The 72089-nt window shown below is 33.3% G+C and overlaps 3 protein-coding genes and 3 pseudogenes across 3 annotated transcripts; all 6 read left to right on the top strand.

Moving 5' to 3' along the window:
* The first annotated feature begins 4231 nt into the window (after positions 1-4231).
* On the top strand, positions 4232-7536 carry LOC148762986 (receptor-like protein EIX2; annotated as a pseudogene).
* An 8174-nt stretch (positions 7537-15710) lies between these two features.
* On the top strand, positions 15711-23944 carry LOC18600106 (receptor-like protein EIX2). The gene is made up of 3 exons (XM_088806691.1): positions 15711-16819; positions 16977-18412; positions 23519-23944. Exons 1-3 carry the CDS (start codon positions 15711-15713, stop codon positions 23857-23859), a joined length of 2886 nt encoding a protein of 961 aa, XP_088662817.1. The 3' UTR covers positions 23860-23944.
* Positions 23945-34550: 10606 nt separating this feature from the next.
* Positions 34551-37682, top strand: LOC148762985 (receptor-like protein EIX2). The gene has a single exon (XM_088806184.1). It carries the CDS (start codon positions 34551-34553, stop codon positions 37611-37613), a length of 3063 nt encoding a protein of 1020 aa, XP_088662310.1. The 3' UTR covers positions 37614-37682.
* Positions 37683-42889: 5207 nt separating this feature from the next.
* Positions 42890-46151, top strand: LOC148762984 (receptor-like protein EIX2). Its single transcript, XM_088806837.1, has 2 exons — positions 42890-44755; positions 44908-46151. The coding sequence occupies exons 1-2, from the start codon at positions 42907-42909 to the stop codon at positions 46002-46004; spliced, it is 2946 nt and encodes a 981-aa protein (XP_088662963.1). The 5' UTR covers positions 42890-42906; the 3' UTR covers positions 46005-46151.
* Positions 46152-49319: 3168 nt separating this feature from the next.
* Positions 49320-50229, top strand: LOC18600105 (ethylene-response factor C3 pseudogene; annotated as a pseudogene).
* A 4940-nt stretch (positions 50230-55169) lies between these two features.
* Positions 55170-56154, top strand: LOC18600104 (ethylene-response factor C3 pseudogene; annotated as a pseudogene).
* The last annotated feature ends 15935 nt before the right edge of the window (positions 56155-72089 follow it).

Genomic DNA, 72089 nt, shown 5'->3' with positions numbered 1-72089 from the left:
TTTTTAATGAGAAAAAGAATCTCCCCCCTCCACTAATCCTATTCTTTGCCTTTAAAAATAAACTCATTCCTTATCAACCACAAATGGATTGCTCGTTGATTGTTTTTCAGTTGTTTGTTGTGTACAACAATTGAATTTGAATAAATAAGCAAGAAATGGTTTTGGATTCAAAAGCACAACACCTAGAGGCCTTTCAGCATTTGAATTGGATCAAAATTTTAAAAAATCCAGACAAGCTTGAGGGATGAGGATTTATATATATCCAAATTAAATAAGAGATTATTAGTCCTGATGTGTATGGGATTTTTAAAGGGTTATGGACCGAGAAGGGATTAAATAAAATTAGTATCCAATATAAAAGTAAAAACCAGACTTTTACACCCCAACAACCATGTGTCAGATCAGCTTTTTCCATTGTTTAGAAAAAAAATGGTACGCTTATCTGAATTTTGATGAATTCTAGAGCTGAAAGGCTTCTAGGAATTTTCCCCTTCAACACATGGTGTTACAATCGACTTAGTGAAGGTTTTTTATTTTTGTGACCCATAATAAATGAATTGTTTAATTTTATTGTAAATTAACTTCTCTAAATTAATATGAGGATTTTAGTGAGTAATATTTATAATATTGGATTAAAATCTAGCATGGCAAGTGTTAAAGAGGTTATTTAAGCTAGTTGGTGGATTTAAAAGTGTAGGAATGTTGCAACCGTATGCTAAGAAATTTCCCCGTAGCCGTCAGCCGTGACCCTGACACTTACTCAATCAATTGGTGGACTTGACTTTCTTTCCTCTCTACTTGTGACATTTCGATTGCTTGACTTTGAAAGTAATCATGACTGTTTTGTGGAAATTCGGGGTCTTGGAAAGTTCCTTGAGCTTGGTGTGGTTGAAAATATTCTTCTTTTAACTTACTTTATATATTCTGTGTTGCTGGCAATGACCAGTATGCAACCATGAGAGCTGTTACAATTTCCTTATTTGCATTTCTTCTTGTCATCGCAGCTGCCGTTATTAGCTTTTGTGAAGGGAAGTCCAATGTGCTTTGCATTGAAACAGAGAGACAAGCCCTTTTGAAGTTCAAGCATGATCTCAGTGATGAATCAAACGGGCTATCTTCTCGGGTTGAAGGTGATCATGAGGATTGCTGTAAATGGTTGTTGTTCTTTGCGATAACTGGACTCTGTTTATGGTAGCTGGCTGCTTCTTCTGCCTTCACGGTTCAAGACTTACCATGGCATTCTAGCTGCAAGATTAAAAAAATAAACCACCTTTCCAAAAAAAAAATAGTTGATTAATTATCATTAATCAAAATATCACTTATCATTTTATACTTATGTGATATTGACGTCGTATTAATGTGAAAAGTGAACAATGTCATATGATAATATCATCATGTGATATTAATGTGTTATATTATAATTTATTATAATATATTAATATATTACAAGACACAGAATAACAAATTACATTTTGAATAAGTTAACCATTTGTCATAATGATTTATTTGACTCAAAATAAAAATATAAAAGTTTATTTTACTTAAAATAAAAATATAAAAATTTAATTTAATAAAATAAAAAATTAAAACTTATTTAAATTTTTCTAAATCTTTTATGAATTTTTTTTTTATATTATACCTATATTTTTCTATTTCCATTTCCATAGACAGTAGAGAAAGCAAATCACTTATAATCAAAAGCCACAGATGTATACATTAATGGCCATTTGACAACTTCTCCTTCAGTTATTGATTATTTAGTTTATGATAATGGATACATATATTTCTTTATTATAGAGTCAGGAATCTTCCTCCCAATATTCAAAAAAAAAAAAAAAAAATCCTCCTTAACAACAATGAAAATCTAGAAGTTCAAAATCAATGGTGACATAATAAGGCTTCTCATTAGCTCACATAAGTGTTACATTTACTTTGAGAAACTTTGAATATATATGTCAATTAGATCTAAAGAAAAAAATAGAAAACATAAAAAACTTCCTCCTTTTCTCCTTCACTTACTTTGTTTGATTTTCACTTAAATTTTCAAAGACTGGCAAAAAAGAAAATAGAGAATAAAAATGAGAAAAATCAAGATAATATCTCTGATATGGAGAAACAAAAGAGAACCGAGTATTAGAGTTTGTAGATTTTAATACCCACATAGTCGACATATTTGTATAAAGTGGTAGAGTAATTAATATATTGGTATGAATTTATTTATTATACTTAATAATTAAATCGTTTTTGTATAGGTTTTGAAAGGAAATTAGGTTGCCAATGGGTTTTTTGTAGTGAAAGCTTTTGTAAATGTGAAGTTGATCTTGTCCATATCAGTTTCTTAGGTCATTAAAGTCTCTTGCCCAGGCTTAAGACTTGTTACAACATTGTTGATAATGGAAGAATAAATTAACACTTTTTTTTTAAGAAAAAAAAATTAAATCGTTATGCTTAGAAAAATAATTTTTGTTTTCTTTTGAAATGTGATGGTCCACACGGCATGTTGACTAAATATAGCCTAACATGCTGTCTAAGAAAGTGAATCAACAATTCATTAATAACTAATTTCATTTCATTGTATAGAGTTTACTTAATTTTGTATAATTAGTGAAGGACAGCTAGATGTGCCGTTCTTAATCCTTCAAGTGTGAAATGCGAACATCCTATCATCCATAATTTTCCTATTCATTTTTCATTTCGTTAAAATATTATTATCTTTTGTTTTTCCATGTACTCTTTCTTTAACTTTAGTAATTATTTAGTCACAAAAGTGTGTTCGATCATGATAGTGTGGTCCATAAGATAAAAATCTACCATGGTAGGCGTTGAAGGGATTATTTAAGCTAGTTGGTGAATATAAAAGTGTGGCATATCTTACAATCATACGCCAGGAAATTTCCCCATAGCCCTGAGCCGTGATCCAGGAACTTACTCAATAGGATTGGTGGACTTCACTTTCTTTTCTGTTCTTTCTTCTCTACTCTTTTGTTTTTTTTTTAAGTTGGTTGAGTAATTAATCTATTGATATTAATTTATTTTTTTCTTAATTATTAAATCATTATGTGTATAAAACAATTTTATTTTCTTTTTAAATGTGATAACTTACAATTCAATAGTAAATCTAAGATTTCTTATGAAAGGTGATTAAATGATAATTATAAAAATAATCATATTATATATATGTATATCAAATTATATATATATATATATAATAATAAAAATATTAAAAATTGAATGGTAGTGACCACTACCCTCTTGATTCCGCCGGCTCTACATGAAATGTTTGACTAAATACATCGTGCCTAAGAAAGTGAGTCAACAATTCCTTTTACGGTCTTTCCACATATCCATTGGTTTTATGCGTAATGCTTTTCCACGTTGATTACCATGATTTCATTATATTAATTATATAGGGTTTGCTTAATTCTATATAATAAAGATAAGGACTGCAAGATCATTGCTATTCTTAGTCTTTCAAGCGTGAGATGCGTGCAATTCCTATCATTCATAAATTTTCTGTTCTCCTTTTTAGACCAAAACTCACTTAAACTTAGCTCAATTAATAAGAATGAACCACATTTGAATTTATATCTTCTATTCAAGTTATAGTTTTCCATATATGTACAAAGATTTTTTTATATACATCTGCTTCCCTTCCAAAACACTTATTATTAATAATACAATTAGCGTAGCTTATGATAAGCATGAGGTAATTTTTTTGCTAGAGTTCAAATAGTACTACTTTCTGTCCTTGATCAAACAACACGTTGAATTTTGATAAACACGAAGAAAGAAAACTAATAAAGAATAACAAGCAAAAAAATTCTTAAATTATCTGACAGTGATAGGAGAAATTTTGTGACTGATTTTTTATCAATATGGTTAAATGTTAAATTCATTATTTGATGAGGTATCTAATTAAATATCAGACTACGTACTCATCAAATTCATAAGTTTAAGCCGATTCGAAATGAATTTGAAGACAAATTTTTAAGTTTGAGTGTGACATGATCCTATCTTATTAAATTATTATAATAATAAATAAATATATTTTTACTTAATTTTAATTTTAATTTGAAATATTAATATTGTATTATTTAATAATAAAATAATAACTAAATAGAAATGCAGGGGCTGACTCTAATTACTTGGCTTTTAAAACGAAGTCCCGTAGACCACTAAGTTAATATTTATCATATGCCAGGAAATTTCCGGATAGCCGTTGGCCGCGGCTCTGGGATTTCCACCAAAAATAAAGTAATGATTAATTCCTTTCTGAATAATCACTTGAATGCTTTTGTGGAAACTGCAAGGTGGGAACTCGGGGCCATGGAAAGTTCCTTGCGCTTGATGTGGTGGAAAATATTTTTCTTTAACTTACTATATCCAATATATTCTGTGTTGCCAGCAATGATCAGTATGGAATCATGAGAGCAGTTACAATTTCCTTATTTGCATTTCTTCTTGCCATCGCAGCTACCATTATTGGCTTTTGTGATGGGAATTCCAATGTGCTTTGCATCGAAAGTGAGAGACAAGCCCTTTTGAAGTTCAAGCATGATCTCATTGATGAATCAAACAGGCTATCTTCTTGGGTTGAAGGTGATCATGAGGATTGCTGTAAATGGGTTGGTGTTCTTTGCGATGACCGGACTGGCCATGTCCATCAGCTGCATTTGGGGCTTCTTTCGATGCCTGAAGCGTATGCAACAGATGCTGAATGGGAAGCTTACCATCGGTCAAAGCTACGAGGCAAAATAAATCCTTCTTTGCTCGATTTGAAGCATCTCAGTTTTCTAGACTTAAGCAATAACGATTTTGAGGGCATGCAGATTCCCGAATTCATCGGTTCGCTAAAGAGTTTAACATATCTTAACCTCTCTAAGGCACATTTCGGAGGAGCAATTCCCTATAAGCTTGGAAATCTCTCCAAGTTGCATTATCTTGATCTTGGACACAATTTCCCATTAGAAGCTAAAACTCTTCAATGGGTTTCTAGCCTTCCTTCTTTGCAGTATCTCGATCTGAGTGAAGCAAATCTTAGTAAAGCAACTGATTGGCTGCAGGTAACAAACAAACTTCCTTCTTTGGTAGAGTTGCACTTGTCAGGTTGCATTGATCTAAATAATGATCCATCTCCAGTCAGTGTTAATTATACATCTCTTGTTGTTCTTGACCTTTCATCGAACATGTTATCTTCAATACCTACATGGATATTCAATCTTCCTAGTCTTGTGTCCATTGATCTTAGCGGGAATAGTATTGGAAGCGTGATTCCCAATGGCTTTCGAAACATGTCTTCTCTCAAATTTCTTGATCTTTCGTATTCATTCTCTTCACCATCGATACCCAGCTGGTTGTCTAATTTAAACCATCTTCAATTCCTTAGACTTAGATATATCGGCTTGCAAGGTAATATTTGGAGTGCCATTGGAAACTTGAGCTCTGTTACTCACCTTGATCTTTCAGATAACTTACTTAAAGGAATAGTACCCAAATTTTTGGAAAGTCTTTGCAATTTAAGGGAGATTGATTTGTCATGGAATGAAATTGATCATGAGGTATCAGAAATCATACAGAGCTTGTCTAGATGTAATTTGGATAGATTAGAGTCATTGAATATGGGAGTTAACAAACTTTTTGGCCATTTAACGAATCAACTCGGGCAATTTAAAAATCTAGCATACCTTTCCCTCCAATACAATTCCATTTCTGGTCCCATTCCATTGTCAATTGGGAAGTTGTCATCGTTGAAAGTTATTGATATTTCAGACAATCAATTAACAGGACCACTTCCGATCGGGGAGTTATCATCTCTGAAGTATCTTGATGTTTCCAACAATCGGATAAATCGAAGTCTTCCTCAAAGTTTAGGACAACTTGGGAATTTAGAAATTTTAGATGTTAGCAATAATATGTTGGAAGGAAATGTATCAGAAATGCACTTTTCTAATCTCACGAGATTGGCAACTTTGAAGGCATCAAACAACATGTTGACATTCAAACCAAATCCAAGCTGGATTCCTTCTTTTAGCTGTAAAGTTATTGAATTGGGTCATTGGCATCTTGGCCCTCAATTTCCTCGGTGGTTACAATTCCAAAAAAACTTGTATGTTTTAGATATCTCCCATGCAGGAATTTCAGGCATCATTCCTACTTGGTTTAGTAACTTTTCAACTTATTTGGATTCTATAAATCTTTCCCATAACCAACTTGTCTCGGGGATTTCATATTTGCCTGACTGTTATTCTCTTGACTTGAGTTTCAACCAATTCAAAGGTACATTGCCTTAAGTATCCTCACATTTAAGATATTTATCTAAGAATTTCTTTTCAGGATCCCTTTCTCTTTCTTTTTTTTTTTGTAATTCCTTCCTTAAATGGTCATTTTGTTACCCTAATTGATTTCAAATCAAATCTTTTGTCAGGTAAAATTCCAAATTGTTGGGAAAATCAAGGAAAGTTAGAAGTCTTAAATCTAGGAAACAACAATCTAATTGGAAAAATCCCTAGATCTTTGGGATCTATGAGTTTTATTTCGTCACTAAACCTCCGGAACAATAGTCTGATTGGAGAAGTACTATCGACATTGCAGCAATTTTCTGATTTAATAATTCTTGATCTTAGTGAGAATCAATTCAGTGGAAGCATACCGGTATGGATGGGAGACAAGCTCTCACGACTGGTGATTCTAAACCTCCGTTCAAATAACTTTCACGGAAAAATTCCTGATGAAATTTGTGCTTTTCATTCTCTTCAAGTATTGGACCTTGGTTATAACAACATTTCAGGAGCAATTCCAAAATGTTTGAGTAACCTAAGTGCCATGGCCACAAAAAACAAAATCCAATTCCCAGGTTTGGGTGTTGGTTTGCCCACAATTATTTTGGATGCAAGGGTGGTGATGAAAGGAAGAGAGGATGATTACAGTACCACTCTAGGACTTGTTACTAGCATAGACCTTTCAGCTAATAATCTCACAGGAGAGATCTCCAAAGATCTTGGAAATCTTATTGGGCTGCAGTCATTAAATTTGTCAGGAAATCTCCTAACGGGAAAGATACCAGAGAAGATCGGCAACATGGAGTCATTGGAATCTCTTGACTTGTCAATGAACCGACTCAATGGTGAAATCCCTTCAAGTTTCTCCGATTTGCATTTCTTGAATCACCTGAACTTGTCCTACAACAACTTGACAGGACAAATCCCATCAAGCACCCAGCTCCAAAGCTTTGAAATGTTTTCATATATTGGCAATCATCTTTGTGGACCTCCAGTTACTAAAAATTGCAGTGCAAATGGCGTAACAGATAATGTTACAAATGGAGGTAGCAGTGAAGGAAGTAACGGGTCTGAAGTTAATGGGCTCTACGTGAGCATAGTGCTTGGATTTGTGATGGGGTTTTGGGGTGTGGTGGCTCCCCTGTTTTTCATCAGGTCTTGGAGGTTTGCTTACTATCAAAAACTGGAGGATGTTGGTTGTAAGCTGTACGTGTTTTGGGCTACTACTGGAAGAAGCTCATTTCAGTGTGTTTGGTAAAGTAATAACTAGATTTGTGTGCTCGTTACTTGTTCCATGTTTCCGTTTGGATGGGAGAATAAAAGTGGTGGTTCAAGTTTTAGTTTACTGAAAATTGATGTAATTGTGTTCTGTTAATGTAAGACTGATAGGTGTTTAATTTTATTTCAACAATCAAGATGGGTTTAGGGTAACGGAATTTTCAATAATTTTATTTACGATTGTTAAAATCGTATTGGAGGGTGGTTTGGGTTCCTTATCTTCACGGTTGCGGTTGTGGGGATTGGTGTTTTGGTGGGAGAGTTGGAGGGTGGTTTGGGTTCGCGCAAAGCGTTTTGATTGGATTGTAAGGAGTGTTGGTTGTGGCCGTTGGGGTGAGGGTGTGCTCTATATGAAGGAGTTCTCTTTGCTGCTTCGATAATGATTCTTGCTGCTTGCTTTCGCTGGTGTTCGGTGATGAGAGTTTGGGATTGATGGGAGTCTTTGGAGGGGCTTGGGGATGATGCTCGTGTTGGTATGGTGTCGAAGGGTGCTGCGAAGTGAGGGTCTCTTCTGGCTGGTGGAAAGTGGCTTGTCTAAAGAGGGGCTGCGATGTGGGTTGATATTGTTTCATGGAAAGGGTTCTCCTTGCTTGGTCTTGGGTTTTTGTGGTGTTCCTGTGTGGCCATTGGGACGTGGTCCTCCTGTTTCGTTCTTCTGTCTTCTTGTGGGACTCACTGTCGTTTTGGAGCGCTGCTTTTTTGCCTTTGATTGATAGGAAGACCCGGCAAGCATTGTTTTCTTTTGGATTCCTTCTTGTTTCTGTCGTTGCTCTTCTTCTTTTGGATTTCTGCTCTGTTGATGTTCGTGGCTGCTCCCTCTTTTGTTGCTGTCTTTGGAGACGCCAGAGTGATTGATTTTGTTGGTCTGAATATAGCCAAGGTGCTGTGAGGCCGCAATCCAGCTCCTCAGATGATCTCTTTTCCTGTGTTCCTTGTTTTTGTTTTGGAACACAATGTTGGTAGCATTTGGGCTCTTAATTTGCTTTTGGCTCCGGTTATTAGGAGAATAGTCTTTATTTGATCCTTTTTTCTTGTTTCGTGCTGCTGGTTGTATGTTGTTAATTGTATTGTAACCTTTTTAAGGTTGGTTGTTTTTTCTGTGTGGATCTACTGCCAAGGATATGCGAGCTGTAGGCTGTGTATTGTACTGCTTTTTTGTCAAGCCGGTGCTCATGCCAATGGGAGTCTCTGGCACTTTAGCTGGAGACTCACAATGGCGAAGCGGTTGAATGGCCAATAAAATTTTTGACCAAAGATTTGACCGAAGTTTTGTATGTGAAGTTTCAACTTCCCAGGAATTTCAAACACTTTATGAAGTTTTTAAATAAAATCTACAAAATCTAAAGAATGATCAACCCTCAAAGGGAACATGATCACAATCACATTTCTTTTTTGTTATTTTATTCACAAAAGACATCACCAACCCTATTTTATATTACTCATTTGTTGACCACCTTTTTCAAATCAAACACGATAGAAATATATATAAATACAAGATTCACTAAACTTTGGTTATCTGGTATTTCATGGGTTAAAAAAATTGGGATTCGAGGTAATTGAATGCAGAAAATAGTTGATCTAATAGCTAGCTACCCATCAAACTATAAAGTGAATGTTTGCAAATTTCTCAGCCTTGGCTATATATTGGTCAACTAATAATTTTTTTTATAGAACAGTGATACTGTATTATAAAAATAGAATGCAATGAATCATTATGGCCCTACTTTTATTATTATTATTATTATTATTATATTCATTGCAACCATGACACTTTTATTTTTTTAATAATAAATCATTTCTTGTTAGGCCAATACTTTATTTCAAGTCAATATATATATAATATTATTTACATATTAATCAAATTCAAAACAGTTAAAAATTGTTGAACCGGGTAGAGACCATGTTTGAATGATTTCCATGTTAAATTTTAGTTTCTAGAAACCCTAATTAGCATGGACATAACCAGATTTCTTGCTTCATAAATTGTTAAAGTTGCATACTCTTGCGTCCCAATTTTTCTATGGGTGCTTATTCATGGGGGATGAATCAGAATTGAACTAGAACTATCCTTTTCATCCATCTTTGGTTGAAGAGCAAAAATTTTCTATGCACAGGACCCTTTTTGGGCTTCCATCTGCCTAATCAAATTTTGACAACAATGCCAATTTGCAAGGTATATGTATACATAAAGCAAGAATCCATCCCCTCACATGAAATCAACATGCCCAATTTTAAAAGTAATTATTGTTATTGAAGGCTGTTTGTATGATAAGAAGCGTAAACCATCTCCCTTTCTATGCAAAAATTTTAGATTCATGCACATTTCTAAAGAGTTAAAAAGAGACATGGCCCCCTATCTAATAATATAGGAATCCATTTATATTTTCTGTTCCTAATGATTTAGTTAAAGTTGAGATGTTCGTCCACTCTAAATTTCCTCCCCACATGTTTTTGATTAAGATATGATTAATTGAAAATGCTTATAGCTAGATTTTCTAGTCAAAAAAGGAGGAGAGGCTGCATTACTTTTTTTCTTCTGCAAAGGTTAAATCATACTATATTTCACTACTGTCTTTGTTAAAAGGTTATTTTGACCCTAGTGCAATTTAACAAGTTTATCTATCTTACTAACAAAGAGGATACCGTAAAGTATTCATCTCTTGATTTTGATGTTTATGTATTTAAATAGTAATAATATTTTTTTAATATAGTTTAAAATCTTGATTTTCTTTTCCAACAAATTTGAATTCCGGTCGTCAAGAAAAAAAAAACAAAATGAAATTCTTCCTTTTGTGACCTAAATTTTTAATAATATCATGAATAGGAGATCAAATAAGATGAAGCAAAAATTAAATACTAAATGAATAAATAAATAGTAGATTATAAAAGTACATGCTGAAATGGCATTGACTAGAAGAAAATCTCCTTGCAAGGAGCTCTTTGAATATTGTGTAAATCCAAGACATGCAGCCACTCGTGCAATATAGTAGTTAAACATTTTATATCTTCCTTTGAAGAAAAAGTTACAAACATGTTTCAGGTATGAATCATAAGGTATAAAAATGTGTATAGTTTTATGACCACGTATAAATAATCAATACTTGGTCAAAATAACATAAGAGACTAATTACGAAGTGGCAAATCATCAAATTAAGGCTAAAAGACTATGCTTAATTATACAGGGTGAAAAGTTGGAAACATTCAAAAAGGTAGAACTTGAGTGAAGAGGTTAACCAACTTAGAAATATCACATAGATAATTATGATTACTGACTTTCATATTATTGTGTCCATTTATCTAGAGAATGCATTAATAAAAAAGAGATTTTATGAAACAATTGCTTCACGTAAGAATAATTTAAAAGCAATTAACCATTTATTTCATATTACAGATGATCATTAAAAATCACGTTACGCATAATAAAAATTATATATTTTTTTCAATAATAAAAAATATTAATAATAAAAATCATATTCTATGGTATAATCAGTCCGTGGATTATCACATAAATAATTATGATTATAATTAATAAAAATCATATTATGCGGTATAATCGGTCAATGAACTTGACTTAACTTGATAGTCATGGCCGGTGGCCGAATAAGCTTTTTCCGTTGGAAAGTATAGTGAAGAAGATGAGGATGATTTTCCACTAAGAAGGAATTGATTATATCAATAAAAGACTTTTTTTTTTTTTTAGTGTTTTGAAATGTATTGAAGGAAGTTTTTGTATTTTATCTCTTTTCCACTGTTTATTTTCCTTCTGCACATTTAAGCTTGTGAAGTTAGAAAAGAATATAAAAAAAGATTAAGGTGATTTTTTATTTAAAAAAGTCATGATTAATTCCTAAGTGAACAGTCACTTAACTTACATACAATATAGTGAAATTCATCCAAATTAAAACTTTTACATGCTATCAATGGAGGCGAATAAAACTTTAAGGACAGTAACACTATTACACATTTTGAAGCCATTTCGATATTTTCCAGTTCGGTGTTCCAACACTAACCATATTTCTTACTACATAAATTTGAAAATTAAATCATTGCTTCATACATTGTTAAAGTTGCATATTCTTGCCTCCCAAATTTTTTCTATGGGTGCTTGTGCGTGTGGGGGATGAATCAGAATTGAACTGAATCTATACTTTTCATCCATCTTTGGTTGAAGTGCGAAAATTTTCAATGCAGAAAACCCTTTTTGGGGTTCCATCTGCATAATCAAATTTTGACAACAATGCTAACTTGAAAGGTACATATATATAAAGCAAGATTAATCCATCCTCTCACATGAAATCAACGTGACAAATGTTAAAAGTACCTATTGTTATTGAAGGTTGTTTGCATGTTAAAAGTCAAATTCATCCAAATTACAGTACACACACCCACGTTTTCCATGCAATTTGGAGGAAACTTGTTTCAAGACGAAAATTTCGACGGACTATAATTAATGCTTTTTTGGAAATCTTTGAATAGCCATGGGCCGTGGTCGTGGGACTTACTCAAATATACTGGGTGGACTTGACCTGCTTTTCTCTTAATAAAAACAAATTATCTTTCTAGTTACTTTTTTAAAAAAATGCATTCTTTCCCCCTTTGACCAATCTTAAAATACCGGTAATCCTTTTCAACACTAACTTTATTTTCTTCTAAATTCTCTCTCTTTACATTTTTTCACTCTTTATTACTTCTTATCAGTATCAATCATCACCTCAATCTTTACTTTCTTTTTTCTTTTTTCTTTTTGTTAAATGTAAAGCCCAATAGCAACAAAATTTAACAAAAGTTTTAAATAAAATAAAAATCGTTTCTCTAATGAAATGATAAACCCAATAAATTTGAAGCATATGAGAGTAAATCTAACTTCATAAACAATAGATGATAGATCTAACTTCAACCAAACTTTTGGAGATCAATTTTAAATTTAAAAGCGTGCTAAGGTGAAGTTTTGTAAGATTTGAGTTTTTATTTTTGGAAAAATATTGTAAATTTATTATATTTTTTTAGTTGTTGTTGTAAATTTAATTTCACTAGATGGTGTTACTTTTAAAAAAAAAAAAATTACTACATGGTGTTGGTATTTTGATGACAATGATTTGTGTTGTAGTCATGGTGGTGTGAGGAGATCGGAAGAGGGAGAGATAGAGGAAGATGGAGAAGAAACAAAAAATGAACCATTATACTTTTCGATACCAATTAGAAGAGAACAAAAGGAAAGGAAAGAACATTGAGCAAACAAAAACAAGTAAAAAAATTTATGCCTAATTTAATTAAAATATTATTACTTGAATTATTTTTAGGATTTTTGTTTCTTTACTTCAAAATTATGAGATTTTTTAATTGTTAATAAAAAAATCCTAAATAATTTCTTTCTTTCTTTTAATTTTTTAATTTTTTATCATTATGTGTCTCTTTTTTAATTTTTTAGGCTGATAAAAGTTGAATAAAAATAATTTCATTATTATTTAATTAAATTAGATTATGAAATTTTTGGTAGTTTTTAATTTTTCAATTATTTAAGGGTAATTTTGACTTTTCAAACAATGTATTTTGAAGTAAGAGAGATCAAAATAATGCTTTTGAGGTGTATTGAAGGAAGTTTTTGGATTTTACCCCCTTTTCACTTCTTTTCTTTCTTCTGCACATTTAAGCCTTTGAAATTCGAAAAGTATGGCAAAGAAGATTAAGGTTATTTTGACGAAAATAGTTATGATTGATTCCTAAGTAAACATTCACTGGACTTACACTACACACACCCACTTTTCCCATGCAATTAGGATTTAGGAGGAACCTTCTTTAAAAACAAAAATTTTAACAGACTATAAACGCTTTTGTTTAAAATGCAATGTGAAAATTTTCGAATTGCCTTGGCCCTTGGCCGTAGGACTTACTCAAATATATTCGGTGGACTTGACTTGCTTTTTTTGTGAATAAAAGAAAATCTTCCCAATTACATCATTAGGATACATTTTGATCATTTTTTTCTAAATGCCTTCTTACCCCCTTTGATCATCCAATATCAATAGTCAAACAGTTAATAAAATGTTAAAAATCTTAAAATACACGTATTCTTTTCTAACACTACCTTTAGAGGAAATTGTGAGGAATGACCTTTTTTGATAAAGACATTTTAAAAACAACCATCAAAATAAATTTAACTGTTTTTAGTCATATTTATCCATGACTTGATAAAAATACCCTTTAAACTATTTTAAATAAGTTAAACCATTCATCACAATTTCTCCCCATTTTGTACTTCGGATTTCTTTCTCTCACGATCCCACTCTCTCAAATTTTATCGATTTCTCTCTTCAGCATTCGTCTGTTATGCTTCCGATTTCTCTCTCCTATGTTTTTAGATTTCTCTTTCTTACGCTTTCAAGACACCAAGTAATGGTTTTGACGTGCTTGAGTGGGTGACTATTTGAAAAATTTAATTTTTAGGTATTTTGGATAAAACTAAAATGGTAGAAATAATTACAGATGTATAAAATAGCTTTTAATTGAATCAATTCAGAACCTAGACACCAATAAACTCAAAATTTTAAAATTTATAAACTTAGGTTTTCAAAAGATTTTTTTTTTTTTTTAGTCAAAGCAGGTGTTTGAGATAAAAAAATTTGTATTTTGATTTATGAAAACATGTTAGAAACACTTTAATCGGTGCCAAATTATAAAAAAAAAACCAAGAAAAATGAAAAGAGTTGAGAGGATTTAAAGTTTTGGTTCATAAGTAACAACAACATTTTAGGTATTAAAGTGTAACAAAATGTTTTTAAATATATCGTGTAACAACAATATTTTTTTAATATGGCATGTAACAACAATATTTTTTTTTTCAACATGACGTGTAATAACTTTTTTTAACCATAGCGTGTAACATATTTTTATACATGGCATATAATAACAGTATTTGTTTTCAACATGACATGTAACAACCTGACCATGGTGTGTAACAATAGTATTTTTTTTCAACATGACATGTAACAACCTAATCATGACGTATAACAACAGTATTTTTTTTCATGTAACAACCTAACTATGGCTTGTCACATGTTTTTATACATAGCGTGTAACAACCTAACCATGGCTTGTCACATATTTTTGTACATGGCGTATAACAACCTAACCATGGCTTGTCACATATTTTTGTACATGACATGTAACAACCTAACCATGATGTGTAACAACCTAACCATAGCTTATCACATATTTTTGTACATAGCGTGTAACAATCTAACTATGACATGTAACATATTTTTGTATATGACGTGTAACATCATAGTGTGTAATTTCATTAAGGGCAATTTTATCCAACTTGATTAAAAATAGTTAAAATTATAATGAGAGCTATTTTTGAAAATATCTTATCTTTAAGGGTTATTTTTTAAAATACCCTCTCCTAACTTTATTGTCTTCTAAATTCTCTCTCTTTACATTTTCACTCGATGGTGCTAATGTCTGGTTGATAATGATTTTGAGTTGTAGTCATGGTGGTGCAAGGAGATTGTAGAAGGGTGAGATCAAATTAGGAGAGAGAGGGAAAAAAGGGTAAGGAAAAAGAAAGGAATCATTGTACTTTTCAACACCAATGAGAAGAGAACAAGAGGAAGTGAAAGAGCAAGGAGAAATTTTGTGACCGATTCTTTATCAATATGGTTAAACGTTAGATTTATTACTCGATAGAGGTATATATCTAAAGATCGGGTTACACGTCAAATTCATAGTTTCTAGTTGATTCCAATCGGTTTTGAATAAAAATTGTTAAATTTGAGTTTGACAAGAACCTATCTTATTAAATTATTATAATAAAGAAATAATATATTTTTATTAAATTTTAATTTTAAAATATTAGATATTAATATAAAAATTAATATTTTGTCATCTTAATAATAAAAATTAAATAGAAATGTTAAACACCTCCACTTGGTGGATGAAAAAATAGCAAATCAAACCACTTCATACTTGTCTTCGGACACACGAGATGGTATTGGTGTGAATCAATATTAACTATGAACTCGATATTTGTATAATTTGTTGGACCTGCTTGGACAGCCGCGGACAGTGTGTTCCTCGCGCTTCATATGCTGAAGAATATTTTTCTTTAACTTACTATAAATATTCGGTGTTGCTAGCAATAATCAGCATCCAACCATGAGAGCGGTTACAATTTCCTTATTTGCATTTCTTCTTGTCATCGCAGCCGCCGGTTTTAGCTTTTGTGATGGGAAGTCCAATGTGCTTTGCATCGAAAGTGAGAGACAAGCCCTTTTGAAGTTCAAGCATGATCTCATTGATCATTCCAACAGGCTATCCTCTTGGGTTGAAGGTGATCAAGAGGATTGCTGTAAATGGGTTGGTGTTCTTTGCGATAACCGAACTGGCCATGTCTATAAGCTGCACTTGGGGCTTCTTTCAAGTAGTCTTGATGAGTATGCGACAAATGCTGAAAGGGATGCTTATGATCTGTCAAGGCTAGGCGGCAAAATAAATCCTTCTTTGGTCGATTTGAAACATCTCAGTTTCCTCGACTTAAGCCAAAACGATTTTGGGGGCATGCAGATTCCTGAATTCATTGGTTCGCTAAAGAGTTTAACATATCTTAATCTCTCTGGGGCAAATTTCGGAGAAGCAATTCCCCATAAGCTTGGAAAACTCTCCAAGTTGCATTATCTTGATCTTGGAGTCAATCCCCTATTACAAGCTAAAAGTCTTCAATGGATTTCTGGCCTTCCTTCTTTGCAGTATCTAGATTTGAGTCGTGTGAATCTTAGTAAAGCAACTGATTGGCTGCAGGTAACAAACATTCCTTCTTTGGTAGAGTTGCACTTGTCAGATTGCAATCTAAATAATGATCCATCTCCAGTCAGTGTCAATTATACATCTCTTGCCGTTCTTGATCTTTCCGAGAGCATGTTATCTTCAGTACCTATGTCTATATTTAGTCTTCTTAGTCTTGTGTCCATGGATCTTAGAAGCAATTCCTTTGGAGGTCCCCTTCCTGATGGTTTACAAAACATGTCTTCTCTCAAAGTTCTCGATCTTTCTCAGAACTCATTCAATTCATCAATACCCAGCTGGTTGTCTAGTTTAAACCATCTTCAATTCCTTAGTCTTAGAGATAACAACCTGGAAGGTGAAATTTCAAGTGCCATTGGGAACTTGAGCTCTGTTACTTACCTTGATCTTTCAGGAAACAGGGTTGAAGGAATAGTGCCCAAATGTTTGGAAAGCCTTTGCAAGTTAAGGGTGATGGATTTGTCATCTAACAAAATCGATCACGAGGTATCAGAAATCATACAGTTTGTCTAGATGTAATTTGGATAGACTAGAGTCATTGAATTTGGCATTTAACCAACTTTTTGGCCATTTAACTGATGAACTCGGGCAATTTAAAAATTTAGTACATCTTGTTCTTACAAGAAACTCCATTTCTGGTCCCTTTCCATTGTCAATAGGGAAGTTTTCATCGTTGAAAGTTCTTGATGTTTCAGACAATCAATTAGCTGGACCTCTTCCGATAGGGAAGTTGTCATCTTTAACGTCACTTTCTGTTTCCAGCAATCGAATAAATGGAAGTCCTCCTCAGAGTTTAGGACAACTTGTGAATTTAGAAAGTTTAGAAGTTAGCTATAATCTTTTGGAAGGAAATGTATCAGAAATGCTCTTCTCTAATCTCACGAGATTGACAACTTTGAGTGCATCAAACAACAAGTTGACGTTTAAACCAAACTCAAGTTGGATTCCTCCTTTTCGCTGTGACATTATTGAATTGCGTAATTGGCATCTTGGCCCTCAATTTCCTCAGTGGCTACAATTTCAAAAGAACTTGTTTGCTTTAGATATTTCTCATACAGGAATTTCAGGTGTCGTTCCCACTTGGTTATGGAATCTTTTGACTCAATTCTCTTATGTAAATCTTTCCTATAATCAACTTATGGGGAGGGTTTCATATTTTCCAGTCAGTCGCACGATTGAGTTGAGTTCCAACCAATTCAATGGTCCATTGCTCCCAGTATCCTCAAATTTAGAATTTTTATTTTTGTCTAAAAATTTATTTTCAGGACCCCTTTTTGATTTTCTTTGTAATTCTTCAACTAAACTGCAACCTACCCTTCTTGACATTGAATCAAATCTTCTGTCAGGTGAAATTCCAGATTGTTGGAAAAATTGGCAATATTTAGAGGTCTTAAAGTTAGGAAACAACAATCTAACTGGGAAAATTCCTAGATCCTTGGGATCTATGCATTTTATTAAGTCACTAAACCTCAGGAACAATAGCCTGTTTGGAGAATTACCGTCCGCATTGCAACATTTTGCTGATTTGATGATTCTTGATCTTAGTGAAAATCAGTTCACTGGAAGTATACCGGCATGGATGGGAGATAAGCTCTCACAACTTGCGGTTCTAAACCTCCGTTCAAATAACTTTCACGGCCATATTCCTGACAAAATTTGTGCTCTTCATTCTCTTCAGATCTTGGACCTTGGTTTTAACAGCATTTCAGGAGCTATTCCAAAATGTTTGGGTAACCTAAGTGCCATGGCCACAAAAACCCTCGACCAATATGTGGGTTATATGCCGTGGTTATTTGGCTCTATTGACTCATTTTTTTTGGATGCATGGGTGGTGATGAAAGGTAGAGAAGATAAATACAGTACCATACTAACACTTGTTACCAGCATAGACCTTTCAGCAAATAGTCTCACGGGAGAGATCTTCAAAGAACTTGGAAACCTCATTGGGCTGCGGTCATTAAATTTGTCAGGAAATCTCCTAACAGGAAAGATACCAGAGAACATTGGCAACCTAGAGTTATTGGAATCTCTCGACTTGTCGGTGAACCGACTCAATGGTGAAATCCCTTTAAGTTTCTCCAATTTGAATTTCCTAAATCACTTGAACTTGTCCTACAACAACTTGTCAGGAAAAATCCCATCAGGCACCCAGCTCCAAAGCTTTGACATGTTTTCATATATTGGCAATCATCTTTGTGGACCTCCTGTTACTAAAAACTGCAATGCCCATGGCGAAACACCTAATGTTACAAATGGAGGTAGCAGTGAAGGAAGTGACGGGCCTAAGGTGAATGGCCTTTATGTGAGCATAATGCTTGGGTTTGTGATGGGGTTTTGGGGTGTGATGGGCCCCTTAATTTTCATCAGGTCTTGGAGGTTTGCTTACTATCAAAAACTGGAGGATGTTGGTCGTAAGCTGTACGTGTTTTGGGCTACAACTAGAAGAAGCTCATTTCGGTGTGTTTGGCAACGTAATAACTAGATTTATGTGTTCTTTACTTGTTCCATGTTTCCGTTTTGACGGGAGAATAAAAGTGTTGTTTCAAGTTATAGTTTGCTAAAAATATAAATATAATTGTGATTGTGTTCTGTTATGTTAATGTAAGACTGAAGAATGTTTTAATTTTATTTCAACAATCAAGATGGGTTTAGGGTCAAGGAGTTTTCAATAATTTTATTTTAATTGTTAAAATCGTATAATACTTCATAAATATGGAAATTTTTGATTCAATTCACAACAAAATCAAAAGCGAACAAGGAGTGAAGATACGCTTAAAAGAATGGACAAAATCATAATCCTATATTTTGGGTACCATTTTTTTGAAAGGCTATGTTTTGGGTACGTACCATTGAATATGAAATATTTTGTAATCTTATTCATATTCATGATTGGTTTTTTGAAACCATATTCATAAGGGATGATGTTTTTAACCATAAAAAATAAGATGTTTTCGAAACTAATCTTTTTTTAATTTTAACTATTTTTAGTAAAAAAAAAAAATTTAGACAAAATTACCCTTACCTTAATGAAACTTCCTCATATTCAAGTGCATATGTTGAAAAAATATTACTACATGCTATGTTGAAAAAAAAAAGTTATTACACATTATATTTTTTTATGATTATAGAAAATGTAACAAATAAAATAACCTAAAAGCTAATTATCTAAATTAGAGGATTTTGAATAATATCTTTTCGTTTTAATCCATTTCATCCCAATAGTAACGTTGACATTGAATAATTTTTCAAATACATCTTCATTTTCATATTAAATTTCTTTTTAATTTTAAATTTTATCTCTATCGTGAAAATGTTTAACTCCAAGAGTTTATCTTGTAATGAAATACAAAAATAGAGAATAAATTATACGCTATATTTAAAAAAATATTACTATTACATGTCATATTCAAAAAAATATTGTTACAGTTGAAAAAAGTTGTTACACATTCAACTTCAAGAGTTTATGTAGTGAAATACAAAGGAGCAAGTTACATATCATGTTTAATAAATGTTGTTGTTATACATCATATTTAAAAAAATTTAGCTTCAACACCAGATGTTATATGCCAAGGCAAAGCTTTAGCACCAAATATTGCATGCCAAAGCTTCCTTCTTCCTATTGATGCTACACGCCAATGCATGAATCATTGTATTACACGTTAAGACATGTTCTACTAAACTTGAAACACTAAAAAAATTCAATACCAATAAATCCAAGAACCTGCTGTTACTCACCATACCATACTTTTTGGTCTATAAATAGACAATGATATAGCGAAATGGCGAGAGATAGGTAGAGAGAGAATTTTGTGTATGTAAACCAATAAATCCAACAATATTTTGTTACCTTTCATGTCATATTTTTTGGTTTGTAAATCAACGACAATATGATGAGATAACGAGAGATAGATAGAGAAAAATAATGATGTGGTAAAATGAGAGAGAGTTGGATGGCAAGAGAGAAAAATGAGGACCACAACAGAATGGGTAGCACAACAAACAAATGGCGAGAAAGAAAATTTGAGGGCATTTAATTTTATAAAATAGTTTCAAAGGTATTTTTGTCATCTCATTACTAAAATTGGATAAAAACAGTTAATTTTATATTGAAAGTTATTTATGAAATGAGCTAATGAGGATGACTATTTCTCATAATTTCCTCTATTCAAAATTGTTATGTGCCTTCAAAACTTTATTTGATGAAAGGCCAGTAAGCGAGCGAACATGATTAGTAGACTTGAACTCAGAGGCCCATAAAAATTACAATGGGTTATTGATAATAAAAAGTGTATTGCAGTGGGCCTTTCCTTCTGATAAAGTAAAAGATACATTAAATTTTGATGGACTAGATTGAAGGCCCATCTAATACATATAAAAAATGAATAACAGACGAACTTTTTTAGCCTTAAAAAATAAGATGTTTTAAAAAATAACTTTTTTTTTAATTTTAACTATTTTTAGCTAAGAGAAAAAAATTTTGAACAAAATTACCCTTAATAAAAACTCCTCATATTCAAGCGTGAAAAAAAATGATTTTTTTTCAAAAAGAAAAAAATTAACACCACCACTACTTAAGAACAATGATATAGAGATGCAAAAGCTAACAATAAACGATTTAAAGTATAAGAAAAAGATGAAAAAGAAGAAATAACGGTCATCATCATAATCATCCTCCCATATACACAAACGAACAAATGTAGAAAAAGAAAAAAAGAAGTGGAGACAAAGTTATATTGATTTTCAATGAGTTTTTTATTTTTTTCTTCTTTAGTTGGTGGGGTTACTACGAAAAGATCCCAAAGCCTTTATAACTACATGCTTAAGGATGTATTGGTGCTATGCAACTACTGCAAGAGCTTCGAGAAAAAGATCAACTCAGAAAACGTAGAAAAAAATATTGTTACACGTTATGTTAAAAAAAATGTTGGTATACGTCATGTTTAAGGCATTTAACTTCTAAAATTTATGTCCTACTGAAATACAAAGATTGAGATCAAGTTACATGTTATGTTGGAAAAAAAAATTGTTACGTTGAAAAAAAAATTATTATATGCCATGGTTAAGCTGTTTAACTTCAAGAGTATATGTCCTAATGAAATATAAAGATAAAGACCAAGTTATACGTTATGTTTAAGCCTTAGCACCAGATGTTTCACTCCTAGGCCAAAGTAGAAGATGTTCCATGCCAAAGCCAAAGTTTTAGCACTAGAAATTGCACACCAAAGGTTCTTTCTTCCAACTAATATTATACGCTAGGGCATGAATCACTTTGTTACACGCCAAGGCATGTTCTGCCATACTTGAATCACTAAAAAACTTAACAATAATAAACCTGAGAACCTATTGTTACTCACCATGCTATGTTTTTTGGTCTGTAGATCAACGATAGAGAATTTTGTGAATGTAAATTTAAGGTTCAATATCTAGAATTACTAAGACATGGATAAAAGATCTTGCAGCAATTGGAATGGGGTTTTTTCAAAGGTTTAAAATTTTGTTCGACCTTCATCTTGCTTGATGAAGACTTTTATGTGTTGTGGTTCTTAGCCAGCCAATCTAATGGGGAAATTTTTTATGTCTTCATTTTCTTCTCTTGTGTTCTTTTTTAGTTTTTGTAGGATCTTCACTATCAATTTTTTTTTTTTTTTGTAAAAGTTGTGGCTTATTTTTTTAAAAATAAAATTAATAAACCTGAAAATATATTGTTACCTCCCATGCTCTTTGATACGTAGATCAACGACAATATAACAAGATTAAGAGAGATAGATAGAGAGATGGTAATGGTGATAATATTACAGAGAGTTGAAGCACAACAAACGAATGGCAGGAGAGAAAAATTGAGAACATTTAATTGTTTGAAATGATTTTAAGAGTATTTTTATCATCTCATATAAAAATTAGGTAAAAACAGTTAATTATATATTGAAGATTACTTCTGAAATGGGTTTTTGAGGAGGATTATTTCTTATAATTTTCTCAATGAATAATGATGAGATTTTGGAACGAAGTTCAAAATTATAGACTGGCCAAAGCATTTACTTAAGAACTTTTGACCGGAGTTTTTGTCTGTGAAGTTTGAACCTCCAAAGACTTTCAAACACTTGACGAATTTTTCAAATGAAATATCCAAAATGCTAAGATTGATCAACCCTCTAAGGGGATATGATCACAATTACTTTTCCTTTTTGTTATTTTATTCACAAAAGACATCACCAACTTTAGAAACCCTATTATATTACTCATTTCTTGACCACCTTTTTCAAACCAACAATTATAGAAATATACAGAATAGAGGATTCGCTAAACTTGGGTTATCTGGTAATTCATGGGTTGAAAACATTTGGATTTGAGGTAGTTGAATGCAGAAAATAGTTGCTCTAATAGCTGCCCATCAACTATAAAGTGAGTGTTTGCAAATTTCTCAGGCTTGGCTTTATATTATTCCCCTTGACTTGGACGCTTTTGTGGAAAATAATTAATGCAAGCTAGAAATTCAAGAGGTTTTGGAAAGTAGTACTTGAAAGCTACATAAATAGATTGTTAATTTATATCAGTATCATGCTCAACTTATTATTCAGTTGTTGCATGACCACGAATGCAAAAATGAGAGCTGCTACAATTTTTTTCCTTGAATCTCTTACCATTGCACTGATTATTAGCACTGGCTTCTCTGATGAGAATTCCAATATGCTTTGCATCAAAAGTAAGAAACAAGCCCTTTTAAAATTCAAACAGGATCTCATCGACCTACAGGTTATGTCATCAAGCTGCAACTGAGGAATCCAGTTACCTACAATGAAACTGAAGTTGATGAATCTGAAGCCCTTTTAAAATTCCATGGTGGCATATTTATTTATGATGCATTGCTGGTTCTGAAAGGAAGAGAGGATGAATACAGTACCACACTAGGACTTGTTACCACTTACCAGCATGGACCTTTCAGCTAATATCTCACAGGACAGATCTTGGAAATCTTATTGGGCTGCAGTCATTAAATTTGTCAGGAAATCTCCTAACGGGAAAGATACCAGAGAAGATCGGCAACATGGAGTCATTGGAATCTCTTGACTTGTCGATGAACCGACTCTATGGTGAATTCCCTTCAAGTTTCTCCGATTTGCATTTCTTGAATCACCTGAACTTGTCCTACAACAACTTGACAGGACAAATCCCATCAAGCACCCAGCTCCAAAGCTTTGAAATGTTTTCATATATTGGCAATCATCTTTGTGGACCTCCAGTTACTAAAAATTGCAATGCAAATGGCGTAACACATAATGTTACAAATGGAGGTAGCAGTGAAGCAAGTAACGGGTCTAAAGTGAATGGGCTTTACGTGAGCATAGTGCTTGGATTTGTGATGCGGTTTTGGGGTGTGGTGGCTCCCCTGTTTTTCATTAGGTCTTGGAGGTTTGCTTACTATCAAAAACTGGATGATGTTGGTCGTAAGTTGTACGTGTTTTGGGCTACTACTGGAAGAAGCTCATTTGGGTGTGTTGGGTAATGTGATAACTAGATTTGTGTGCTCTTTACTTGTTCCATGTTTCCGTTTTGATGGGAGAATAAAAATGGTGTTGCAAGTTATAGTTTACTGATAATAGATGTATCTGTGTTCAGTTAATGTAAGACTGTTGAATGCTTTTAAGTGTATTTCAACAATCAAGATGGGTTTAGGATAAAGGAGATTTTAATAATTTTAATTATTTACAACTTTTAAAATCGTTTACTACTATGGAAAATTTTGATTCAAAAGTGAACAAGATGTGAAAATCATAATCCTATATTTCGGGTACCATTGAATATGAAATATTTTGTAATCTTATTCATATTCGTAATTGTTATGTGCTGTTAGCAAAGCAGAAAGCTTTGCCTTCAAAACTTTATTGGATGAGAAGGCAATAAGTGAGAGAACATGATTAGTAGACTTGCACTCAGAGGCCCAGTATTATCCCAACGGGTTTTTGATAATAAAACGTGTTTTGCAGAAATAGAAGATTCACTAAACTTTGGTTATCTGGTAATTCATGGATTTGAGGTAATTGAATGAAGAACATATAGTTGATCTAATAGCTACCCATTAAACTATAAATTGAGTTTTTTCCAATATTAGTCAAGTAATAATTTTTTTTATAGAACAATGATTTCAAATTATAAAAATAGAAAGCGACGAATCATTATGGCCCTACTTTTCTTATTATTATTATTATTATTATTAATTTTCATTACAGTGATGCCCCTTTTATTGTGTTTTAATGATAAATCATTTCTTGTTAGACACATAGTTTATTTCAATTCAGAATATATAGATTATTATTTACATATTAATCAAATTCATACCAGTTAGAAATTTTACACATTTCTATAAATTCTCTCTATTTTAAAAAGAGGGGTACATGTTCACATAAATTACAAATGTGCTAAGTTTCAAAATTGAATCATTGCTTCATAACTTTTTTTCTACTGCAGAAGTTACATCATACTGTATCTCACTAGATTCTACATGAAAAGGTTATTTTGGCCCTATTGCAAATTAACAAGTTTATCTATCTAATTACTAATTAACAAAGAGGATAATTTAAATTATCCATGTCTTAATTTTGATGTTTATGTATTTAAATAGTAATAATATATATTTTAAATATATTCTAAAATTTTGATTTTTTTTTTCCATCATATTTGAATTCCCGTCGTCAAGAAAAAAGCTATATATATATTTAGCTCTCCTCTTAAAAAAATTAATTTAATATTATGTGGACCAATGGCCCACATATCGCTCATGAGGAGATCGGATAAGATCACATTAAAATAAATAGCAAATGAAGAAATAAATAATAGGTTACAAATAGAACAGGCTGAAATCGTATTGACAGGGAGATCTCCTTTGCATGCAACTCTTTGAATATTAGACAGCCACTCGTGCTGTATAATGGTCAGACTAATAGTTAAAGAACAAATTACAAACATGTTTCAAATTTCAATCATAAAAATGATCCAACTTGCCCATTGTGTCGATTGGAGGTAGAATCGGTATTGCATGTTTTAAGACACTGCTCTTTACTCACTCCACTTTGGGTCTGACGCCTACCACAGAATCTTCAAGGTACATTCTTTGATTCTATTTTGTTGGATTGACTGTCTCTTAACTTGAGTAGGAACAAAACTCTGGTGAATGGTATAGCATGGAATATATTATTTGGAGTCACTTGTTGGTTTATTTGGAAGTGAAAGAACCCCTTCATCTTTGAAGAGTTCAATAGAAGGTTGTCTGACTCTAATAAATAGTTGGGCAACAACCATATACAATGGGCCTGTACAATCAATATGCTGAACAGCAATTCAGTTCCTTTGTCCAGTGAAGAGCGACTAATTGGATGGCAGATTCCCGATCCAGACTGGTTTGCTCTCAATGTTGATGGTGCTTTCCAAGCTTCTTTAGGCAAGGCAGCTGCAGGAGGGGTGATAGGGGATGTTCGTGGTGATTGGAAAGGTGGGTTCTCACTCAAACTTGGAAAATGTACGGCCTACAGAGCAAAGCTATGGGGTGTCTACAAAGGCTTGATATTGGCTTGGGAATTGGGGTATAGGAAAGTTGATCTGCAAGTTGACAACAAGATAGTTGTCCAAGCTATTAAGTCTTCGTTGTCTCATCCGTATTCTAACTTAGATTTACTCCAAGCTATCTATCATCTTCTGCAACCTCATTGGGAGGTGCTTCCATGGCATGTTTATAGAGAAAGTAACAGAGTAGCAGATTATATAGCTAATAATGGTTTTTCAATTGAGGAATTTGTAACCTACACTAGTCGTCCTAGGAATGTTATAGGTTTATTATTACATGATGTAATGGGGTTTTGTGTACCTCACATTATAAGAATATAATATATATTTTCCTTAAAAAAATCACTAATTAAGAAGTGGAAAATCATCAAATTAAGGCTGAAAGGCTATGCTTATACAGTGTAAACTTGGAAACATTTAAAAAGGTAGTTCTTGAGTAGAGAGGTAAAACCAACTTAGAAATATCACACATAGAAAATTATGATCACTGACTTGTCTATTTATGTAGATAATTCGTTAATAAAGAAAAGATTTCACGAAACCATTACTGCACATTGAAATATATTAATTTTATTTAAACTCACATTACGTAATAATATTTTTTTAAAAATTAACTATTTATTTCATATTATATGTGATGATTTAAAATCGTGTAACAAAAATCATATTACATTATGTAATTTAAAATAATTATTTTATAAAATTTATTTATATCTTCTTTTTGGAGCAAAAGTTTCAAACATGCTCTTCTTTGGTCGATTGGCCTGGTTACTTCATCTCACATCTCTGGCTATTTTGTTTGATTGGCATAGTGAAAATGACAATATAAAAACGTTGTTTATATAATAAATGAGCATACATGTCTTTCTAATGTAATCAATCATTTTCTTTTATAAGATGATGGTTTAAAAATTGTTTCTTCATAGTACAACTGTTTACAAAAAAATTATATTTAATAACCTTTCATAATATAACTTTTCATAATTCAACTATTAAAAAGTTATGTTTAATAAGATAATTATTTATAATTCTTTAATCATAACCTTTTATTAATAAGACCAATATTAACAAACTATCTAACACACCCAACTCCAAAGCTTCGACAGATTTTCTAATATTGGCAATCAACTTGACAAACCTCCATTAGATGAGAACCAAGGCGTAATAAACATAACCATTATTGTATGTATTTCTCTATTCAATGAACAGTTTGGAATCCTTCTCCTATATTTTAAAAAAAAAATTATATCCGACTGCTAAACGCAGGGTGGTTACTTGTTATTAACGTATAGAGTGCTTTACATAAATGGGCCTCAGGGATAAGGTGTTTTGGAGAATGATCATCTTTATAATTTTAACTGTTTTTAGCCAAGAGAAAAAAAATAGACAAAATTGTCCTTAATGAAACTGACCCATTCGTTAGGCTCCGCGTCTCAACCCGAAACCTATTAACGGGTCAAGTGTGTCCTTTATGTGGACCACAACTCTTCGGTTTCATCGAGAGACCGTACATATCCTTAGAAGCAAGTCTGCAAAAGCATTCCTCGACAGTTCAACTTTCGAGCATTTTGGCAGTGGTAGAAGCTTTTTGGAGTGGTTATTATTCACAAAAAGGTAGTTCACATATTGAGCAGTATGAGAAAGTTGACATAACGTTGAGAAAGGTATAATATTTTTTTATGAATTTTTTTATTTTATTTTCAACCATATGGAGGTTTTTGACAGAATGGTTATTATTCATGTTTAGGGTTAAGGTTTTTGAGCATAAACCTATACATATTGCACGTTCATATTGATATATTTGTTGTTTGAAATTTTTGAATATAAACATGAAGGTGGTATTGTTGGTGTTTAGGGGTAGAAAGGTGACCGGTCATGCGTGACTGGTTGATATGTATGTGTTAGAAATTCGATTGAGGGTTTGGATATTGCGTGAGTGAGGGCTTGCTTAGATGGTTGGCACCTTTTGCGTGAGTGGATTTTGGCATGGGGTCACGTTGGGGTTGAGTGATTGAAAAAGGGTTCAACTTAGCGTGATTGATTGATAGGTCATTGCGTGACTGGTTTCTATGTTATCAGTTAGTGTGTGCGTGATTCGATTAGTTGTTCTTAGAATTGCGTGATTTAATGTTAGTAATTACGTGACTAATTGATTAGGCATTGCGTGGCTATTGTTGTAGGAAATTGCACGAGTATCATAACTGCATGAAATTTATCTGCATGGGTTCATTTTGTATTATTTTTGGTCAATTGTAATGCTTTAATGTATATATGTTGATTTACTTAATAATCCATGCTCCACACTTGGATTAATTATTCTGTTTCAAGAATTCACCTAAGTTATTAAGGACCGGGGAAGGAGGTGAAGATCCAACAGGTTTTAGATACATTCAAGGGAAGGCAGTTTCAGCAGGAGGGAGATGCAAGCAAGATGGCCTCGTCTTGATCGCGACCAATGTTTTATTCGGTCAAGACTACAGACGATCTGTGGTTCCATGGTTGTTGTCACTGGTCGAGAACATCGACGAGTGAAATGCATTCCCATAGGGTACATATGTGTGGAGTCTGATCGTGGATTACTTGTTGAGGGGTTTCGATCCTCCTGCTGCAGGTGAAGCAGAGAGGAAGCGCTACCACCTAAAAAACAAGAGGTGAATTGCACAAGTAATCCACAGTTAGAATCCATACATATGCGCAAGCCGAGAAACTACTGAACAAAAGCTTCAAAACAACACATGAATTGCACAAGTCACGCGCCACCACTCTCGCTACAATAGGTAACGCAATATATAAAAATCAGTCACGCACTACCTAAAAAACTACTGAACAAAAGCCTCAAAGCAATACATGAATTGCACAAGTCAGTCACGCATCGCCATGCTCGTAACACCTAAGAATAAGTCACCCAATGACTAATAATCCTCTAAACAAAAGGTGAATTGCACTAGTCACGCACCACCAGTCTCGCAATACCTAATAATAAGTCAATTGATGTCTAATATCCACTCACGTTATGCCAACTTAAACAGTCACGTACTGGCCCAACGTCACACAATACATAACAACACGTCGCCATAGGTACTCTATTCCATATACATACAAACCACTCACGCAATGTCTGAACAGAAGATATGCATAGCAAAATTCACGCACCGCGTATAACCCATTCTCCCAATACCTAATAATAAGTCACCCAATACCTAACATCCACTTACGAAGTTATTCAGCATAATATAACTTAAACGAAGAAAATAACTCAACAAAATATGTGCTCAATGAAAATAAAAATTGCTATAAATTTTATTAAAAAGACCCCCCGAAAATACAAGGAGATGATACAAAAAAAATAAACCGTAGTTCATTTCTTCATAAGTTCATCTACTTTGAACTATATCTCGGCGAGAATCTTTTCGTTGCTCAAGATGGTAGCCTCCAAGTCAAAAGTCCTTTGCATCAGGTTGTCGATGAGGACTTCAATCTCCTCCTGGAATATGTGCAACTGGTCCCTCACACTTAAAGGCACCTCCTCCTCTTCCAAGGTTGTCTCTTTCCCCTTCTCGACTCTTGGATCTCTGGAGGTCATTTTTCAATTATCTGAGATTGATTAAGATAATTGAATTTGATTCAAATGGTTAATGGTTCCCTTTATTTATAGGCATGAAAGTTGACTCTTCGTTTTCTACAGCCATATCAGTGCAATGAAGGGGGGCTGAATTGGTTATTAAGTACCTGTTCGGCCTGCCCTTTCATCTTATCTACCTCTTAAAAGCAAAAGCTAGGCCAAACATCATTTTCCAAGAAATTCTTAATAAAAAGCAGCTTAAAGGTTTTTTTTTTCACTAATCAAAAAGGATTTTAATGTTACCTCTTTTCTCTTTTCTAAGAAATTCGTTATCGTTTCCTCTTTTCTCTTCTTCTTTTTGTTTTTTAATTTAGGCATCATGGTAAACCAACCAAAATCTAATACTATTGCTACTATACAATTCTGAAATTATATATAAACTTCAAGAATTACATTAGAACTTATTAGGTTATTGAAGATAATCAGTAGAGAATCACCTTCAGCATTAGGTAGCTAAAGTCAAGCAATGCCTACAAATAGGTCACGCAATGCTCAACAAATATTCAGTCACGTAATATTAAGTCACGTAATGCCTGTCACGCAACGCTAACAAATATTCAATCACGTAATGCCTATAAAAAACTCACACAATGTTCAACAAATATTTAGTCAGGTAATATTCAGTCACGTATTAACTCTCACGCAACGCTCAATATATATTCAGTCATGTAATGCCTATAAAGAACTCATGTAATGCTCAACAAATATTCAGGCACCGAATACCAAATAAACATGTTACGATTCCTAATATCCAATCACCCATCCTAATATCCAGTGACTCAATGCCTAAGAAATATTCACGCATCGCCTATAAACTGATTGATTTCGCTACCCCCAACCAGATTTAAGTTTCCAAACTCATACAATTTACCCATAAACTTTTTCATTCTATGAATAACCCTAAATAAACGCAAGAACCCATAACAATTACCTTGATGTCATCTATGCACTTTAGGATTGTGAGAAAGATGGTTGCCGATATAGACCTCGATGGCGTTGTAGAGCTGGACGGAGGGATAGCTAAATCTAAATTGAGATTTAATTTTGAAATTTTAAGTTGAATGGGAGAAGAGCAGGAAGAAATAAACTGAGACGTGCATTTATTTGGATTAATTGGATTAAAGGGTATTCTTATCAAGTCGTGCCACAAATTGGCTAAAAACAGTTAAAATTATAAAGACGGTCATTTTTTAAGTCACCTTACTACGAAGGTCATTTCTCACAATTTTCTCTAACATATATGTATGCTAGGAAATATCTGGACTGCCTTGGACCCTGGTAATGGGACTTACTCCATAGACTTGGTTGACTTGACTCCCTGTTCTCGTTCTTTTCTTTCTATTCTTCTTCTACACTTTGATTGAATTTTAAGCTTGTGAAGTTTGAACGTTAAAACCGATAAGAGGTTTTTTATTTTATGAAAAGAAAAAAAAGATTAAGAAAAAGCTAATTATAGCACATAAAAATGTAATTAATCAATGGTAAGTTATAACTGGTCTTTTCATCTTCAATGCTTCTTTCTCCCTTTCTCCTTCTCTTACCTCGTTTGAGTTTCACTTAAATTTTCAGACTGTAAAAAAAGAAAAAAGAAAATAAAAATGAAATGTGATCGAGAGAGAAATCAAGATAATATTTCTGAAATAGAGAAATAAATGAGAAGTGAGTTCATTAAATTGTAGATTTTAATACCACATAATCTATTGATATTAATTTAATTTTTTTCTTTTCTTAATCATTAAATACATCGTTATGAAACAGCCGAACATTTGACTCATTGATTGGTGTATAATCTTCTTACTTAAAGAGCAGTGTTCGAATCCTCCTCTCCCAATTATAAAAAAAAAATACATTGTTATGAAATTTCCCCGTAGCCCTAAGCCGAGAGCCTGGAACTTACTCAATAAAATTGGTGGATTTTCACTTTCTTTCATTTATGATTGCCAATTATTCCACTAGACTTGGACGCTTTTGTGGACAAATAATGCAAGCTAGAAATTGAAGAGGCTTTGCAAAGCGCCTCATGCATGATGGCAATTATGATAAGCATCACGTAATTTTCTTTTGCTTGAGATTAAATGGTACTACTTTCTGTCCATAATCAAACAAAAGGCTGAGTTCTGATTAATTTGAGGCTCTTATAGCTGGGAGGCCAATATGAAATCCTTTCCTCCTCTTGAGCATTGCGACAAGCTATTTACTGGAATTAATAAGTTATATTCCTTAACTCAGGGGGTTTGAAGATATCTTAAAAATAGAAAAAAAAACCTTTAAATTTTGAGAAAATAAATTAAATTTAAAATTATACTAACTTCATAGCTTAATATAAACTATAAAATCGCTCTTATATGAAAGTCATTATTCCCGATGAATTATTTTAAATGTTTTACAATGTGTTTCTAAGAAAAAACGATTTACTTATATTATCCAAATCCCTACCTTATTATAAAATTCAATTAAACACTAAAAAAAAAAGCAAAGAATAACAAAGCAAGAAGATTCTTAAATTATCCGATAGTGGTAGGAGGAATTTTGTGACTGATTCCTTATCCATAGGGCTAAATGTCATATTTATTATTTGATGGCAGAGGTATTTAATTGTTGGTTACTCGTCAAAGTCCATGGTTTTCGTCTTGATTGGGGTCAGATTTGGACTAAAACTTTTAGATTTCAGTGTAAACAAATCTAATAAGATTATATAGTCTAATAATAAAAAATAAATAAATAGACATGCTGAATTAAGCGCTAACTTGGGGTCTGAAAGGAAGTTATGTTGACTTGACCTGTCTTGTCCCTAGAACACCTCTACTTGGTGGATGAAGCGGTAGCAAATCAAGCATCAAACATCTATTATACGTCTGGAAATTTTGGAATAGCCGTGGGCCGTGACCGTGGCCTTGAGACCTACTCAAATGTACTCGGTGGACTTGACTTGCTTTTCAACTTTTCTTCTTTCTTCTACCCATTAATTCCTAAGTGAACAGTCACTTCACTTACATATTATGTATGTAGCCAAATTCATCCAAATACAGTACATAAACTCACTTTTTCCATACAATTAAGAGGAATCTTTTTTAAAAACGAAAATTTAGACGGACTATAAATGCTTTTGTGGAAAATGCAATATGGAAATTCAGGGGCTTGGAAAGTTCCTTGAACTTGATGTGGTTCAAAATATTCTTTTTTTAGCATAATTAGAATTATAATTTTAACATAATTAAAGTCATGAATCCCTTATGGTTCAAAGAATAACCTGAGAATCACACTCATATTATCCCTTAAAACACCTCCACAACTTGTCCGTGTTTTCCTCTAATAGAGACATGAACATTAAATTTTAACTCACCTTCCTATCTCAATTCTACTCTCTTCATATTTAAAAGGGTACAAAAATTCCAAGGTTTATTCCACCAATCCACATCCTCAATCAACTTATTACTTTCATTGACTCTTACACAAAACCAAGAACGCATTTTAATGAGAAAAAGAATTCCCTCCTCCCCAAACGGATCGCTTGGTGATTGTTTTTCAGTTGGTTATTGTGTACACGAATGAATTTGAATTAATAAGCAAGAAATTGTTTTGGATTCATAAGCACAACACCTAGAGAGGCCTTTCAGCTTTAGAATTCAATCAAAATTTTAAAAAATCCAGACTAGCTTGAGGGATGAGGGTTTAAATATCCAAATTAAACAAGAGTTTTATAGTCTTGATGTGTATAGGATTTTTAAACAGTTATGGACAGAGAGGGGGTTAAATAAAAATAGGATCGAATATAGAAGTAAAATCCAGACTTTTACACCCAATAACCATGTGCCACATCAGCTTTTTCTATTGTTTAGAAAAAAATGGTACCCTTGTCTGAATTTTAATTGAACTCTAGAGGTGAAAGGCTTCTACGCCTCTAGGAATTTTCCCCTTCAACACGAGGTATTACAACCGACTTAGTAAAAGCTTTTGAATCCGTAATAAATGAATTATTTAATTTTGTTGTAAATTAATATGAGAATTTTTGTGAGTGATATATATCGGATTCAAATCTTGTATGACAAGTGTTAAGGAGATTATTTAAGCTAGTTGGTGGATTTAAAAGAGTGGGGATGTTGCAACCATATGCTAAGAAATTTCCCCATAGTCCTAAGCCGTGATCCTGGTCCCTGGCACTTACTCAATACAATTGAACTTGACTTTCTTTCCTGTCTACTTGTGACATTCGATAGCTTGGAAGCACTTATGACCGCCAATTATTCCACTAGACTAGGACGCTTTTGTGGACAAATAATGCAAGCTAGAAATTCAAGTGGATTTGGAAAGCATTAATGAGAAAACAAAGTGAATAAGCTGATGCACTACAGCAATAATTATAATAATTCACCAGGCTATAAAACGAATAATGCAGTAGAAAATTGATTTTAACAACGACAAGCATGGTTTTATGACGTTTCGGAATTGGGAATTACGAGCGTTAGACAAAGTGGGGACCACGTGGTGTTGACCCCACACAACCAAACGTATCCCAAAGTCAACCTGGATAACCTACTGCTTACCTACTGCTGCCCTCCCTTGGTTTTTTATGCTTCCACTGCTATAAAATAATCTAGGTATCATTACCTCTTTCTACTGATCTTTTTCTTCCAAGCTCAGCTCCATAAATTGTTCAGTTGGCAAATCACACAAGTATTGTATTGTATTCTATTCTGAGATTTAACACAACCCAAATTATTTATTTGCTGCATTATTCGTTTTATAGCCTGGTGAATTATTATAATTATTAGTCAAGTGAATAGTCACTTGAACTGCATACACTACAGTCAAATACATCCAAATACATTGCACACCCACTTTTTCTATGCAATTAAGAGGAAACTTCTTTAAAAACGAAAATTTTAACGGACGATGGATGCTTTTGTGGAAATTCGGGGTCTTGGAAAGTTCCTTGAGCTTGATGCGGTTGAAAATATTCTTCTTTTAACTTACTTTATATATTCGGTGTTGCTAGCAATGATCAGTATGCAACCATGAGAGCTGTTACAATTTCCTTATTTGCATTTCTTCTTGTCAGCGCAGCTACCGTTATTAGCTTTTGTGATGGGAAGTCCAATGTGCTTTGCATTGAAAGTGAGAGAAAAGCCCTTTTGAAGTTCAAGCATGATCTCATTGATCATTCAAACAGGCTATCTTCTTGGTTTGAAGGTGATCATGAGGATTGCTGTAAATGGGTTGGTATTCTTTGCGACAACCAGACTGGCCATGTCAATCAGCTGCATTTGGGGCTTCTTTCGATGCCTGAAGCGTATGCAACACATGCTGAATGGGAAGCTTACGATCGGTCAAAGCTAGGAGGCAAAATAAATCCTTCTTTGCTCGATTTGAAACATCTCAGTTTTCTAGACTTGAGCAATAACAATTTTGAGGGCATGCAGATTCCCGAATTCATCGGTTCGCTAAAGAGGTTAACATATCTTAACCTCTCTAGAGCATCTTTCGAAGGAGCAATTCCCCATGAGCTTGGAAATCTCTCGAAGTTGCATTATCTTGATCTTGGACGCAATTTCCTGCTAGAAGCTAAAACTCTTCAATGGGTTTCTAGCCTTCCTTCTTTGCAGTATCTAGATCTGAGCAGTGTGCATCTTAGTAAAGCAACTGATTGGCTGCAGGTAACAAACAAACTTCCTTCTTTGGTAGAGTTGCACTTGTCAGATTGCTATCTAAATAATGATCCATCTCCAGTCAGTGTTAATTATACATCTCTTGCTGTTCTTGATCTTTCATCGAACATGTTATCTTCAGTACCTACATGGATATTCAGTATTCCTAGTCTTGCGTCCCTTGATCTTAGTGGGAACAGTTTGAATGAATTCTCTTCATCGTCGATACCCAGCCGGCTGTCTAATTTAAGCCATCTCCAATTCCTTGGCCTTAGTGGAATCGGCCTGCAAGATAATATTTGGAGTGCCATTGGAAACTTGACTTCTCTTACTCACCTTGATCTTTCAAATAACCAGCTTGAAGGAATAATATCCAAATGTTTGACAAGTCTTTGCAATTTAAGGGAGATGGATTTGTCAGACAACAAAATAGATGAAAAGGTATCAAAACTCTTACAAAGTTTTCCTAGATGTAACTTGGATAGCTTAGAGTCATTGAGTTTGAGATTTAACAAACTTTCTGGTCGTTTAACTGAAGAACTCTTGAAATTTAAAAATCTAACATACCTCTCCCTCGTAGGAAACTCCATTTCTGGTCCCATTCCATTCTCAAAAGGAATGCTGTCATCGTTGAAAGTTCTTGATGTTTCAGACAATCAATTAACTGGACCACTTCCCATCGGGGAGTTATCATCTTTGAAGTACCTTGATGTTTCCAACAATCGGATAAATGGAAGTCTTCCTCAAAGTTTAGGACAACTTGGGAATTTAGAAATTTTAGATGTTAGCAATAACATGTTGGAAGGAAGTGTATCAGAAATGCACTTTTCTAATCTCACGAGATTGAGATTTTTGAGTGCATCAAACAACATGTTGACATTCAAACCAACCCCAAGTTGGATTCCTCCTTTTAGCTGTAAAGTTATTGAATTCGGTAAGTGGCATCTTGGCCCGCAATTTCCTCAGTGGCTACAATTTCAAAAGAACTTGTCTACTTTAGATATCTCCGATGCAGGAATTTCAGGTGTCATTCCCACTTGGTTTTGGAACCTTTCTTCTCAAATTGAATATTTAAATCTTTCTCATAACCAGCTTACCGGAGGAGTTACATATTTGCCCATACATTCGGAGGTTGACTTGAGTTCCAACCAATTCAATGGTCCATTGCCACCAGTATTCCCAAGTTTAAGACATTTATTTTTGTCTACGAATTTTTTTTCAGGATCCCTTTCTCACTTTCTTTGTATTTCCTCAACTAAAGTGCGATCCTTGGCCATCCTTGACGTTGGATCAAATCTTCTGTCAGGTGAAATTCCAGATTGTTGGGAAACCTTCAGAGATTTATTAGTCTTAAATTTAGGAAACAACAATCTAACTGGAAAAATCCCTGGATCCTTTGGATCTATGCGTTCTCTTCTGGCACTAAACCTCAGGAATAATAGCTTGTTTGGAGAAGTACCATCGGCAATGCAACATAGTGCTGATTTGAAGATTCTTGATCTTAGTAAAAATCAATTCAGTGGAAGTGTACCGCAATGGATGGGAGATAATCTCACGCAACTGATGGTTGTAAACCTCCGTTCAAATAACTTTCACGGCCATATTCCTGATAAAATTTGTGCTCTTCATTTTCTTCAGATTTTGGACCTTGCTTCTAACAACATTTCAGGAGCTATTCCAAAATGTTTTAGTAACCTAAGTGCCATGGCCACAAAAAACAAAATCCTCTACCATGCCGGGTTTCCAACTGGGAATTCTTTCCTTTCTAAGTCATATTTTTTTTATGCATCGGTGTTTATGAAAGGAGGAGAGTATGATTACAGTACCACACTAGTACTTGTTACTAGCATAGACCTTTCAGCAAACAGTCTTAAAGGAGAGATCTCCAAAGAACTTGGAAATCTTGTGGGGCTGATGTCATTAAATTTGTCAAGAAATCTCTTAAAGGGAAAGATACCAGAGAACATCGGCAACATGGAGTCGTTGGAATCTCTTGACTTGTCGATGAACCGACTCTATGGTGAAATCCCTTCAAGTTTCTCCGGTTTGAATTTCTTGAATCACTTGAACTTGTCCTACAACAAGTTGACAGGACAAATCCCATTAAGCACCCAGCTCCAAAGCTTTGACATGTTTTCATATATTGGCAATCATCTTTGTGGACCTCCTGTTACTAAAAACTGCAGTGCAAATGGCGCAACACCTAATGTTACAATTGGAGGAAGTAACGGTTGTAAGGTGAATGGGCTTTACGTGAGTATGGTGCTTGGATTTGTGATGGGGTTTTGGGGTGTAGTGGCTCCCCTGTTTTTCATCAGGTCTTGGAGGTTTGCTTACTATCAAAAACTGGAAGATGTTGGTTGTAAGCTGTACGTGTTTTGGGCTACTACTGGAAGAAGATCATTTCGGTGTTTTTGGTACTGTAATAACTAGATTGGTATATTCTTTTACATGTTCCATGTTTTCGTTTTGATGGGAGAATAAAAGTGGTGTTTCAAATTATAGTTTACTAAAAATAAATGTAATTGTGTGGCGTTGCGTTAATGTAAGACATATGAATGTTTTTAATTGTATTTCAACAATCGAGATGGGTTTAGGGTAATGGAGTTTTCAACAATTTTATTTACAACTATTAAAATCGTAGAATACTTTAAAATCAAGGTGAACAAGGTGCGAAGATTCACTTAAAAGAATGGACAAAATTATAATCCTATATTTTGAGTACCATTGAATATGAAATATTTTCTAATTTTATTTATATTCATAATTGTGATCTACAATTAGCAAAGCAAAAAGCTTTGCCTTCAAAACTGTATTGGATGAGAGGGCATACATGATTTGTAGACTTGTACTCGGAGGCCCATTATTATCACAATGGGTTATACACAGTAAAGGGTGTACTCAGTGGGCCTTTCCTTCTGATAAAGTAAAATCTGCACTAAGTCTTAATGGGCTAGATTGAAAGCCCAATCTAATACATCCCAAAATGAATAATGATGGGAATTTAGAATAAAGTTCAAAATTATAGACTGACCAAAGCATTTGATTAACAACTTTTGACCAAAGTTTTTGTATGTGAAGTTTGAACTTCCAAAGACTTTCAAACACTTTATGAAGCTTTAAATCTGTCGTAACGTTTGGGTTTGAGAACCCGACTACTAGACGTGGAAAAATACTGAGAGTTGCCATCAATTTTTTTTTTAGGTGTGATTGGTTATTTATTGACTCAATTTTTATCGACGAAATCTTAAATTAATTTTAAATTTGTTGAAAGAATTTTAAATTGACCTACGATTTTGAAGATTGAGTTTGGAAGTGCGATTACGATCAGGGAAGGATTATCACTCTCGTGGCACTTGTTTTACGAACAGTACCTTTTGATTATAGACTACCCTATTAAGCCTTAATTCCTAAATTTATTATGTTTCCTTAATTATTACTTATTTGTTTCATCTTTTCTTTTATTAAAATATTTTGTTTGACTTTACTAGTGTAGTATGAACACGAGGTATTCGTGAAATGCATGGTACAAAATTCATATAATATCAGATGAATAATCTTTTATTTAAAATATTTTTTGAATCCGCCTATCTTGTTGGTGGGATCTGAAGATATTCTTTCACCTAAGGAATAATCTAAAAAATTCGTCTTCGTAAATTTGACGAATAAATCTCATCCTTAAGACTATCGTACACGTTTTTAAAAAAAATTATATTTTCATAAATGTAAACCTATTACAAGTAAAAGCTTTGTATTAAAGATATTTTTCAAGTTCTCCCATCATACTGGTGAGATCCAAAGATATCCTTTTACCTAGAAAATTTTTCGAGAGAAACTTGCTTTCATAAGATTTTTGAGAAATTCCATCATCGAGACTTAGACTTGTAAACATAATCTATTGATGTTAATTTAATTGTTTTTCTTTTATTAATCATTAAATCGTTATGAAATTTCCCCGTAGCCCTAAGCCGAGACCTTGGATCTTACTCAATAGAATTGGTGGACTTGACTTTGTTTTTCACTTTCTTTCATTTATGACCTCCAATTATTCCAACGCTTTTGTGGAAAAATAATGCAAGCAAGAAATTGAAGAGGTTTTGGAAAGCGCCACATGCACGATGCCAATTATGATAAGCATCACGTAATTTTCTTTTGCTAGAGATTAAATGGTACTACTTTCTGTCCATAATCAAACAAAAGGCTGAGTTCTGATTAATTTGAAGCTCTTATAGCTGGGAGGCCAATATGAAATCCTTTCCTCCTCTTCAGAATTGCGACAAGCTATTTACTGGAATTAATAAGTTATATTCCTTAACTCAGGGGGTTTGAAGATATCTTAAAAATAGAAAAAAAAAACCTTTAAATTTTGCGAAAATAAATTAAATTTAAAATTATACTAACTTCATAGGTGAATATAAACTATAAAATCGCTATTATATAAAAGTAATTATTAGTGAATGAATTATTTTAGATGTTTTACAATGTGTTTCTAAGAAAAACGATTTACTTATATTATCCAAATCCCTACCTTATTATAAAATTCAATTAAACACTAAAAAAAAAAAAAAAGCAAAGAATAACAAAGCAAGAAGATTCTTAAATTATCTGATAGTTGTAGGAGGAATTTTGTGACTGATTCCTTATCAATAGGGTTAAATGTCATAATTATTATTTGCTGGCAGAGGTATTTAATTGTTGGTTACTCGTCAAAGTCCATGGTTTTCGTCTTGATTGGGGTCAGATTTGGACTAAAAACATTTAGATTTCAGTGTAAATAAATTGAATAAGATTATATAGTATAATAATAAAAAATAAATAAATAGACATGCGGAATTAAGCTCTAACTTGGGTTCCAAAAGGAAGTTGTGTTGACTTGACCTGTCTTGTCCGTCGAACACCTCTACTTGGTGGATGAAGCAGTAGCAAATCAAGCATCAAACATTTATTATACGCCTGGAAATTTTGGAAAAGCCGTGGGCCGTGACCGTGGCCGTGAGACTTACTCAAATATACTCGGTGGACTTGACTTGCTTTTCAACTTTTCTTCTTTCTTCTGCACAATAATTCCTAAGTGAACAGTCACTTCTCTTAGATATTATGTATGTAGCCAAAGTCATCCAAATACAGTTAATAAACTCACTTTTTCCATGCAATTATAAATGCTTTTGTGGAAAATGCAATATGGAAATTCAGGGGCCTTGGAAAGTTCCTTGAACTTGATGTGGTTTAAAATATTTTTTTTAGCATAAATAGAGTTATAATTTTAACATAATTAAAGTCATGAATCCCTTATGGTTCAAAGAATAACCTGAGAATCACACTCATATTATCCCTTAAAACACCTCCACAACTTGTCGGCGTTTTCCTCTAATAGAGACATGAACATTAAAGTTTAACTCACCTTCCTATCTCAATTCTACTCTCTTCATATTTAAAAGGGCAAAAAAAAGTTCCAAGGTTTATTCCACCAATCCACATCCTCAATCAACTTATTACCTTCATTGACTCTTACACAAAACCAAGAACGCATTTTAATGAGAAAAAGAATTCCCTCCTCCCCAAACGGATCACTTGTTGATTGTTTTTCAGTTGCTTACTGTGTACACGAATGAATTTGAATTAATAAGCAAGAAATTGTTTTGGATTCACAAGCACAACACCTAGAGAGGCCTTTCAGCTTTAGAATTTAATCAAAATTTTCAAAAATCCAGACTAGCTTGAGGGATGAGGGTTTATATATCCAAATTAAACAATAGTTTCATAGTCCCGATGTGTATAGGATTTTTAAACAGTGATGGACCGAGAGGGGGTTAAATAAAAATAGGATCGAATAGAAAAGTAAAATCCAGACTTTTACACCCCAATAACCATGTGCCACATCAGCTTTTTCTATTGTTTAGAAAAAAATTGTACCCTTGTCTGAATTTTAATTGAATCTAGAGCTGAAAGGCTTCTACGCCTCTAGGAATTTTCCCCTTCTACACATGGTGTTACAAGTGACTTAGTAAAGGCTTTTGATTCCATAATAAATAAATTGTTTAATTTTGTTGTAAATTAACTTCTCTAAATTAATATGAGGATTTTTGTGAGTGACATATATATATATATATATATATCAGATTAAAATCTTGTTTGGCAAGTGTTAAAGAAATTATCTAAGCTAGTTGGTGGATTTAAAAGCGTGGGAATGTTGCAACCATATGCTAAGAAATTTTCCGTAGCCCTAAGCCGTGACCCTGCAGGTCCGTGGCACTTACTCAATACAATTGGTGGATTTGACTCTTTCCTCTATACTTGTGACATTCGATAGCTTGAACGGATTTATGACCGCCAATTATTCCACCATAGACTTGGACGCTTTTGTGGACAAATAATGCAAGCTAGAAATTGAAGTGGATTTGGAAAGCAATAATGAGAAAGCGCCACGTGCATGATGCCAATTAAATGGTTCTACTTTCTGTCCTTAAATCAAACAATAGGCTGAATTTTGATTAATTTGAAGCTCTTATAGCTGGGAGCCCAAAATGAAAGAAAGCACAAACCAGGTTTAAATGCTAAAAAAAGTCTTTAATAAGAATGGAGTGAAAAATTTTATGTATAAATAAGTTATACTGCACTCGAGTATTTGGCTCACTGGTTGGTGCATTATCTCCCACCTACAAAACAGGATTCGAATTCCCTCTCCCTTAATTATAAAAAAAAAAAATTATACTAATTCAAGATCTAATATAGTAGGAATTTAGGATGTATTTGATTTTTAATTTATAATTTAACAGTAAAAATAATATAGTAGAAAAAATATTAACTAGATTAACTGTGGATACTTAGTGCACTATGATCTTCCTTTTTTTTTTTTCTTTATGACTCTTCAAGGGGTGTAATATTTTATGTCATTGTAAACAAAAAAGGGGACCTAGCTTTACCTTTATATAGTGAATCCTTAGTCCCACCCACTATAGGATTTAAGATTTCCTACACAAGACCTACACTTTTAATTTAAGTCCACATATAGCATTAGAGTCTAACCCACTTTATTAGATCATACTATAGACTATAATATTATCACTTTATCAAAACCAAATTATCTTAACTTAATTTTGACAAAATATAAAAATAAATAATGTTAAGTCCACAAAAGGATTTTACTAGAAAATCTAACATGAAGACTTTAGTTGTCATTGAATTTTAGTGCTAATAAAATTGCTTTAAAAAATAATAAAGTTCTCCTTTCCTTATCTTCAGAATTGCGACAAGCTATCTATTGGATCTAAGCTGTATTCCTTAACTGATCAAGAGTTTAAAGATATCTTAAAATTCTTTATAGTTCTTTAGCTTTCAAAAGTTAAAAATACAAAAAGGAAAAGAAGTGTTTTTTAAATTTTAAGAGAATAAATTAAATTTAAAATTATATTAACTTCGTAGATGAATAAAAGAGCAGTTATACGATAATGTATAGCAAAGAAGATTTAGGTGATTTTTGGCAACAAATAGTCATGATTAATTCCGAAGTGAATAGTCAAATTCATCCAAATACGTTACACACACCCACTTTTTCTATGCAATTAAGGGGAAACTTCCTTAAAAACGAAAATTTTTATATTCATCCAAATGCTTTTGTGGAAATTCTGGGTCTTGGAAAGTTCCTTGAGCTTGATGTGGTTGAAAATATTCTTCCTTTAACTTACTTTATATATTCGGTTTTGCTAGCAATGATCAGTATGCAACCATGAGAGCTGTTACAATTTCCTTATTTGCATTTCTTCTTGTCACCGCAGCTACCGGTATTAGCTTTTGTGAAGGGAAGTCCAATGTGCTTTGCATTGAAAGTGAGAGACAAGCCCTTTTGAAGTTCAAGCATGATCTCATTGATGAATCAAACAGGCTATCTTCTTGGGTTGAAGGTGATCATGAGGATTGCTGTAAATGGGTTGGTGTTCTTTGCGATAACCGGACTGGCCTTGTCAATCAGCTGCATTTTGGGCTTCTTAATCCTGATGAGAATGCGCCAGCTGCTGTATGGGAAGCTTACCCTTGGTCAAAGCTAGGAGGCAAAATAAATCCTTCTTTGCTCGATTTGAAGCATCTCAGTTTTCTAGACTTAAGCAATAACGATTTTAAGGGCATGCAGATTCCCGAATTCATCGGTTCACTAAAGAGTTTAACCTATCTTAACCTCTCTATGGCATATTTCGGAGGAGCAATTCCACACAAGCTTGGAAATCTCTCCAGGTTGCATTATCTTGATCTTGGATACAATTTCGTATTAGAAGCTAAAACTCTTCAATGGGTTTCTAGCCTTCCTTCTTTGCAGTATCTCGATCTGAGTGAAGCAAATCTTAGTCAAGCAACTGATTGGCTGCAGGTAACAAACAAACTTCCTTCTTTGGTAGAGTTGCACTTGTCAGGTTGCATTGATCTAAATAATGATCCATCTCCAGTCAATGTTAATTATACATCTCTTGCTGTTCTTGATCTTTCATCGAACATGTTACCTTCAATACCTACATGGATATTCAGTCTTCCTAGTCTTGTGTCCATTGATCTTAGTGGGAATAGTATTGGAAGTGTGATTCCCAATGGTTTTCAGAACATGTCTTCTCTCAAATTTCTTGATCTTTCATATTCATTCTCTTCACCATCGATACCCAGCTGCTTGTCTAATTTAAACCGTCTTCAATTCCTTGGTCTTAGTGGTATCCGCCTGCAAGGTAATATTTGGAGTGCCATTGGAAACTTGAGCACCATTACTCACCTTGATCTTTCAAATAACATGCTTGAAGGAATAGTACCCGAATTTTTGGAAAGTCTTTGCAATTTAAGGGAGATTGATTTGTCAATGAATAAAATTGATCATGACGTATCAGAAATCATACAGAGCTTATCTAGATGTAATTTGGATAGATTAGAGTCATTGGATTTAGCATTTAACAAACTTTTTGGCCATTTAACGAATCAACTCGGGCAATTTAAAAATCTAGCATACCTTTCCCTCCAAGAAAATTCCATTTCTGGTCCCATTCCATTGCCAATTGGGAAGTTGTCATCGTTGAAAGTTCTTGATGTTTCAGACAATCAATTAATTGGACCACTTCCGATAAGAGAGTTATCATCTTTGGAGTTTCTTTTTGTTTCCAACAATCGAATAAATGGAAGTCTTCCTCAAAGTGTAGGACAACTTGTGAATTTAAAAAAGTTAGATGTTAGTAATAATATGTTGGAAGGAAATGTATCAGAAATGCACTTTTCTAATCTCAGGAGATTGAGACTTTTGAGGGCATCAAACAACATGTTGACATTCAAACCAAACCCAAGTTGGATTCCTCCTTTTAGCTGTGAAGTTGTTGAATTGGGTCATTGGCATCTTGGCCCGCAATTTCCTCGGTGGCTACAATTCCAAAAAGACTTGTTTGTTTTAGATTTCTCCCATGCAGGAATTTCAGGCATCATTCCCACTTGGTTTAGTAACTTTTCAACTTATTTGGAAGCGATAGATCTTTCCCATAACCAACTTGTGTCGGGGATTTCATATTTGCCCGATAGTCTATTGCTTGACTTGAGTTCCAACCAATTAAGAGGTCCGTTGCCACAAGTATCCTCATATTTAAGATATTTATATTTATCTACGAATTTATTTTCAGTAATCTCTTTCTCATTTTTTTTTTGTAATTCCTCTATTAAATGCTCAATTTTTTTACCCTTGTTGATATTGAATCAAATCTTTTGTCAGGTGAAATTCCAGATTGTTGGGAAAATCGGATAACATCAATCTTAAATTTAGCAAACAACAATTTAACTGGGAAAATCCCTAGATCCTTTGGATCTATGCCTTTGCTTGAGTCACTAAACCTCCGAAGTAATAATCTGTTTGGAGAAGTACCATCCGCATTGCAAGATTTTGCTGAGTTGATGATTCTTGATCTAAGTGAAAATCAATTCAATGGAGGCATACCGGCATGGATGGGAGAGAAGCTCTCACAACTTGTGGTTCTAAACCTCCGTTCAAATAACTTTCATGGAAATATTCCTGATCAAATTTGTGCGCTTCATTCTCTTCAGATATTGGACCTTGCTTTTAACAACATTTCAGGAGCTATTCCAAAATGTTTGAGTAACCTAAGGGCCATGGCCACAAAAAACAAAACCCAATTCCCAGTCACGAGTGATGGTATGACCTCAATTATTTGGGATGTAAGGGTGGTGATGAAAGGAAGAGAGGATGATTACAGAACCACATTAGGACTTGTTACTAGCATAGACCTTTCAGCAAACAGTCTTAAAGGAGAGATCTCCAAAGAACTTGGAAATCTTGTGGGGCTGATATCATTAAATTTGTCAAGAAATCTCTTGACGGGAAAGATACCAGAGAACATCGGCAACATGGAGTCATTGGAATCTCTTGACTTGTCGATGAACCGACTATATGGTGAAATACCTTCAAGTTTCTCCGGTTTGAATTTCTTGAATCACTTGAACTTGTCCTACAACAAGTTGACAGGACAAATCCCATTAGGCACCCAGCTCCAAAGCTTTGACATGTTTTCTTATATTGGCAATCATCTTTGTGGACCTCCTGTTACTAAAAACTGCAGTGCAAATGGCGCAACACCGAATGTTACAAATGCAGGAAGTAAGGGATCTAAGGTGAATGGGCTTTACGTGAGTATAGTGCTTGGATTTGTGATTGGGTTTTGGGCTGTAGTGGCTCCCCTGTTTTTCATCAGGTCTTGGAGGTTTGCTTACTATCACAAACTGGACGATGTTGGTCGTAAGCTGTACGTGTTTTGGGCCACTACCGGAAGAAGCTCATTTCGGTGTGTTTGGTAATGTAATAACTAGATTTGTATGCTCTTTTACATGTTCCATGTTTTCGTTTTAATGGGAGAATAAAAGTGGTGTCTCAAGTTATAGTTTATTGAAAATAAATGTAATTGTGTTCAGTTAATGTAAGACTGATGAATGTTTTTAATTGTATTTTAACAATCAAGATGGGTCTAGGGTAATGGAGTTTTCAACAATTTTTATTTACAACTGTTAAAATGGTATAATACTTTAAAATCAAAAGTGAACAAGGTGCGAAGATACACTTAAAAGAATGGACAAGATTTGAGTACCATTGAATACGAAATACTTTCTAATTTTATTTATATTCATAATTGTGATGTACCGTTAGCAAAGCAGAAAGCTTTGGCTTCAAAACTTTATTGGATGAGAGGGCAGTAAGGGAGGGAACATGATTAGTAGACTTGTACTCGGAGGCCCATTATTATCACAATGGGTTGTTCATAGTAAAGGGTGTACTCAGTGGGCCTTTCCTTCTGATAAAGTAAAATCTGCACTAAGTTTTGATGGGCTAGATTGAAAGCCCAATCTAATACATCCAAAAATGAATAATGATGGGAATTTAGAATAAAGTTCAAAATTATAGACTGACCAAAGCATTTGATTAACAACTTTTGACCAAAGTTTTTGTATGCGAAGTTTGAACTTCCGAAGACTTTCAAACACTTTATGAAGCTTAAAATCAATTCTCCAAAATGCAAAGATTGATCAACCCTCTAAGGGAACATGATCACTATCACATTTCTTTTTTATTATTTTATTCACAAAAGACATCACCAACTTTAAAAGCCCTATTATATTACTCATTCGTGGCCATCTTTTTCAAACCATAAACTATAGAAATAGAAGATTCAGTAAACTTTGGTTGTCTGGTAATTCACGGGTTGAAAACATTGGGATTTGAGGTTATTGAATGCAGAGAATAGTTGATCTAATAGCTAGCTACCCATCAAACTATAAAGTGAATGTTTGCAAATTTCTCAGCCTTTAGCTTTATGTTGGTCAACTAATAATTATTTTATAGAACAGTGATATTAGATTATAAAAATAGAATGCAATGAATCATTATGGCCCTACTTTTGTTATCATTGTTATTTTCATTGCAATCATACCACTTTTATTTTTTTTAATAATAAATCATTTCTTGTTAGACAAATACTTTATTTCAATTCAAAAAATATCTAGTATTATTTACATAATAATCAAATTCATACCAGTTAGAAATTGTTGTACCGGGTAGAGACCATGTTTGAATGATTTCCATGTTAAATTTCAGTTTCTGGAAACCCTAATTAGCATGGAGATGGAGATGACCAGATTTCTTGCTTCATAAATTGTTAAAGTTGCATACTCGTGCCTCCCAATTTTTCTATGGGCGCTTATGCATGGGGGGGATGAATGAGAATTGAACTAGATCTATCCTTTTCATCCATCTTTGGTTGAAGAGCAAAAATTTTCTATGCACAAAACCCTTTTTGGGCTTCCATCTGCCTAATCAAATTTTGACGACAATGCCAACTTGCAAGGTATATATATACATAAAGCAAGAATCCATCCCCTCACATGAAATCAACGTGCCAAATGTTAAAAGTAATCATTGCTATTGAAGGCTGTTTGTATGATAAGAAGCGTAAACCATCTCCCTTTCTATGCAAAAAATTTAGATTCATGCACATTTCTAAAGAGTTAAAAATAGACATGGCCCCCTATCCAATAATATATGTATCCATTTCTTTTTTCTGTTCCTAATGATTTAGTTAAAGTTGAGATGTTCGTACACTCTAAATTTCCTTCCCACATGTTGTTTTTGATTAAGATATGATTAACTGAAAATACTTATAGCTAGATTTTCTAGTGAAAAAAGGGAGAGAGGCTGCATATACCTTTTTTTTTTCTTCTGCAAAGGTTAAATCATATACTATATCTCACTATTGTCTATGTTAAAAGGTTATTTTGGCCCTAGTGCAATTTAACAAGCTTATCTATCGTACTAAACAAAGCGAAAAACTTAAAATATTCATGTCTTGATTTTGATGTTTATGTATTTAAATAGTAATAATATATTTTTAATATAGTCTAAAATCTTGATTTTTTGTCCAACAAATTTGAATTCCGGTCGTCAAGAAAAAAAGCCAAAAAACAAAAAGAAATTCTTCTTTTTGTAACCGAAGTTTTTAATAATATCCCGAATAGGAGATCGGATAAGATGAAGCAAAGATTAAATACCAAATAAATAAATAGTAGGCTATAAAAGTACAGGCTGAAATGGCATTGACAAGAAGAAAATGTCCTTGCAATAAGCTCTTTGAATATTATGTAAATCCAAGACAGCCACTCGTGCAATATAATAGTTAAATTTTTTTATATCTTCCTTTTGAAGAGAAAGTTACAAACATGTTTCAAATATCAATCATAAGGTATAAAAATATATATAATTTAATGACCATGTTTAAACAATCAATCCTTGGTCAAAATAACATTAGAGACTAATTAAGAAGTGGCAAATCATCAAATTAAGGCTGCAAGACTATATATGCTTATACAGAGTGTGAACTTCGAAACATTTAAAAAGGTAGTAATTGAGTGAAGAGGTAAAACCAACTTAGAAATATCACATACAAAATTATGATAACGGAAATTTATGCATATTGTTTTGTTGATCTATCTAGAAAACTCATTAATAATTTTTTTTTAGTTTATAACAAATTACTTCACGTAATAATAATTAAAAAAATCAACCATTTATTTCATATTACATGTAATTATTTAAAATCACGCTACTTATAATAAAAATCGTATCATGTGATATAAATTAATTATTTTATAAAATCTTTTTTTTCTGTAGAAATAAGATTACGATTACAGTAGAGATAACTACATATATTAATCCCTACTACATATATTGATCAATTTATGTCCATCAATCTAAGGTAATTAGCAATTGATTGGCACAAATTTAATGAGCTAATATAGGGTATAATTAAGCAGGACATAAAAGTGAAATCATCAGAGCTGATGTCAGGTTACATTTTAGTCTGACCTGGCCGCCATGTCCCACGAGTAGTCCCCTTTGACTCACGTGCATCAACGTCCATTGTGGGTTCCATAAACGACCAAATAATGATGTTTGACGCTTTTTTGTTCATGTAATTTTACCTTCTTCCCATCCTTTCTTTAATTTTTTTTTTCATTTTTGTTATAAAAATATTTGAGTGATGTAGCCCTTTCCCTCCCTAGCTTGTCACTATATATAGGCCTAAGCTTCAAATTTCATTTCCTATGACCAAAGGCCATCCAGCCCATTTAGCTTGTTTGTAAAGAAGAGAGGAAATTATTGCATAAACTAGGATTACTTGATTTTCATACATGGATTCTTCATTCTTTCAATACCCAAATCTTCAATTCTCTCCTGCTCAATCCTCTTCTTCCTATGTTTCTCAAGAAAACTTCTCACCAGAGTACTTCAATTACCAAAACCAAGCCCTTCCTTTCAATGAAAATGACTCCCAAGAAATGCTTCTTCTAGGAGTTCTAAACCAAGCCCCGGCAAACTACTTTGATACCACATCTGTTAATAGTTTCGGAGATGATAATGAAGTGAATTCGCAAGCTAACGAAGAGGAGACAGGAAAGGAGATTTCTTACAGAGGAGTTAGGAAGAGGCCATGGGGAAAATATGCAGCTGAGATTAGGGATTCCACAAGGAATGGTGTTAGAGTTTGGCTTGGAACCTTTGATACAGCTGAGGCTGCAGCTTTAGCCTATGATCAGGCTGCATTGGCAATGCGAGGTCCAATGGCTATACTCAATTTTCCAATGGATAAAGTTTATGAATCACTTCAAGAAATGAACTATGGGTTTGAAGAAGGTTATTCACCTGTTTTGACAATGAAGAAAAGGTACTCGATGAAGGCCAAAAGATCAGGGAGCAAGAAGAAGAAAGAGAAGGAAATGGGGATGGAAAATATCCTGGTGTTGGAGGATTTAGGAGCTGATTATTTGGAGGAGCTTCTAAGTATATCTGAGAGTAGTGCAACTCCTTATTGGTGAATAATTGAGTGCATTTTCTCTTCTCCTTTTGTTCTTCTCCCTTTTCAAATTAGATGGTGCAGAAGGACCAATGTTTTAGTTGGATAATGCCTTTGAACTTGTAAATCTTTGAGATGATGAAGGATCAAAGTTTTGTGCTATGCAGAATTTTGTCAACATTACACACTAGTTGAATTTTTCCAATATATGTCTGAATACACTCTGTAAACATTGTCTACAAATTTTCATTCTCCTGTACCTGATGAATTTTTCTAGTTGTTTGAATTTAGAAAGAGTTTCAATAAAAAATACCACAATAATCATATAATAGTAATATTTTAATTCATATTTTTTTTGTCAAAAAAATCCGAAAAATAAAAAATCATCACTTATGATAATTTGTATTTTTTCCACTTTTTTTTATATAAAAAAATAACTTCTCAAATGTAAAAAATCTTAATTTACGTCTCACCGCATCCTTATCATTTGAGTTATTTCATTTTATTTTCAACAAAACAAGAAAATTAATTAGCTTTCCCTTAAAGCAGTATATGCCAAGGCAAGTTGGCCCCTATTTTGAATTATGATGAAGTTCTATTTGAGCTAGGAAGGACAAGAAAGAGGCAGCGCGGTGTGATTTTCTCACTTCTGTTACTTGATGTCTTTGTGAGGACGGTGCTGCCAATGCTGAATACATTCAATGATTATATCCTACATCTGTCTTTGTTCGAAGGACTCAACATTTAATTAAAATGAGGACATAAGGTTGCCGAAGATGTCACATTTATTTTGGCACAGCTTTTGTCCTGAAAGAAAATGACATTAATTTGTGCAAATATATATTCAGTGGTTTCTGACTTTTATGTGCCCATTTTATTTGTTGTTAATTCCCATTTGTTCATCATTTCATTCATATAACTTTGGGTTTGGATTTAGATTTACCCAAATTTTCTACAACAAAATCAACAAAATAGTGTTGAATTATGAATGTAGAAAAATTATGCCAAGAAATCTTTCCAGACAAAGATTAGGATATCAGTCTCGGTGGGTTTGTGATCTAAGGATTTAAAAATAAAACTATATTGAGTTGAAAACAGTACTTCTGTCAAAGAGATCTCTATTACTAGTAGTTTACAAAGATTCTTTGAATTATGTTGACAGTTATTTGCTCATCTTAATTGTGAAGTTTAGCTTGCTATAACATGTGGCCCTTGTTTCCCTGGTAATTAATGGATGTCATTTTAGTGTTGCTGTATGAGTTCTTTTTTTCCATAGTCATCAACTTCGATTGGATCAATTGCCAACAAAAGATTCATTTTTTTTTTTTGAGAAGCACAAAAGATTCATATTTTCTTTCTGCAATTTTCATTTCACCGTCCAACCAATTAAAACCACCCAATGCTTCATAAATTCAACATGTTCTAGCTTCTTCAACTGTCAAGAGAATTCTGATGTTTCTTTTGTGTGCTTTTAACAACATTTTTTTATCATTTCTACAGCATTTAATTCGGTCAGGAATTCTAATTGAAGGCTGTTTACTGTATATATTTTTCCTTCGACTTTGAATCTACAGAAGAATTTCAAACATTGTTATGTTTCAGGCTTGAACCAGCATTAATGATCAACATACAAGAGCTAAGCAGAATTGGTAAGTTGAAACAGTCATCCGATCCAGGGTGCCGGCTCTTTATTTTCTGGATTCTTCCATAAAATTTCAAGCACGTAGTTCGTTCTTGACCTTAAAACACTTGGTCTTGATGCCCAACATAGTTGGAAATTAAGTCAAGGAAGACAGCCAGCCAAAAGCAGTAGCAATTGTCTTCTTCTATAGTAGACGATAAGCCTCATCAGCTTATCCACAGTGCCCATCATGAAAGCTGCAGCACATATCAATTATGATTTCACTTTAATGTCAAGCTTTTACATAAGGGTTTCCATCTTATAATGAAGTTTTTGTCTTATAGTTATTTTCGATACTTACTTTTCACTCTCAGAAATTGAGAAAAACAAATCTTTAAATACATAAATAACTATTATTTTTGAATAAATAAAAAAATTTCTTAATTGATATCAAATTTAATTAATATTATAGAATGACAGATTTAAGATTTGAATAAAAAGTGATTAAAAGATAATAATATAAAATTATAAATTGAGTCAATGATTAAAAATTGAGCGATGACGGCTATCACCTCCCATCATTACCTTTGATCGGCTCTTGGTATCAAAGATGATATATAACTTGTTACAAAATCAGGAAAGGAAAAATTAAACATAGAAAAACCGTCATAACAAACAACTTTCTAATTCTAAATAATATTTTTAAAATAAAAAATATATTATTTTTTATTATAATAATTATTTTGAGTGTACATTGCATTTTAATTATTATATATTTTTAATCTTACATTATTTTATTTGTTAAACATTTTATTTCTTTAAACAATTTTTGAAAAAAAATAATTAACTAATATTAGTAAATAACAAATTTTCACCTTCTCTTACGTATATTTTACCTAATTCATATTCTTCTTAATCTATGGATAAGTGGTGAAAGTAATTGAGAGAGTACTTGATTAAATCCTCAAAGAAAGTTAAATTAACTAAGCTGCCAATTAACATAGTCTCTTACATCACTCTCACTTGGAAACTTTTGACCAAATTATTTTGTGTGAACTTCCAACTTCCAAAGACTTTCAAATATTTTTCTCGATTTTAATTTTATTGCAATCGCCGAAGTGTTTGATTGACCACCTCAAGGCGACAGCACCATTACATCTCCTATTATTTTATTGTATTAAAACATCCTCCACTTTAATGCCTCAACATTATAAAATTTATTTCTTGACCAGCTTTTGGGACACATGACCTAGAGCATTCACTCATTTGCTTATTACTACATCGTATAAGTATCATTAGACTTGGTATAATTATATCATGGAAAATTTTTCATAGTTAAACTCCTAATTTGATAATAAATTGAAACTATATATTCCCTTTTGAAGATTAGAAATTGGGTTAGTAAATTAAGAAAATATATTCGCTTTTGAATTTGATTTAACATAAGAAAGTTAATTAATTTCGAGTTTGAATTATTTGTAATTAAAAATAATACTTATGGACTAGTACTATTTAATTTTTTATTGTTTTTTCTTCTTAAAAAAAGGACTTGTATGTTTGTAATTACTCTTTAATGATAAATCATATAATATTGTTTGATGGGCTTGATTATTTCGACTTTCTTTGCACACTTTTTTCAAACATCTTCCCTTGTGGATTAAGTTTTGTATAAGATATATATATATATATATATATATATATATATATATATTATAATAAAAATCATATAAATTTTTAAAAAAAAAATATTTGATGAATCGAGTTGTTGAAAAATTATAATATGATGAACTGGTACAGTCAAAATTTTGATTAAATTATTAAATGATTATAAAAACATATAAAATTTTAAAAAAATTCTTAAATTTATACCATAATCTATCTTTTTATGTTGAATAAGTCAAATTGCATTAAAACATTTTGATCACTTATGCAATGATAAATTAGACTTGAGGACAATTACATTTACATCCAAGTTAAACTCAAAATAGACACGAGCAGCATCTTTGACCAGGCCGCCTAGGAAATGCATGTCACAACAAATTAAGGCCAAGTTGCTGCTATGTCAAGCAACAATCTGTCAGTTTTCATATTAAATCAATTTTGTATGAAACATTTCGGCTAAGTATGAGAGAATCGATTTTTGACAAAGGAGCTCAAACTCTTGTCAAATTTCAATGTAAAAATTTGGAGGTTCATGCACATTCCCAAAAGATTTTAATAAAGGGGGCCACTCTATCGAATATAATATTGATTTCTTCTCTTCCTTTGCTATTGACCTTCTTCCTGTTTGCACCTTGAACTTATTCAAACCCTTGAAATAGCTAGGCCACTACATTATTTAGATCTACCTTATTGATGCCCACTACTTGTTTTAACTTAGAACATGAACTTGGACATCTTTGCTGTCATGGTTAGAAACTTTTACCAAATTGGATGTAAATGCATGAAACAAAAAAACTAAGAGCTTGGTCTAAAGAAGAAATTAAGAGAAGTGTGGTTCTCAATGCTTAATAAAATTGGTGAGGCAATGATCAGATAGAATGCAAATTTCCATCGCTGTGTCTTCTTCAAGTTTTTTTCTCCACAAAAAAGAGGGGATAACCGCACGATAGCAAATTGCTGAATGGAAATGAATTTGACCAAAGAACAAATTTCTTGTAAAGGACCACTTTCTTTTTTAGTTTAGTATGACTGTCTAAATCACCCCACTCGTTCGATATAGTGGTGCAAAAGATTAAAAAATGCTTATAAAGTAACTTGCTTTTGGAAGAAAGTTGGAGATATATTTCAGCTTGTCAATCATGGGGTATTTTTAAAAAGGTCAAAGCTGTAATGCCCATGGTTAAGCATGCACTTTCTGGTAAAAAATTATATTAGAAGAGGCTAATCTTCCAAGGACTCATCTATGTAAGGTCCATGTATAGGTATCCTTTTTGCGGCTTGCATTTAAAATCTTTAGACATCTCTAGATCAATAAGTATCGACTTGGGGTAAAACCTGCATAAAATTGACAATAATAAGCTGACAAAAACCCAAAGCAAATCACTTATTCTGAATTTGATTTGACATTATTCAGATGTTGTACATTCAGATACATTATCTGTATCTTCCAAAGTAAAACAAGCACTTTCAACACTGGATTGGGCACTTAGATGTGGTACCATGCGTCCGCCTAAGGTAGCTGCTAGCGCCAAGTGGGCAAGCCCTTGTCTATTGAATGATATCATCAAGCTGACGCAAGATAGATTGAAAATTTCGTCTGACCTGGCCGCCATGGCCCATCTGCTAATTTGACTCACGTGTAACTACATCATTCGTGGGTCCAATAACGACCCAATAATGCTGTTTGAATCCCTTGTGTTCATGTAATTTTACCACTTTTTCATCCTTATCATCAGAGTAGATATTAAATTTTTGTTTTCTCACTCCAAATGGTGTGTTTTTTCCCTCCCCCTCTGCCTATATATGTCCCCTGAACTTCCCAATGTGTTTCCTATGACCGAAGACCACTCACCACCAAATACCATATACAAAGAGAAGAATTAAGAATTTCAAATTAAAGCCTGAAAATAATCTCAAGTTTTATCAATGAATTCTTCATACTTCCAATACCCATATTCTCAATTCTCTCCTGAATCATCTTCTTCCTACGTTTCTCAAGAAAATTTGTCACTAGAGTCGTTCAATTATCCCCCTAACCAAGCCCTTCCCTTCAACGAAAATGACTCTCAGGAGATGCTTCTCTTAGGAGTCCTAAACCAAGCTCCAGCAAGCTCCTTCGACACCGCATCGGTTAATAATTCCAGAGATGATGAAGTAAGCTCAAAAGCTAATGAAGAGGAGTCTACCAGGGAGATATCTTACAGAGGAGTCAGGAGAAGACCTTGGGGAAAATATGCGGCTGAAATAAGGGATTCCACAAGAAACGGCGTTAGAGTTTGGCTTGGAACCTTTGATACTCCTGAGGCTGCAGCTTTAGCCTATGATCAAGCTGCATTGGCAATGCGGGGTTCTTTGGCTATCCTCAATTTTCCAATGGAGAAAGTCTACGAATCACTTCAAGAAATGAACTATGGGTTTGAAGAAGGGTGTTCACCTGTTTTAACAATGAAGAAAAGGCACTCCTTGAAGAGCAAAAAGGGGTTGATGAAGAAAGTCAAGAAAGAGAAGGAAGTGAGGATGGAAAATGTTGTGGTGTTGGAGGATTTAGGAACTGATTACTTGGAGGAACTTCTTAGCATATCCGAGAGTTCTACTCTTTGGTAAAACTTGAGAATTACTTGCCATTAATTAATTGGAGGAACTAATTCCTTTTTCTTTTCTTATATCCTTACTGTTTAGACATTGAGATGTTGAGGACAACGACTTTTTCCTCTTGGATAATTGTCTTTTGTAAATGCTGAAGATGGATATAGGATTAAAGTTTTTGTGGGACATAGAATTTTATATGTCAACTTGGGCAAGTGGACAACACCATTATTTGCTAGCTTTCTTTATCATTGTTCCATTGAGATGGAACTTGATTGTGACAATATTGTCTCAGTTATCAATTCATTGTAATTAACAACTAGGATTACATTTGATGTATTTTGCAACTGATTCTAGATAATGTTTAAAAGACAATAATTAAATATCATTGTCAATTTCTTTTCTCTATGGCAAATCAATTACAGTACAAAGAAGTTCAAGATCTGAAAAAAATTTATGAAATGAAGAAATTAATTCCTCACGATATTTTATATATGGTAAAATGAAAAAAAAATTACAAGAAAATAAGATTCAACTATGAAATCTCAATCCTTTTAAAAAGGAAACGAGTTAAGACCGATTTAAATTGTTAAGTGTGTTAGAGAAACGAAAAACAGGGACGAACAGAGTATAACAACAACAAGGGAGTAGTGAGCAGTGAGGGAATACTAATTTTTTTCCAAGTCTAACTAAAAGAAATATTTAAATTATTAAATGTATTACTAGCTAGTAAAAAGAAAAAAAAAATTACTTCATATAGCTTGAAAAGAGAGTGAAAGCAACACACAGATGCATGTGACCATGGCATGTGTAAGCTAACTGATAGATAAATATTTTAACATTAAAGGAAAAAAAGTGTAAATCAAGTAATTAAGTACTTTAATCCTCTAGATAAAAGATATCATATGTTATCATAAATGAAGTTTTTTTTTTACCATGTACTAAGAAATTGGTCAAAAATTTTGGGTTAACTGAAGTAAAGATAAAAAATGAAATGAGACAAAAGAAAGGAACATCAACGTTTGTTTGAATTGTCCCCAATCTCCCATATCATATATCAACATCTCATCTTTTATTTTGTTCAAAGTCGATTTAGATCATTCATTATCTAATTCATGGTAAAAAATGTTCATGTGGCCATAAGAGTACGGTTCAGCAATTAGCAGGTCAAGTTGAACCAGTTTTTCACAAGGGACTTGTGAAGAAGAGAAGACCCCATCAATATGCATGCTTCATATTGACTTGGACCAAAGGCAGCTTAAGCAAACTCAACAAATTAAGGTGCATGCGCACATTCAAAAAGGCCAAAAAAAAAACATGGTGAAAAGCAGACATAAGAAAGCTATAATGCCACTTGGCCAGATTAAAGCATGTTTGAGAGCATTATGTAATCACAAATCAAAAGGTGATTTCTCCTCGAGAAAAAAAGGAGAAAATGAAAGCCACGATCAGTTTTTCACTTTTTGGTTCTTTGCTTTCTATGGATTTGAAGCTGTTCTACTACATTGGGTGGGAGATAGGTTGTTGAAGGATGAAGCCCGTCTCCCTAATGCATCTGTCAATGCTCCATACATATTTTCGTTGGGCTATAGTTCATCGAAAAGTGCAGTGTTGGGCCTAGTACTATGCCTCCAGTTTTCCTGAGTCTTTAATTACCTTTCCTAGACTATGGCCCGTGCTTTGTACACGGGCCTCATTTTACTTGTTTTTTTTTCTTATTTTTTTTACTTCTGTTTTCTTTCATCAATACATTTTTTTTATTCTATGGCTTCTATGTGGCTAGACTTATGTAATAGATGTTGAAGTGCCTTTTTTCTCTTTTCTCAGTGGAAAAATAACCAATTATTTGGTTATTTTTTTAATTAAAAAAAAATTGAATCTTACTCTTTAACTAAAAGATTAAGATGGAGAAAGAGGGGCTAGTAAAGGCCCCCACCCCAAAAAGTTTCAAAAATTTATAATTTTGTCTTTGTTTTGTTTTAAAATTTTATAATTTGTCTTTTTAAAATTTTTTTTTTACAATTTCGTCTCTTCAAATATTGAATATTTTGTTTTTTCCCTCCCAAAGTTTCAAAATTTTATAATTTGTCTTTGTTTTGTTTCAAAATTTTATATTTTTATTTTTATTTTTTAAAAGTTTTATAATTCCGTTGCTTCAAATATTAAATTTTTTATTTTTATCCCTTCATACTTGAAATCTTGACTTTATCAGTGCATATATCAATCAATAAAACAAATACTCGAGTGCTAATTATTAAGTCATGACTAAAAACCAAGATCATTTTAAAATCCAAAAAAATCAAACTATAGTGATGCACTTAGTAATCGTAATTGTCTTCACATAATTCATATAGAATAAAATATATTTTATGTTCAAGTAGCTTTTTTGTTTTAATGTTTTTCTCTTCACCAGAACACTTATTTAATGATTGGTTCACGTATGAAATATATATCCTTCTCTTGAAAATGGGATATATCATATATCCCATTTCTAAATTCTAAGATTATTTACCAAAAGCCATAGCATCTTAATCAATTGGCATCTCAGCAAAGACCGTAACATATAATAGTATATGACACATCTACCAGTTGCTGGCGGCAGATACATTCATGGCGCAGAGGTCAGATGCACGTACCTATGGTGTTCCTGTCCGATTCATGCTCGTGATGCTCGCGGCGGCTTAAGACGTCGTGACAGTGATGGTCGATAGTGTCTCGCTGGTGTACGTCCATGTCATCGTTCTGCTAACGCAATACTGCCTCTGATGGGTACATTGTTGAAGGTTGATATAAATTTTGATAGTATGGAGACGTGGATGAACAAGAGAACAAGAAAAAAATGAAAGCCATTGAGATTGCTTTGATATTCAAATTAAGAAGAATCAAAGGCTGCTTTGCATTTGTTTTCCAATGTAAATTAGATCCATTTTATAGACTTTGAATTAGTGCAAGACAGCCTACTTTCTGGACTAGCTTTTAATTTTTGTTTTAGTTTCTGTTTGTCTGGCAAGAACACTAGCTATCTTTCTGCAATTAGCCGATTAGTCATGGAACAATCTATTGCTAACGTACAAGAATTTTTGTTTCATTGATTTTGACACAAATTTGAAACCAAGTCACGATTATCAATTGGTTCAATTAACGTAATTAGTCACTGCTCTGTTCTCTCTGTTTCACAAGCGTAATACAGTATGACACTTTGATCTGCAATTCAATTTGAGTTCTTTAATTGAAGCTGGTGTTGACAAAGTGATTGAAGGACTCTACTTTGAATTTGTTTTCCAAGAAACCATCCACCATAAAATAGCAATCTGAATTGGTAAACCATCGGTTAAACAGCAGCCAATAGAGACAAAGTTATATGGAAATCATATGTGAACCGTATTGCAGAGGAGGAGGTTTCCAAATTGAACTCAGTAGCAGATAAACAGAGTTCAGTCCAGTTCTTTTCTTTGAATGCAAGAACATTACTTGCAATTAATTAGTCCGAGGTTAATCAATTACAAATGTTAAGTGCAATTACATTGAAACAAATTGGATAGTGGATTGGTAACAATATTATTAACGATCCTTATTAACCTTCATTTTCTTTTCTTAATTAGGTAGCCTAACGATATTAAGGAATGATTATGTTTGCCATGGCGGTGGCAATATCCAATAGCCACTCTTTTTGTATCTGTTCCACAAGCCAGTTGGGACAAAAATAAAAGCAAAGCCATTGACGTTTACTTTGACTAACAAACAAAACTCAAAATTTGTTTGAGAAGGGGAAATTGTATGATGCAAAGTTGTGAATTTTAGTTAAAATAGAATACTTTAATTCTAATTAGATTAGTATATTTTGTTGAGATTATCTTTAATTAATATTAAGGCCCTCTCATTGAATGACACTAGAGTGTTCTCTAGAACAATTAGTGATTGGTTCAGACGTTTTGAAGACTAACTTGCAAAGCTCAATAGACAGTTGATTCTCTTTAGGCACAGTTTATTGAAAAAATAACGAGAATATAGAGTTACAAGGGATTAAAATTTGGACACCTCTCTTCATGTAACTCAAGCTTAATGGGATTTCATAAGTACCGGAAAAGAAAACAGAGGAATTAAACTTTAGACTACAATCCGATCATATAAATAAATAAAATAGGCTCCTGAAAGCTTCTTTCAAAAAAAAAAAATTTGTATTTTACCATATCAAAGTATCATATGATATTAAAGAATATCATAAATAAAGAGAGAGTTTAGTGAGCATTTAGATCTAGAAAGATAGATTTGAATATGAATGAGATAACGGTTGTGAATTTGAGATTAATTTTATAATATCTTTTTTTTTTCAATGAATCTTTTTCTATCGTTATACCTATAGACGTAAATCATTAAAAGATCAAATTATATAAATTTTTTGTGTAAATGTTTGATTTCTTTCCTTTATATTTTGGAAGATAACAATTATATTTGAATTTACGATTTTATATTTTAACCATTTGCTCTTTCTGAATCAAATAAGAACCCTTTTCCTTACTTGTTATTATTTAATTTACAACAAATTTTAATTAAATGCTCACAAAGAAGTAATAAAAACAAAACCCAAAGTCCAAAAGCATAAGAACACACGTATGAGATGTTGAGAGACTTTTCTGGTGCATGCTTAATTTAATACTTTCAAAAATTAAAAAGAACAGAAAGAAACGTAAACCTTGCACGAAAAAGGAAAGTATCTTAGATATATGCTCATAATAAATCATGAGGTATACAAATATATGTGTGTCTGTTATTTCAGAAGTGATCATCAAGGATGCTTGTGAGGATCAATTGGTTTACTATCTATGCTTGGACTGTTGGCTGTGGGGCTCGGTGGTCCTGAAGGTAAAGTCCTTCCAAGTTGAGAAGAGCTGGATGAAGGAGGAGGAGGAGGAGTAAGGTTTTCAAGATAAGCTAAACCTCGGGAGGCTTCAACCATGGGAATGCTATTTGAGAAAATTATTGTTCCCTGGATCAACATGATGAATACAAGAAAATATGAAATGGAAGCCATTTGGAACTCCTTAATCAAAGGTTTTTTTTTTTTTTTTTTCTATTGGGTTCTTGGCATAAGTGAATGTATCATTATATAGGGACCCAAACTTCGTAGCCCATGGGTTACGCAATCGAAGTCAAGTCAAGGTCGACTAGAAAATGGTAATAATAATTAGCCCAATAAAGGAGGAACTCATCAAGGAAAATTCCCTCTTTCCATGTCTAGAATTACCAATAATAATGTCAAAGAAGGTTCAGGTGTGAAAATAAGAAAGGTTTGCCGACCTTTTTTCTTTTCTAGATGAGGATTTGGTAGTAGAATCAGTCAAATGAAAATTTTGGAACATTCTTTTTTCATTTGACTTTTTTTATTCCTTGAATATAGAAAGAGATGATAGTTTCTGTGACCATGTCCTTGCGTCATATGTTGCATTCATTTTGCCATATATCTCTCTTTTATAGCATAAAATTAACCTTACTCAAGATGATAAATTTGGGTTGAAAATTAAAATTTTCTATTATTCTTGACTTTTTTCAGTTTATATATGAAGAGCTTGTCTTTCCTTTTTTTTCTTTTTTTGTTCTTTAGTTTGGAAAGGATGGAGTGCTTAATCAATATAAGAATTGGTTAGAGAGGGGTATAAAAATTCAAGCATTCTCAAATTTCTTCTTTTCGTTTTATTTAGTACAAATATATAGTGGACGTTGACTTAAAACTGTTTTTCATTCTTATTCCTCTATAATTAAATCACTTATTATGAGGAATATGACTCAAATTAAACGAAAAACACTTACAAAACACTTTGTTTATTCTATTGGATTAGTGAAGAAATTGATGTAAATCTTAACAAATTAATATTTGACGTTGAGTGATTATTAACATGATATCAAAAACTTCTTTGATCAATTGAGTTTGTACTTACTAATTTTGATGCTTTCTATTTTGTTAAAAATTAAATTTCAGTGCAAAGTATATAAAAATTCGAAAGACACCAAGTTCTAATTTCTATAAAAAAAATAACCAGCTGAATTTAGGACCCAAAAACTTAGTAACTATGGAGTTTTGAACGATGCAAGTTAAAGGTACAAAACTTTTGCTTATTCATTATTCTAATAAATTAATGTTAACTTTCATATGTACATATGGAATGGATCAAGACGAGTGCTGTAGGCCGTCTGTAGAGCAAAGGTCGCATGCGGGGTGGTTCCTGAAAGTGGGCTAGAGGTGAAAAGGGGTTGGAATGGGGTGGAGCAAAGCCTAATAGGGGAGAATGGTGGAAAGGCCCAAGTGAACTTATTAGATCCAAAGACTAGAGTGTTGCAAGACCGAAAGGTGCCTACAGAGTCTAATGGGCTGAGTAAGTTAAGCCTTGTGAAAGTTAGACTTGTTGGTGGGGTCCTGGTCAAACAAAAGCCCAGGCTCTAGTGGGTCTAGAAGGTTGAAAAGCATGTTGGAGGCATGCCAAGCGAAGGTTAAGGGCTTCATGAAGTTTACATTGCCCAAAAAAAAAAAAGAAAAGGAAGGTGAAATGGAAGGAGAGACGGTGTAGTTGCATAGAGCTTTGGAGACTTAAAGTGACATGACTTCAATTGAAAAAGAAAAGCCTAAAGAGAGAGTGATCTTGGTGAAGGCAGTGAGGATTGCTTAAGAGATAAAGTTGAAATGGAGAATGTGAAGTATGTTGTTAAAGATGATGGTGTGATAGGGGCATCTATCTTGAGAGGAGAGGATGGTGAGTTAGACAAGAATGTTAGAATTTTCTATTATGTGGGTTTCTATTAATTGATAATTTGGGTTTAATAAAATAGATTGATAGTTTAGTATAATTGTGAAATGAAGCATAAGAGGCCAATTAATATTAAAGTGATTTGTTAATGATGGACTTTGCACGTCTAGTTGGGTTAGTGTGATTTGACGGTTGTGTAGGCCTTGATCTAGTACACCATTAATTTTAGGGGGGGGGGGGGTTGTACTAGGACTTTGTTTATCATATATATATGGTTAGGTCTCCTTTTCCTTTCTAACCAACAGAATCTGCCTATTGAGAGCCACCACAAATAATAGACAAGTGCGAAGAGGAAGATTTAGCTTTGACAAAGAATTCTCTATTTTTTCCGCTACGAGCAATGGCTATCTTTATGAACCAAACAGGTATGCAATAAATAATTGATGCTTTTAGTATTCTAATATTCACACATGGATTTAAGGATTCAACTTATGAAGAATGTAAAAATTGATGATGGCGTTGGTTGGTTTATAAATTAAGAAGTAATAGAGGTAAGAATAAGGTACAATAGTTCTCTCGAGCAAAAGAGAGGGTAGGGTACTTCAAACAAAAGACGAAGCTTACCAAAAAAATGAAGGACCAAAAGAGAGGGTAGGGTACTTCAAACAAAAGATGAAGCTTACCAAAGAAAGGAAAGGCCACGTAAAAGAATAGAACAATAACTCCAAAGGTAGGCTCGTCTAGCTGTGGGAGAATAAAAGTTAAGAAACAAGCCAAGGAAGATTTGGAGGTGCACAATATAGAGTATAACTTGTTGGGTTCAAGCTCAGTGTCTGATGTAGATATTAGGAAAAGGAATTCAATCATTAATAGGGAAGTGGAAGAAAAATGAGAGTTGACATAAAAGGAAGGTGATCTAAAAGATAGCTATGCTGAAGGCGACAGACAAATGTGTCAAGTAAGTGACATTGGATTGAGCTAATTAGCTAAAAGAGACTGCATGGACAAAGAGCAAGAGAATGGTGGCCTTATGACAAGTTAAGTAGCACGTTCAAGTAGAGCTTATTGTTTTGCTGTTGATTTAGCTTATGAGTGATGTATTGGTTTTATTTTGTTGTGGTAATTGCAGAACTATCTTTAAAGAGTTGCCCAAGATCTTACCTAATCAATAGAATGAAAAAAGAAAGAAATCAAGTACACCACAAAACACAAGAATTTACGTGGTTCGATCTTTTGATGACCTACGTCCACGGGTACAATAATAGAGAAAGATTCACTAAGAGAAAAATCAATGGATTATAAGAACAGTCTCAAACTCACAACCCTTATCCCATGTACACTCAAATCACTCTCTCTAAATCTAGGTGATGATTACTCTTCAACCCCATAGAATCTTTTTATAGTGCCAAATATAAATTTTTTGTCCCAATATAATTAGGATATGTTATTCTAGTCTAACTAGTTTTAAAGACTATCTAAAAGAATGTATATTAGTTTAATTAGAATTAAATGTTGGTCCCAAATAAATGTGTTAGATGAGGGGTGAATAGCACTTTTTGGCTCTTGACAAGATGAGAAACTAATTTAAAAAGCAATGAAAATAAAAACAGAGTAGACAATACGCAACAATTTATAGTGGTTCGGTCTAAGACCTACATCCACTACCTTGATTATTCAACCAAGGATTTTCCAAACTAATCCATTATGAATGATGAAATTCACAAGCTTTCACTAAACTTTACAATGGCTTTTACCAGGCTTAGCTAAAACCTTTCACAATGGTTTTTACCGGGATCAACCAAAACCCAAAGTGGTTTTTCAAAAGTTCAACCATAACCTTTCACAATAGTTTTTCACGGGCTCAACCAAAACTCAAAGTGGTTTTTCAAAAGTTCAACCACAACCTACAACAATGGTTTTTCTCGCGAGATCAACCAAAACCCAACAACTAACTTTTCAAGGCTAAGTTAAAACCTATACACTCAATCAAGCAATCCAAGCTTGAATAAATCCCTTAGAGTGTCTCGCACACTCTAAGTATACAAGAAGAAGAGAAATAAATGTGTACCTATGATCACTGACTTGATCGAAGTGGTACAAAGTGAAGTGTTTGAATATTTTACAAGGATAGGGGTGGAGTGCAGAAGAATGTAGAGAATTTTTGCTGGTTGTTGAGCTCTATTTTGTTCTTGAAAGACTTCAATTTTTTCTCTATATATTTTCTAACCGTTAGAAGACCCTTTTATACTTGAAGAAATAACTCTGATGGTAGTTTGATAGTTTATGGCCATTGAAAACAGTTGAGAGTTGGTTCTAGCCGTTAATATATCTTCTAGTGCTCTGGTTCAAATTGCTGACAGAGAGCTTTTAGTCGACTAACTTTCTTCTTAGTCGATTAAGTTGGTTCTGTCTTCTGGTCTCAGTTTCTAACAAAAAATAAGGTTAGGTGGCGATCAGTTGCAACCGGGCAACCGATCAAAACCGTCGGTTAATGTAATCGACGGTTGCAATAACAATCATCAATTGATTCGATCAGCCTCGTCGGCAGATCGGCTCGACCCTCAGGGGGGACTTTCCCCCCCTCGAACCGACTGAATAACCGTCGGTCATTTTTTTTTTCAAGAAGGGGGCAAATACCGTAATACCCCTCATTAAACCCCCCCTCCCCGCCACCCATAAGGGTAAAGAAAGAATAACAGCTTCTACTACTATTATTCCCTTTCCTGTTTCCCCCAACCCCCCTTAATTTCTCCTTCCCCTACTTTTCGCCTCTCCAACTCTCCCTCTCACTAAACCCTAAACCAGTATATGCTAACAAAGTTGGCTCTCTTCCATTCTCTAACTGGTGCTTTTCAGTCAAAATTACTCTCACAGTCTATAAAAATCGCCTCGAAATTGACTGAACCGACCACCTTAAAAATTGATCGAAATGAATTTTGGGGGGGGGGTGTGGTTCGGTCGGTTAAAATGGCTAAAATTTTTGATCGATTTTCGAAATAACTGAACCGAAATCGACTGAAACTGACTTTGCACACTCCTAACAGAGAACACTTAGTCGACTAACTTATTTCTTGATCGACTAAGTTGGTTCTGTCTTGAAGTTCAGATTTCTGGTGGTAGCTTATTAGTCAACTAACTCACTTTTCGGTCGACTAAGTTGGTTCTGTTTCTCAATACTCTTCAGCCCGTCATTTCTCCAATATGAATTTTAGCCAACCAATATTCTTCATTATTCAATTAAGGACCTTTTTTTTTGTTAATCAATCATTTTTCCTCATTCATATGATTTTTGATATACACTTTTGATGGATTGATTTATTATTTGTATACAATTTTTTGTCATGCACACTTAAGCAGAGATGTTAGACACAAATGAACGGGAATGCTTTATTATCATCAAAAACTAATGAAGTCAACATTAAACAATTCTAATTATACTACAATTCAAGACTATCTTAACAAATCTCCACCTTAGGCTTGAATTGACCAAGCTCCACCTTATGAACCAATCTCTGTCGACACCGCCACTACCCCAAAAGGCCTTAAGCACTACGAACAATGATCAAGTCCAAGCAATGCTTGAACTTTATCCCAGAAATAGACTTAGTCAACATATTTGCTAGATTTTCATTTGTAGCTATTTTCTTCACTTTAATTTCACCTACAAAAACAATCTCTTGAATGAAGTTACACTTAACTTGGATGTGTTTGGTTCTCTCATGAAACATTTGATTTTTAGTCGAATGTATGGCATGGCACTTTGACTATCACAAAACACAACTGTGGTGCTTGTCCAAAACCAAGATCACTAACCAAGCCTTTAAGCCATAAAACCTCTTTCATTGCCTCGGTCATAGCCATATATTCAACTTTAGTTGAAGTTAAAGCAATGATTGATTGAAAAACTGCTTTCCAATTGATTGCAAACCTTGAGAGAGTGAACACATACCCCGTTTGAGATATTCTACTATTTAGATCACCAGCAAAGTCTGAATCAAAGAAGCCAACCACATTACAACTAGTGTTTACACCTTTTTCATACACTAAGCCAACATCTATAATGCCTTTTAAATATCAGAGGATCCATTTCACAGCTTACCAATGCCTTTTTCCTGGTTTATCCAAGAATATACTTACCATATTGACAACATGTGAAATATCAGGCCTAATGCACACCATAGCATACATAATGCTACCCATTGCATGGGCATAAGGAACGCGAGTCATGTATTCCTTCTCATCGTCCGTTTGTGGTGATAAACCAGTGAAAGTTTTAGGAGTAGTCACAGACTTAACATCTTGCATTCCAAAACGTTCTAGTACCTTTTGAATGTATTTTTTTTATGACAAACATAATCTCAATGCTCGTTTATCTCTGACAATTTCCATACCCAATATTTTCTTTGCACCACCTAAGTCTTTCATCTTAAACTCACCATTAAGTTGCTCCTTTGAAACATCAATGTTTGACATACTTTTAGCAATAATAAGCATGTCATCCACATACAATAACAAATAGATAAACGAATCATCTAGAAGCTTTTTATAGTAGACACAACCATCATATGCACTTTTAGTATACCTATGTGCCTCCATGAACATATCAAACCTTTTATACCATTGCCTAGGAGATTATTTTAAACCATATAATCACCTTTTAAGTAGACACACACAATCTTCCATACCAAGAACAACGAATCCCTCAGGTTGTTGCATGTAGATCTACTCTTTAAGCTCACCATGTAAAAATACTGTCTTGACATCAAGTTGCTCTAACTTAAACTTAAAGTATGCCACTATAGCAAGCAACATGCAGATTGAACTATCCGTCACAATAGGAAAGAATACCTCATTGTAGTCGATTCCCTCTTTTTGTGTATACCCTTTTACCATAAGCTGTGTTTTGAATCTAGCACTTTCAACCCCTGAGATCCCTTCTTTTTCCTTGAAGACCCATTTGTATCCCACAATCTTCTGGCTTTTAGGTGGTTTCACAAGCTCTCATGTTTGATTTCGGTGTAAAAACTCAATCTCCTCAATCATAATAGTTAGCCACTAAGAAGACTCAATACAAGTAATTGCCTCACGATAAGAGTAAGGCTCATTAATCTCTATTTCTTCAGCCACAAATAAAATATAAGAATCAAAATCACGCTCCGCACAAGTAACAAAATCATCAAACTTCTAAGGTGCTTTTGAATTCCTTCTAGGTCTGTTTGTAGCAATGCTTCGTTATTGTATATGAAATATTGATTTTTGTACCTCTTACGATTCATTCTGGATTTCACTATCATCTTGCACTATCCTAGGAGCATTAATTTCAAGCTTTTTTTTTTTTCCTTTTAGAGCCTTCAACAGTCCTTGTTGTACTAGCAATGCGCGCATATTAACATGTAGCAAGCTGAAATAGTTTCTTCCATTAAACATTTCAATCTCATACTTGATCGAAGTTGCCATAGCGAGATTGAGATTGACTTAAAAACTTTGATGCTCTAATACCAGTTTGTTGTGAAAATTGTGAAATTATCTCTAAAGAGTTGCCGAAGATCTTACCCAATCAATAGAATAAAGAAAGAAAGAAATCAAGCGCACCCACAAGAACACAAGAATTTACGTGGTTCAGCCTTTTGATGACTTATGTACACGGGCACAGTAACAAAGAAAGATTCACTAAAAGAAAAATTAGGAGATTACAAGAATAGTTTCAAACTCACAACCCTTATCCCACGTACACCCAAATCACTCTCTCTAAATCTAGGTGATGACTATTCTTCAACCCAATAAGATCCTTTTATAGTGCCAAATCTAATAATCTTATCCTAATATAATTAGGATATGTTATACTAGTCTAACTAGATTTAAAGACTATCTAAAAGAAGGTATACTAGTTTAATTAGAATTAAACAATTCTAATCATACTACAATTCAAGACTATCCTAACATATTTTGATGTTGTGCCGCTTGAACCATATTTGATATGGGTAGGTTTTTTAGATTGGGAGGCTGCCAATAGTTCTAGATGTGACTGAGTCTTTGTTGTTATGCACTAGTCTATCTACTTGGAGTCCGAATGCCATAAGAAGTATCAAGTTTAAGAACTTACAGATTTGTAGTGGCATCCAGTGGCTTCTAGACCACTTTAATATAAAAACCCAACCTTTTTTTTTTTTAAAAAAAAACCTTTCATGAAGGAATTAAAAGGCAACATGGGCTCGAAGGTCATAGAATTAGCATCAAACACCTCAATGATTGCTCCATTGATCAGCAAAAAGCTAAGCAAATATGAAGTGAAACCATAACTACAGTGTTAAGAAGAAAATTTTTTAAGAATTCTGCTGCTGTGTATTTTTTTTTTTTAATTTTCTATGCGATTGATACATTGAATTTATAGGCACAGATCAATTGATGGCATTGGTAGATAGCTCAACGAAAGTCAAGGTTCTTGTGTAAATGCTTGGTTTCTTTCTTTTATTTTTTGGAAGAAAAAAATTATATTTGAATTTACTATTTTATATTTTAACCATTTTCTCATTTTGAATCAAATAAGAAGCCTTTTTCTTACTTGTTATTATTTAATCTACAACAAATTTTAATTAAATGCTCACAAAGAACCCTTTTTCTTACTTGTTATTATTTAATTTACAACAAATTTTAATTAAATGCTCACAAAGAAGCAATGAAAACAAAACCCAAAGTCCAAAAGCATAAGAACATACATATGAGATGTTGAGAGACTTTTCTGGTACATGCTTAACTTAATTCTTTCAAAAATTAAAAAGAAAAGAAAAGAAACGTAAACCTTGCACGAGAAAGGAAAGTATCCTAGATATATGCTCATAATAAATTAATCATGAGGTATACAAATATACGTATGCATGTTATTTCAGAAGTGATCATCGACGATGCTAGTGAGGATCAATTGGCTTACTATCTATGCTTGGACTGTTGGCTGTGGGGCTCGGTGGTGCTGATGGTAAAGTCCTTGTAGGTTGAGAAGAGTTGGATGAAGGAGGAGGAGAAAGAGGAGGAGGAGGAGGAGGAGGAGGAGGAGTAAGGTTCTCAAGATAAGCTAAACCTCGGGAGGCTTCAACCATGGGAATGCTATTTGAGAAAATTATTGTTCCCTGGATCAACATGATGAATACAAGAAAATATGAAATGGTAGCCATTTGGGACTCCTTAGTCAAAGGGTTTTTTTTTTTTTATTGGGTTCTTAGCCCAAGTGATTGTATCATTATATAGGGACCCAAACTTCGTAGCCCATGGGTTACGCAATCGAAGTCAAGTCAAGGTCGACTAGAAAATGGTAATAATAATTAGCCCAATATAGGATTAACTCATCAAGGAAAATTCCCTTTTTCCATGTCTACAATTACCTGTAATAATGTCGAAGAAGCGTTCAGGTGTGAAAATAAGAAAGGTTTGCCTACCTTTTTTTCTTTTCTAGATGAGGGTTTGGTCGTAGAATCAGTCAAATGAAACTTTTGGAACATTATTTTTTTATTTGACTTTTTTTATTCCTTGAATAGAAAGAGATGATAGTTTATGTGACCATGTCCTTGCGTCATATGTTGCATTCATTTTTCCATATATCTCTCTTTTATAGCATAAAATTGACCTTACTCAAGATGATAAATTTGGGTTGAAAATTAAAATTTTCTATTCTTCTTGACTTTTTTCAGTTTATATATGAAGAGCTTGTCTTTTTTTTTTTCTTCTTTAGTTTGGGAAGGATGGAGTGCTTGATTAATATAAGAATTGGTTAGAGGAGGGTATAGAAATTCAAGCAATCTCAAATTTCTTCTTTTCGTTTATTTAGTATAAATATATAGTGGACGTTGACTAAAAGCTGTTTTTCATTCTTATTCCTCTATAATTAAGTCACTTATTATGAGGAATATGACTCAAATTTAACGAAAAACACTTACAATACACTTTGTTTATTCTATCGGATTAGTGAAGAAATTGATGTACAAATTAATATTTGACGTTGAGTGATTTTTAACATGATATCAAAAACTTATTTGATCAATTGAGTTTGTACTGACTAATTCTGATGCTCTTTATTTTGTTAACAATTAAATTTCAGCGAAAGATATATAAAAATTCGAAAGACACTGAGTTTTAATTTCTATAAAATAATTAATCAGCTGAATTTAGGACCCAAAAACTTAGTAACTATGGAGTTTTGAACCATGCAAGTTAAAGGTGTAAAACGTTTGCTTATTCATAATTCTAATAAACTAATGAAAACTTTCATGTGTACATGTGGAATGGATCAGGAGGAGTGCTATAGGCCGTCTTTAGAGCAAAGGTCGCATGCGGGGTAGTTCAATTTGGTCTTTTTCTTGAAGGGATTAGTGCTAGAGTATGGATAGTTGAAGGTTTGAGTGTTATTTCGACTTTTGAGGAGCAAGATGAAATGGAAACACTCCTTGAACAATATTGAGATTTGTTTGAAATATGGTTTGAAGAGCTCATACCATACCATAATCTGCCAAGTGATAGATCAATTGTTTTATGGGTTAGTTTGAGTGAAGTCCCAATTCATTTATAGCATTTAAACACATTTAAGGCAGTTAGTGAATGCTGGGGGAGCGTTTATTGGACTTCACAAGAACACCCAAATGCTTGAGAGGTTTGTTCATATTTTTATGTTGGTCAGAGTCAGTAGGAGGGTCGTTATTGTAGATCGTGCGGTGCTTGAGGCTGGTGGTAAACAATTTAAGATTAGTGTTGGCATGTTGGGTAACAAGACTTATCATGCATTGGAATTGTACTCGAAAGAGAAAGAAGCTCTATTGGAACGCGTAGAGGAGACATCATAGGAGGAGTACAGCAGCAATAATGGTGGTGACATGGAGGACACAATGGAAGAGCAGTGGAGAGATGAGCAAAGAACAACGAGAGGATTGGGCATGATGATAGAGGGTATAGAGGTAGCACGGGAGTTAGAGGATTTCAAAATAAAGTTGAGTGGAGTACTTAACACAAGTGGCGATAATGAGAATGAAAATATGAAGCAGGTGAAAGTAGAGAAAAAAGCTACAATCTATCATAGGATTTGACAACATGAGATGTGGGCAGCTAAGGTAGAAGGAAGCGAGCCAGAAAATGAAAAAAAAAAAAAGAGAAACAATTTGAAAGTGTGACCAAAGGAAAGATTTAAAGGCTAAAGAATTATATTTGATTATATTTGAATTTACTATTTTATATTTTAACCATTTTCTCATTTTGAATCAAATAAGAAGCCTTTTTCTTACTTGTTATTATTTAATCTACAACAAATTTTAATTAAATGCTCACAAAGAAGTAATAAAAACAAAAACCAAAGTCCAAAAGCATAAAAATATACGTATGAGATGTTGAGAGACTTTTCCGGTACATGCTTGATTTAACCCTAAATAATTCTTTCAAAAATTATAAAGAAAAG

The sequence above is a fragment of the Theobroma cacao genome, chromosome 5 (genome assembly GCF_053813885.1).
Source record: "Theobroma cacao isolate CCN51 chromosome 5, ASM5381388v1, whole genome shotgun sequence".
NCBI lineage: Eukaryota > Viridiplantae > Streptophyta > Magnoliopsida > Malvales > Malvaceae > Theobroma > Theobroma cacao.
Note: the sequence above shows the minus strand (reverse complement) of the source record. Positions and strands in the feature narration are given on the sequence as shown.

Coding starts and splice junctions, on each gene's coding strand:
- LOC18600106 (XM_088806691.1), top strand. CDS start 15,711: ATGAGAGCGGTTACAATTTCCTTATTTGCATTTCTTCTTGTCATCGCA. Junction 16,820..16,976: donor TTAAGGGTGATGGATTTGTC/ATCTAACAAAAT, acceptor TCTTGTTCTTAC/AAGAAACTCCATTTCTGGTC. Junction 18,413..23,518: donor GTCGGTGAACCGACTCAATG/GTGAAATCCCTT, acceptor ACAACTTGACAG/GACAAATCCCATCAAGCACC.
- LOC148762984 (XM_088806837.1), top strand. CDS start 42,907: ATGAGAGCTGTTACAATTTCCTTATTTGCATTTCTTCTTGTCACCGCA. Junction 44,756..44,907: donor GAGTTCCAACCAATTAAGAG/GTCCGTTGCCAC, acceptor ATCTTTTGTCAG/GTGAAATTCCAGATTGTTGG.
- LOC148762985 (XM_088806184.1), top strand. CDS start 34,551: ATGAGAGCTGTTACAATTTCCTTATTTGCATTTCTTCTTGTCAGCGCA.